General features: G+C 41.2%; 1 protein-coding gene and 1 pseudogene across 1 annotated transcript; one reads left to right on the top strand and one right to left on the bottom strand.

The window, feature by feature from the left end:
- Positions 1 to 16703: 16703 nt before the first annotated feature.
- Positions 16704 to 20635, bottom strand: LOC101706760 (phosphatidylinositol 3-kinase regulatory subunit gamma pseudogene; annotated as a pseudogene).
- A 13709-nt stretch (positions 20636 to 34344) lies between these two features.
- Positions 34345 to 67050, top strand: Slc25a43 (solute carrier family 25 member 43). Its single transcript, XM_004872155.3, has 5 exons — positions 34345 to 35017; positions 41847 to 42088; positions 43814 to 43986; positions 64718 to 64852; positions 65543 to 67050. Exons 1-5 carry the CDS (start codon positions 34539 to 34541, stop codon positions 65741 to 65743), a joined length of 1230 nt encoding a protein of 409 aa, XP_004872212.2. The 5' UTR covers positions 34345 to 34538; the 3' UTR covers positions 65744 to 67050.
- Positions 67051 to 72089: the final 5039 nt, after the last annotated feature.

The raw sequence follows: 72089 nt of genomic DNA, 5'->3' as shown, positions 1-72089 counted from the left end.
CCCCAAAAGCCTCATGCAGTCAGTCACAGGTGGGGCTTTTTTCTGGAATTGATTCATAATGCAATGCTAGGCTCAAGGGCACTAGGATTAAGGATGTGAGTGCTACCCACCCTAAGTAGTCTGCATAAGATAAAAGGGCCTCACAGTTTTTAATAGCTAAAACTTGGAAACAGCCCAATTGCCCATCAACTAGTGACTAGGTAAAAATGTGGGGTTTTTTTATAAAATGGAGTACTACTCAGCCATAAAGAATGAGAAATTAGAGACATTTATAGCTAAATGGATGTACATTGAGGCCATACTCTTAAGTGAAATAAATAGGACACACATGTGCAAATATTGAATAGTTTCTCTGGTGTGAGAAACTGAAAGTGTAAATGAGGATCAAAATGTATAATAGATAATGTGAAATAGGGAGAAAAGGGGCAAAGGGGAAGTGGGAGGGGTAGGGGAAAGGAAAGAAGGGAAAGGAATAAAAAAGAGAAAAAGAAAAAACTGAAACAAAGTCTTTGTAAGTAGGAAGAGGTGGAGGAGTTGAAGGAAGGGCAGGGGAATGGGGAAAAAATAAGAACCAAGATACATCATGTAAAGGTACAAGTTCCCAATGATGAATGTCATCATATTGTATACCTAAAATGTACCAATAAACTTAATGAATGGAAAAAAAAGATAAAAGGGCCAGAAACTCTGTTGAGGGTCCCTGCCCCTTCCTTTGTTGTTTTTGCCGTCTCCTGCTGCCATGAACTGTTGTCCCTCTGCCACCCTCCTTTGGAGCCAGCTAGTTATGGACTGCAATGACTGAAACCTCTATGAACTGTAAGCCAAATAAACCTTTCCCACTTTAACTTTGTGTGTCGGGTATTTTTTCTCAGCAACGAGAAAAGTAACTAAGACACACTATGTTGCCCAAGCATGTCCCAAACTCCTGGGCTCTAGGGATCTTTCTGTTTCAGCTTACCCAGTAGCTACGCTACAGCTATGTATCACCACACTCAGCTAATGACCTATCTTGTTCTTAAATATAAAGACTCAACATTATTATGATATTCTCCACAGATTCATCTAGAAATTCAACACAAACCCATCAAAAAGTTCAAAAAGAAATTCTCTGAAGGGAATGTGAGGAACTTAACATTTATCATGAAAATGCATTAAATTCTGAAAAAGATGGGTAATAAGTGGGGACTGATCCTATTTTCTCAATGAATTAGGAAGAAAAGTTAGCAGAGTGAAGAGGGGGAGGAGTTGCAGAGGCTTGAAGAGAGAACAGAAAATGTAATTCTACCAGGTGTGGAATTAGCCCAGGCTATTTTACTCAAGTTCCTTCATGACACTGGTTCCATATCAAGACATGAAACAAAATGATTATTTCCATGGTCTTATAACCATGAGTCTTGAGGTAATTCAAGGTGGTTCATACCACCTTGTCAGTTTTATGTATTGATAACCATCAGATTGATGATTTGCACCTGGTCTCAGTGTGACATACCACCAGGGGATCTACTGTTGAGGCTAGAATATGCCTGTATAACCAGCAAAATACTTTTAAAAAAACAATTGAGACTCCATTTTGGACTCCTTAGTTCTGAGGTGTTGCAGGTATAATATGTCTCTGGTTCTTTGTCCAAGTGACAAAAGTATCTCCTGTCACAGCCCTTACAGAGGACACTAGGATACTGTGTTCAACAGATTTTTGTCTCACCAAATACCTGAGAAAAACAACTTAAAGGAGAAAAAATTTATTGTGGCTTATAGTTTCAAAGGTTTCAGTCCAGGATCAGCTAGCTCCATTGCTTTAGGTCCGTGGTAAGGCAGAAACATCACAGAAGAAGGGCATAGCAAAAGAAAATTTCTCATCTCTTATCTTTTGGTAGCCAGGGAGCAAAGAGGGAAAAAAAGGAAAAAGCTAGAGAAGAAGCAGCCAGAGATAAGATATAGTCCCCAAGGTCACTCGCCCCATGACTTATTCTCTTCTCTTCAATTAAGCTCCACCTCCTAAGTTTTCCATACCCACCAAAATGTCATCAAACTATGATCTCATCAATAGATTCATCTACTGAAGATGTTAGAGCCCCCATGATCCAATCACCTTCTGAAATCCTCACCTCTAAACACAAGACTTTGGGGAGACACTTTAGATATAAACTGTGTCAGGCACCATGCCTGATCTCTCCAGATCCTTTACTATATCCTTTTCCTGTAATGAATTATATTTGTAAGCAGTACCCTGTGCACCTGCCATTATTAATGCAGTATGAAAAAGCCATCCAGAAGAGTGAAATAGACCATTAGTGGGAATAAGACACATTGCTTAGCTGGGCATGATGACGCACACCTATAATCCCAGCACTCTGGAAGGCTGAGGCAGAAGGATCACAAGTTCAAGCCCAGTCTGAGGTACATAGCAACTTAGGGAGATCCTGTCTCAAAATATAAAATAAAAAAGGCCAGAGGGGTAGTTCAGTGTGAAGGCCCTGGATTCAATCCCCAGTATCACACACACACATACACACACACACGCACACACACACAAAGTTTGAAAATGGTACTAGAACAAATGGTATAGTCGATGTGTCACAATGACTCCTCCTAGAGAATTCTCTACTCTATTTTCTCTATTCCAGTCTATAGGGTTTTGAGAATGAGTCTACAACAGCTATGTTTATATTCAGTGACCTATGTCACTGAATACCTTTGCTCATCAATCACAGGTGAACCACTGACCCAAGCTATACTAGTCAGAGTCATTTCTAGTCTGAAGGATTGGCATTGTTACTACAATATTTGTATTAGAGACCAAACTGTAGATCCTTGAAATACTAACCAATATAGGACTAGTTAAATAAAATTTGATATGCCCATGTGTGGAATACAAGGCAATCCTTAACAATAATGCAGTAGAGCAAGGACCCGAGTTTGATCCCCGGCGCCAACAAAAACAATAACAACAACAACAACAACAATAATGCAGTAGACATGTTGATGTGGAAAGATTCTCATAATATATTGCTAAATCCCAAAAGGCAAGTTATAAAACAATAAGTATAACTTAATCCCACTTATCTGAGAAATCTATATGTACATATGAACACACACAAATTACACGTATGTAAATAAATAGAAAGTAGATGGGAATCATGTCCACTGAACTAATTACCTGTAAGGAAGGGAATGGGATTCAGGATGTAGGTAGTGAGAAGGAGGGTAATGAGGATTGTGTTCTCTGTACTTCTATAATGTTTGAATCTTTCGGGCGGGGGGTCTTTTGAGACAGAGTCTCACTAAGTAGCCCAGGCTAACCTCAAACTAATGATCTTCCTGTCTCAACCTCCCAAGTGCTGGGACTAAGGCCTGTGCCACCACACCCAGTTGTTTGATTCTTTTATAATCAGGATGTATTTGTGTACTGCCCATGTGATTTAAAAAGACAAAAAGGGGCTCATGACTTTTCTGTAAGAGCAGTTATCACAGCCTCCTTTCTTGTGAGTGTTTGGGGAAACTGGACCACAAGCAAAGTTTATATTCAATCATATAACTTAATCATTCAGTTGACAAATATTTCTTAAGTTCTTTCTATGTGCTGGGTACTTGGTGTCCATTGGTGATTAACATCAAGGTAGCTCACCCACCTGGGTGATTGCTGAAGCTAGCTGTCAGGCAAGGTAACTGATCCTCAAAGGCTGTTTATGTAGCCCTTTAGAAGCCATATTGACTGCTCCAGTGTGTGAGTAATGGTTACTAATAAGAAGTTTATGTCTATCACAGTAACATTCAAAAGTGAGAGAGAATATGACAGGCAGAAAATATGAATCTAATGGTGCACGAGAGGAAAAACAAGCAACATTGGAAAAAATCCAACATGTCTCTTATAAAATCTGAGTCTAAAGCCTCTCTAGCTCTTAGAATCAGCTGCATAATAGACTCTGCCCCCACTTGTACTTTTTTGGTCTGCCAAAGTGGAAACCCACCTACAAAACCCTCATTCTCCTCTGTAGTCACAGACTTAAGGAGTAGAGAGTGGCAGGACATTGCCAGGCCAGTGGGTGGGGACCTCAAACTATAGATTTGGGTCTAAATATCTGAATGCTCCTTTCCTTAGAAGGAACATAAGACTTCTACCAGAGGCAGCATAGGCTGCCAAAACTGAAGGTTCAGGTCAAAGTATAGCCCTTAGGAGAACCAGAGGTTTGATTAGTAGGATGACCTAGTGCAGCCCCAAACCCAGAGTCAGAGGCAAGATTCAGAGTGAGCAAAGAGTGCCTCTCAACTCACAAGCCCCATTTCTCCAAGCTGTGAAATTCCCTCCTAACATTCCCCTTTCTGCCCTCTGGAACAGCTCACAGCATTAGCTTTCTTGCCACAACCTTGGCCCTTCTCCAACAGCATCTGGCTCACTGCCTCAGAGTTCCTGAGGAAAAGCCTGAGACAATCCAGCCCCCAGGACTACCACCTCATTTTCCCTGATGGTTTTTGCAGCGGGAGGCCAGGACCCAGATCATGGGTATTAGAATCTCACTCACAGACTCTGGCAAGGCTGTGCCTGAACTGCTCTCCTTTCCAATAATCCTGTCTGGCTGAACCACTTAGCAGGCATATTTCTCAGTACAAATTCCCAAATTAGTATTCTGCATCAGCAATTGTCTGCTTATAAATTTAGACAGGGCAATTCCATCCCTAGACTAGAACACTCCTGAGGAAGCCAGCAAGACAAAGTTTCTGAGTGCTTAAGTTTTGAGAAACAGATCCTAGACCCTTTCAGAAATAGGCCCTGGGAAGCCCTGCTTATTCAGCCAGCTGGTTTCTTTAGCACCTCATTACTGCAACAGGCAGAGTCCAAGAGATGATTCTGATATATGGGATCCTCTCAGGGAAAGCAAGTTTGTATAAGGGCATTCAGGGAGGGTTCTAGGCAAAATAAAAAAGGTGTGCAAGCTTATGGGGAGGAGAGGGATGATGGAAGATGCAGAAGAGTGGAGTAGTTAAGAATGTGGGCTTTGCCTGTTCCGCATCTCAGCTCAGCCTCTTATAAGCCACGCGACTCTGAGAAAGTTTAACCTCTCTGAAGCTTAGTTTCTTCATTTGTAAAATGAGATCATAATAGCATGTATCACTGTGTTATGGGAATTAAATGAGACATCATGGAAGACTTAGTGCAGTGCCTATCACATAGAAAGCACTCAGCAAATGTCACCTAACTCTAGAGGAGAGACTGAGGCTCGAAGGTTCCAGCAGGAAAGAAAGGTTAAGGGAAATGATAAAGACTCAGATAAACTTCACTTAATTCTCACTTTTTCCTAAGCCAATCTTAAGTGTTTTAGGTGTTTAACAAAAAATGCATTTGCATGATATGCTAATTTTCCTGTCATTTCTGGTTTCCAGTCCCAGTTCTGTTCTGGTTTAGCTATATAATTATGGGTAAGACTCCTATTTATGGGTAAGACTCCTATGACTCAGTTGCTTCAAAGGTGAAAGTAGGTGTTACTGTTAAGGTCATTTCTAGTCTAATATTCTGGTTCTATCTTACTTTCTTATCTTTTGGGGGGAAGTGCTATGGGTTGAATAATGTTTCCCAAAAAGATACGTTGAAGTATTAACCTCCAGTACCTTTGTATGACTTTATTTGGAAATAATGTAATCAAGTGAAGATGAGGCCATTAGGCTTGGCCTTACACCAATATAACTAGTGTCTTTATAGGAAGAGTAGAAGATACCCAGAGACACACAAGGAGAAGCTGGCCATGTGATGCTAGAGGCAGAAACTGGCCTGGTATATCTACTGGCCAAGGAATTTCAACAGTGCCAAAAAAAATAGAAGTTAGGAAGGCAGAGGAAGGATTCTATCCTATAGTTTTTAGCAAGAACAGGCCCTGAAGACACCTTGATTTTGGACATCTAGCCCCCAGAACTATGAGACAATAAATTTCAGTTGTTTTAAGCAACCCAGTTTGTGGTTCTTTGTGGTGGCATCCCCAGAAGACTTATCCATAAAGTTTCCCCAAAAGAGATCTATCTTTTGCTATTGAACTGTTGCTTCCAAGGGTCCTACCTGCTTTTATATGTCCATTTCCAATTAAAGAAAGTTTGGGGCCGGGGATTTAGCTCAGTGGTTCTGCTGCCTGCCTCACAAGCCAAGGTCCCAAGGTTTGATCCCCAGTACCAAAAAAAGAGAAAGTTTAAGTACAGCATTCTAAATTCCTGATTTAGCAATTTCATTGAATGACAGAAATCAATGCATTATATACCAGATATTTGGAAAACTGTAAACTGCCAGAAGATTATAGCAATATCCATACTAATTAACATGTCTTAAGAAAGATCATGCATGTTAATCAACTAATTAGAATCATATAACCAAAAGAATAAAGAGTACTTCCTGGGGGGGGGGATATAAAATAAATAAATAAATAATTACATTACAATATCGTCATTAGAGTTCGCCATGTTCCTTTGAATCTATTTGAGTGCTAGAAATGATGTATAAATTAAGTGGTTTGTAATTTAGATTTGATATGCAGAAGAGATTTAAAGACCATTAAATAAAAGTATTGTGTGAGTTTGGGGGTGCAGCTCAGTGGTAGACCTCATACTTAGAATGTATGAGGCCCTGGGATCCATCCCCACCACCAAAAAGAAAGGATTCTATGTTTGAAAATTGTGATGATGCTTATAATGCTATGTGAAGAAAATGAGCTGTAACTCACTTCAAATCTTAAAGAAAAGAATGTTTTAAAGACTCATTTCTGTATTCTTATGAGACATGAAAAATTCTCAAATGCTCAGAGGAAGGATGGAGATATAGCTCAGTGGTAGAGCACTTGCCAAGCATTCATGAGGACCTGGGTTCCATTCCAAGTGGTGCAAAAACAAAAACAAAAAAGTATGACCAACACTGCACTGAGTCCTACACCAAGGGCTGTTAAACTATAACTCACAGACAAAATGCATACCTCCAATGTTTTTATATAACCCATAGATATTTAAATGGCTGAGAAGAAATCAAAAGAATATTCTGTGACACATGAAAATCACATGAAATGTGAATTTCCATGTCTGTTATAAAGTTTTAATGAAACACAGCCTACCTTACTCATGCACCCGTGTACTATCTACGCATGTTTATATCAGTTTCCCATTGTTGTATAACAAATTATCACAACTTTACTGGTTTAATAGAACACAAATTTATTATCTCCCAGTTTCTGTAGGTCAAAAGTCTGGGCAGGATTTAGCCAGGCTCTCAGAGGTCTTAGCAGCCAAAATCAAAAGCTTGGCTCGGATAGCAATCATGTCTAAGGCTCACTCCTCTTTCAAGGTCACATGGTTGTTGCTAAGTTCAGGTCCTTGCAGGGATAGGACTAAGGCTATCACCCTCCTACTGTCCATCAGCCCAGGGCCATGGTTAGATACAAGAGACTGCCTACATTCAGTGCTACATGGCTTTTTCATCATCAAAGTCAGCAACAAAGAATCTCTCACATTACATGTCTTTAACACTTTGAATCTCTCTGACTGAGAAAAGCCCCATTCTTTTTAAAGGTTCACTTGATTAGGTGAAACCTACCAAGGATTATCTCTATATCTTAAAGTCCACTGACTTAGGACCTAATTACATCTCCAAAATCCTCTCACAGCAGCACTTGGATTTGTGTTTGAATAACTGAGATAAATTATGTTTACTTCAGGGGCCAGGAATCTTAGGCCAGAATGCATACCACACTGCTTTTGCTCTGCAATAGCAGGCTTGAGTAGTTGCAGTAGAAGCAAGCTGAGCATGGTGGACACAAACCTATAATCTCAATGAACGGGGAATGTGTTTCTCTGCAGTTAAAGTCAAACTTACTGGTGGAAAAGTTTTCCTGCATTCCCTCAACATGTCCGGGCTTCTGAACACTTCCTCTCAAGCATCTCAGGAATTTTCTTTGTTCTCAGTTTTATTACTTCTATCTCCCCGCCAAATGTAAATGAGATGTGGCTCTGTGCACTGAGCTTGCTGTCTGTAATATCTGATAACCAGTGAATTTGCTAGGCCCAGATGACTTGTGCTTTATGTAACCAATGCAAAGTGCTCAACTCCTGTAAGCCCGCCCCTCTCCCGAGAGTATAACCTGCCCTGCTCCACCCCAAAGAGGGGTCAGTCTCTTTGTGGAAAAGTCCCAAACTGACCCACTGGCATTAAAAATAAAACTATACACTTTGCCTCCAAAATTTCTGGGTGCATCTTCCATTCTCCTGGACTACCTGTGTTAAGCTGTAAACACTAGAGCTATATATCCTAGCTGACACTTTGTCACTACATCAGCATTCTAGGGGGCTGAGGAAGGAGGATTCCAAATTCAAACCCAGCCTGGGCAACTTGACAATTTAGCAAGATCCTGCCTTAAGATAAAGAATAAAAAGTACTGGGGGTGTATCTCAGTATGAAGGCCCTGTGTTCAATCCCCAATACCACCACCACCCCCCCCCAAAAAAAAAAAGAATCCATATGACTACAAAGCTGAAAATACTTGCTATCTTGCTATCTGGCCCTTAACAGAAAAACTTTTCTAACTCCTGTCCCAAATTTAGCTCCATTTCAAGTTCAATAACTGTGTGATCCCAGTTCAGCAAAAAACTCTACATCTGGGAAGGAGGATATAAAGATAAGAACACACACATGCATACACACACATACATACACAAATAGGTGATATTGAACTAATGATATTCTTCAAATAAATCATTTCAACTACACACTAAGGGAATAATAAAATATAACATCCCAAGAGGGTACCACTACCCATCTTTATCAAATCCTAACATATTTGCTTCTTTTTGAAATAATAAGGAATATACAACTGAAGTACACTGATCCCATGCCACTACCTCACACTCCAGAGGTAACCACAAACATATTACCACATACTCGTCTATCCATCGACAACATATCGCTCTTTGCTGTGTTCTGAAACTTAACATAAATGGAATTATACAACATGTATTCTGCAACTTGTTTCATTTACCCAATGTGTTTATGAAATCCTTCCACATCAATGTGTATAGTTATAATTTGTTCATTTTTACTGCTGTATAGTATCCCGTTTTATGAATATGCCATGGTTTATTTTTCTATTCTATTGGTGATATATTTATGGGTTATATCCAGTCATTTGCTATTATGAACAATGCTGCTATAAACATTCTTGTACAGTCTGTTAACTTGAATATGAAAACAAAATTTGTAACATATTTGCCTAGAAGTAGAATACTGGATGCAGAGTATGTGCCTCTTTTGTTGAAGGTCCCAAATTCTTCCCCAAAGTGGTTGTGCCAATTTGTACACCAACTAACAGTGAACAAATCTCTCTTCCCCAAGTCCTTATAATAACTAGCAGGCTTTTAATTTTTGCCAATCACTTGGGTACAAAGTAGTGGTTTCATCATTGTTTAATTTTGCATTTTTCTGATTAGAAATAATATTAAATATCTTTCCATATTTTTATTGTCCCTTCAGGTTTCCTCTTCTGTGAACAGCCTGTTAATAACCTTGATGGTTTTCTTTTTGGGCCATTTGTTGGTTTATAATTGACCTAAACTTCTTTACATGTTGTAAATACTTACCTTTTACTATTTATAATTATTCATTAATTCAATGAGTATTTCTTTAGTATATACTATGTGCCAGACACTGAGAACCAAAAGATATGCCAACCAGCAAAACAAAGTGAGCATGAATTCTAGTGGGGACACAGACAATAAATAAGAGAGCAAATAAGATGCACCTCAAATTCCCAGAAAAATAAGAACAATTCAAACCCAAACCTAGTATAAGGAAGGAAATTATAATGATCAGAGCAGAAATTAATGAAATTGAGACTAAAAAATAAATAATAATCAATGAATTGAAGTTGATTCTTTGAAAGAATAAACAAAATAGAAAACCCTTAGTCAATCTTACAAAAATAAGGGGAGGAAGGCCCAAATCCATGCAATTAGAAAATGAAAAGGGTGAAATCAATGGATTCTACTAAAATACAGAAGATTATCGGTAACGACTTTGAGAAACTGTACTCTAATAAAGTGGAACATTCAGGAGAAATGGATAAATTCCTAGGTACATATGAACAACCAAAGTTGAACCAAGAAGATATAAAAATCTTGACTAAGCCATTATCAGTCAATGAAATTGAAGAAGTAATTTAAAAAATTACCAACTAAGAAAAGCCCAGGTTCCAACATATTCACCTTAGAGAAGATCTCACATCAATACTCCGCAAACTCTTTAATGAAATTAAAAGGGAAGCAGTACTCCCAAAGTCTTACCTGGAAGTAAGCATTACTCTGATTCCAAAAACAAAAGGACCCAACCAAAAAAGAGAACTACAGGCCTACATCTTCCATGCACATAGATGCAAAAATCCTTAATACTGGCAGACTGCAGCAAAACATCAAAAAGATCATATATCATGACCAAATAGGACTCATTCCATTGGTGCAGGGATGGTTCAACATACAAAAATCAACAAATGTAATATATCACATAGACAGAAGCAAAAACAAAAATCACATGATCATCTCAATAGATGCAGAACAGTATTAGACAAAATCCAACATACATTCATGACAAAACACTGAAGAGAACAGGTATTGAAGGTCTTTATTTCAACATGATAAAAGTTATCTATGAGAAATCAACACCCAACATCCTACTAAATGCAGAGAAGCTGAAAGCTTTACCTCTGAAATGAGGAATTAGCCAAGGATATTCACTATCAGCACTCCTGTTAATATAGTTCTTGAAACATTAGCCAGAGGAATTAGACAAAAGAAAGAAATGAAATGAATATGGATACCCAGATGTGGTGATGTATGCCTGTAATCTGAGTACTCAGAAGGCTGAGGCATGAGGATTGTCATGAGTTCAAGGCCAGCCTGGATACATAGTGAGTTCAAGGCCAGCCTGAACTACATAGTGAGACCCTGTCTCAAAAAAACAACAAAAAGGATATGGATAGAAAAAGAAGTTAAATTATCATTATTTGCAGATGACATGATCATCTACATAGAAGACCTCAAACAATCTGCCAAAAGACTCCTAAAACTAATATCCAAATTCATCAGTGTAGCAGGATACAAAGTCAACACTCAAAAATAATAGAGTTCCCATACACCAATAGCAAACTCACTGAGAGAGAAATGAGCGAAACAATATTTTTCACAATAGGGCCAGGGATTTAGCTCAGTGGTTTCGCTGCCTGCTGTGCAAGCACAAGGACCCGAGTTCGATCCCCAGTACCTATATATATATATATATATATATATATATATATTCACAATAGCATCAAGAAAAATGAAATGCAGTACTTAGGAATTAACCTAATCAAGGAAGTGAAAGACCTCTATGAAGAAAACTACAGTACTCTGAAAAAGGATATTGAAGAGGACATCAAAAAATGGAAAGATATCCCCTGTTCCTGGGTAGGCAGAATGGCCATACTTCCAAAATTGTTATACAGTTTTAATGCAATTCCAATCAAAATACCAGTAGCACTGGAGAAAGCAATCCTGAAATTCATATGGAAAGACATAACAAAGACTACAAATCCATGAACCTCAACAGAATGGGACAAGTAATTAAACATAGGGGAAAGAAAGGGAACCAACAACAGAAAAATAACATGACAAGGATAAGTCACTACATATCAGTTATAATCATCAATGTTAATGGTCTCAATTCACCAATCAAAAGAAACAGACTGGCAGAATGGATCAAGAAACAAGATACAACAATATGCTGCATACAAAAAACACATTTAACTCAAAAAGAAATTCAAGACTGAAAGTCAAAGGATGGAAAACAATACTCCATGCCACAGGAACCAAAGAAAAGAACAGGGGTAGCTATTCTATTTGCAGACAAAATGGATTTCAAGCCAAGACTGATCAAGAGAGACAAAGAAGGGCACTACATCCTGGTTAAGGGAACAACCCAAGAGGAAGAGATAACAATAATATATATGCAGGAAATATCAGCACACCCAACTATATAAAACGAATATTAACAGGCATGAAAAATCAAATAAGCACTAATACATTTGTAATGAAGAACCTCAATAAAAAGACAGATCAACTAGACAAACAATCAACCAAGAAAGATCACAACTGAACCAAATTTTTTAACAAATGGACTTCATAGATGTCTACAGAGTATTCCACCCCACAACATCAGAATACACGTTCTTCTCAGCTGCACACGGGGCATTCTCCAAAATAGACCACATACAAGCTCATACAACATGCTTAAGTAAATGCAAAGGAACTGAAATTATCCCATCCATATTATCAGACCATAGTACAGTGAAATTGGAAATCAATGGCAAAAAACCCCACAAAACCTTCATAAACATATGGAAATTAAATAACACCTTCCTGAACAACCAATGAGTCACAGGAGAAATCAAAGAACAAAAACAGTTTCTACAATTAAATGATAATGTCAATACAATATACCAGAACTTATGGGACACAATGAAAGCAGTCCTATGAGAGAAATTTATAGTGGCAAATTTCCACATCGGAAAAACAGAATGAGCTCAAATAAATAACCTAATATTGAACCTCAAGCTTCTAGAAAAAGAAGAAGAGCAAGTCAAGGCAAAAGCTTATTATGAGGGAAGAAATTATAAAGATTAGACCAGAAGTTAATGCAATTGGAACTCAAAAACAATACAAAGAATCAGTGAATTGATTGGTTCTTTGAAATTGATTGGTTCAATGAAGAGTTGGTTCTTTGAAAGACTACATAAAATTAACAAGCACTTAGGCAACCTTATTCAAATAAGGAAAGGAAAGACTCAAATCCATGCCATTAGGAATGAAAAGGGTGAAATCACAATGAATCCTGGAGAAATCCAGAAAATTATTAATGCCTACTTGGAGAAACTGTATTCTAGTAAGATGGAAAGCACAGAAGAAATATAAATATTCCTAGATACGTATGAATTACCGCAGCTGAATCAAGACGATATAAAGATTCTAAATAACCTAGTATCAGTCAATGAAATTGATGATGTAATTAAAAACCTACCAACAAAGAAGAGCCCAGGTCCTGATGGATTCACTGTGGAATTCTACAAGAAATTTAGAGAAGATCTAATGCCACTACTCCACAAACTAATGAAATTGAAAGGGAAGCAATACTCCCAAACTCATTCCTGGAAGCAAGCATTACCCTGATATCAAAATCACAGAAGGATACAACCAAAAAAGAGAACAACAGGCCAATCTCCCTAATGAATGTAAATGCAAAAATCCTCAATAAGATACTGGCAAACAGAATGAAGCAATCATCAAGAAGATCATACACCTTGACCAAGTAGGATTCATCCCAGGGATGCAGGGATGTAATACACCATATTAACAGAGCCAAGGACAAAAACCATATGATCAGCTCAATAGATGCAGAAAAGGTATTTGACAAAGTCCAATACTCATTCATGATTGAAAAAACCCTACAGAAAATTGGAATAGTCTTTATCTCAACCTGATAAAAGCCATCTATGACAAACCAACAGCCAACATTATATTAAATGGTCAAAAACTAAAAGCTTTCACTCTAAAAACAGGAACAAGATAAGGATGTCTATAAAACATATAATAGATAATGTGAAATAGGAAGAAAAGGGCCAAAGGGGAAGGAAGTGGGAGGGCTAGGGGAAAGGATAGAAGGGAATGGAATTAATATGAGAAAATGGAAAAACAGGAACAAAATCTTTGTAAATAGGGAGAGATGGAGGGGTTGAAGGGAGGGCTGGGCAAGGGTGAAAAATAAGAACCAAGAGAGATTATGTAAAGGTGCAAATTTCCAATGATGAATGCCATTATAGTGTATACCTAAAATGTACCAACGATTAGAATGAATAATCGATAATGCAAAATAGGAAGAAAAGGTCCAAAGGGGTAGGGGTAGTGGGAGGGGCAGGGGAAAGGAAAGAAGGGAAAGGAAAAATGATGAAAAATGGAAAAAATGGCAACAAAGTCTTTGTAAATAGGGAAGGGTGGAGAGGATGAAGGGAGGGCTAGGAACGGGGAAAAAATAAGAACCAAGACTCATCATGTAAATGTATAAGTTCCCAAAGAGAAATGTAAATGTGTTGTATACCTAAAATGTACCAATAAAATAATTTAAGAGAAAAAAAAAAGATAAGGATGTCTACCATCACCACTCTTATTTAATATAATTCTGGAAACATTAGCCAGAGCAATTATGCAAGAGAAAGAAATAAAAGAAATAAGGGTAGGAAAGGAAGACATTAAAATATAATTATTTGCAGATGAAATGATACTCTACATAGAAGACCCAAAAAATTCCACCAAAAGACTCCTAGATTTGATAACCAAATTCAGTGGCATAGCTGGATACAAAGTGAACACTCAAAAATCAATAGCATTACTGCACACAAATAACTAACCCACCAAGAGAGAAATTAGGGAAGCCACTCCTTTCACAATAGTATCTCCAAAAAATGAAATATTTAGGAATCAACCTAACAAAGGAAGTAAAAGACCTACATTGAAAACTACAGTACTCTGAAAAAGGAGATCGAAGAGAATATTAGAAAATAGAAAGATATCCCTAGTTCTTGGGTAGAAAGGACCAATATAATGAAAATGGCCATACTCCCAAAATTGTTATACAGATTTAATACAATCTCGATCAAAATACCAAAAGCATACCTCACAGAATTAGAGAAAACAATCCAAAAATTCATTTGGAACCAGAAGAGACCTAGAATAACAAAAGCAATCCTGAGCAACAAAGGCAAAGCAGAAGGCATCAATCCCTGACTTGAAAGTATACTACAAAACTACAGTGATAAAAAAAAAAAGCATGGCACTGGCAAAAAAAAAAATACAGATACGAGGATTGATGAAACAGATTAGACGATGCAGAAACCACTCCAAACACACCTTATCTTTGACAAAGGGCCCAAAATCCTTCACTGGAAGAAAGACAGTCTCTTCAATAAATGGTGCTGGGAAAACTGGGTTTCCATATGCCAAAGACTAAAACTAGATGCATATCTCTCACCATGCACTAAACTTAAATCAAAATAGATCAAAGTTCTAAATATTAATACAGAAACACTAAATCTGCTGGAAGAGAGAATAGGTAGAACTCTTGAAGACATAGGTGTAGGTAAAGCCTTTATGAACAAACCCCAATCGCATAGGAAATATCACAAAGAATAAACAACTGAGATCTCATCTTATTAAAAACTTCCACAAAGCAAAAGAAATCAACAGAGTGAAGGGACAACCCACAGAGTGGGAAAAAATGTTGCCAGCTGTTCTTCAGACAAATATCTAGAATATATAAAGAACTCAAAAAATCAGACCCCCTCCCTCAAATTTAAAGACCCAATCCAAACAAGCATCTGAAATGAGTAACATTTCTCAGATGAAAAAGTAGAAACAGCAAATAAATATATGAAAAAATGTTCAACATCATTGGTCATTCAAGAGATCCAAATTAAAACAACACTGAGATTCCACTTCACTTCAGAAAGAATGGCTATCATCAAGAAATCAACCAATAACAAACACTGGTGGGGCTGTGGGCAAAAAAGGAACCCTTCTCCACTGTTGGTGGGAGTGTAGATTGGTGCAACCACTGTGGAAATCAATGTGGAGATTTCTCAAAAAACTAAAACTAGAGGTTCCATTTGACCCAGCTATCCTGCTTCTTGGTATCTTCCCACAAGAATTAAAAGGATCATACCACAGTGATATATGCACACCTATGTTTATAGCGGCACAGTTTGTAATAGCTAAATCTTGAAAACAGCCCAAAGGCCCATCAGCTAATGAATGGATAAAGATGTGGTTTTCTTTATACAATGGACTACTACTCTGCCATAAAGATGCCCCTTGAAACCATACTCTCAAGTAAAATAAATCAGACACACACATGTTCAAATAGCTCATGGTTTCTCTGGTGTGAGAAACCAAAAGTGTAAATAAGGACCAAAATGTATAATAGATATTTTGAAATAGGAAGAAGATGTTCAAATGGAAAGGGGAACTAGGGAGCAGAGAGGGGGAAACAAAGGAAGAGAAAAGGAAAAAGAGAATAGAAGGAAAAACTAGAAACAAAGCTTTTGTAAATAAGGAGGGGAAGAGGGATTGAAAGGAAGGGAAGGAAAAGGGGGAAAAAAGAAGAATCAAGATATGTCATAAATAGGTACAATTCCATATGGTGAATGTTATCATTATGTATATCTAAAATGCACCAATAAAATTATTTAATTAAAAAATAAAAAAATCTTTATGGATGATAAAGATTTTAAGAACTTAAACCTTTTAAGAACATATAAAATAAATAAATAAATCTCATGCTGGCAAAAATTTTAAAGGGGGGAAGGAGGAGAAAGGAAAAATAATTGAGATATGCTATATACATGTACCAATTCTCCACAATGAATGTAATTATGTACTGAAAACGTGGTAATAAAAATTTAAAATTTTTTTAAATTCTCTTTTCTTTATAAATCACCCAGTCTCAGAAATTTTGTTACAGCAACACAAAACAGACTAAAACAGCAGCAAACAGAAAACAGTTACAAAGATGGTAAATATTAACTTAACTATATCAATAATCATTTAAAATCTGAATGGACTAAGTGTACAAAATAAAATATAGAGGTTGTCAGAGTGGATTAAAAAACTTACAACCTGACCATATATTGTCTACAAGAAACCCAGTTTCAATATAAAGACATAGGTAGATTTTTTTTTTTAAACATGGAAGGTTGGGCCGGGGATTTAGGACAGCGGTTCAGCCACCTGCCCTGCAAGTGTAAGGACCCGAGTTTGATCCCCAGTACAAATAAATAAATAAATAAATAAATAAATAAAACATGGAAGGTTTATTTCAGCTCATAGTTTATAAGGTTTCGGTCCATAGTTGGGTGGTTCCAAGGCAGGGTAGCATGACAGACGGGCATCACAGAAGAGAAACAGTCCGTGGCATAGCAGGCAGGAAGCAGTAAAACAGCAAGCCTGCCTTCTCTCTCTCCCTTTATATTCCACTCAGGCTATAAGCCTATTGATTGGTGCCACCCACACCCAGGTTAAGGCTTCCATTATCCACATCCAGCTCTATGCTAATTCCAACCTGTGGACTAATTTAGTACTACACACTGTAGATCCAGCAAGCTCTGAAAAGTCCAACCTGTGAGCACATGAGGCTTTAGTGGAGGAGCATCTAGATACAAGCCATAACACTTTGTAAATATGTCAAGAGAATTACTTTACTATCAGATTAGGGATGTAGAGCCCAAATATGAGAATGTCAGATTCTCACACTTCCTATTGAAGAGAAAGTATGTCAAAGAGGGATGTTAAATGAATTATCGAGAGCCTGAAAGCCGTAGCTTTGGCAAGATTACCCATATTATGGATCTAATTAAAAACAGGATTCTCCATATAGGTGCCCATTTAAGCTGTGGTGAATCAGGGTCATTAGTGACTGTACTTATCAGTACTCACAGTAGTACTGAGCCTTGATTTTTGAGAGGAGCCTCAGATCTTCCAGAGGTTCACAGGAATAGCTTTCTTCTTTTGGATGATCTCTTTCTTCAGATGGTTGAAGTGGGGCTGGCTTTATCGCATGACGTCCAAGGTCACCCACTGTTTCTCATAGGAGATGATGTCTGTGTACAGAAGCTTTGAAGGTTGCCCCAGGGCCCCTCAGTCTTCATCAGAATGGGAGCTGAGGGTTTTGGCTGGCTTATCCCCTCTCTGGGAGTAGGAACAGTCAATCCTCTAGTGCTGACACTCAGAGCCACCTGACATTCAGAGCAGGGCCCAGGCAGTGGCTTGGTCTACTCACATGGCTAATGCCTAGTCTTCTTGCACTTAAAACAGAAACTCTTTCCTCAGTTGTACTTGGGTTTTCCCTAGATGACTTGAATGTGTTTGAAGCCTTGCCAACTGTGACAGCCATAATTCTGGTCCTTCTCTCTCTTTTTTTTTTTTTTTTGGTACCAGGGATTGAACTCAGGACCTTGTGCTTGTGAGACAGGCGGTGGCACTACTGAGCTAAAACCCCAGCCCTGGGCCTTCTCTTTCTATCCTCACCTGGATCTCAATTGTTGAACACAGAAAAGGCCATGTACAGAAACTGGGTCATGGGGGGATGGGGTCCCATCTGAAGTTTCTGTGATTTACACTGAATATCTGGGGCTAATTGATAAATGAAATGATGTCCTATTAGTGCCTTTCCCTCCCTGGAAGATGGATCTAGGTTTGTATATTTATGAAAGGTTTCTACTAATCGGCTATGAAAAACATCCAGATTTTCCTCTTGACCTGCATGATCTTCTCATCTTCCTGGATCAGTGGTTTCTTGTCTGACATTGATCTTTTATGTGTTCATTACCAGCAAATTATCTCATATCCTGATCTGTTCTCTGAATATTTCCTCCTTCCTTTCTAGTAGAATACCACAGAACAGGCATAGCATCCTTTCTTGCTACTCTCACAAATTACGAATGCACCATCAGGTTTCCCATAAAGCAAGTCCTCTACTTGTACTCGATTGATATCCTCAACAAACCAGGTTTTCTCATCAGAATGTGGCAGGTTTTCATCTTCTTCACTGATAAAATAGGTCTCATCAGCATCTTCATTCTTGATTCCAAGCCATGCATTCAGGCACTTCTGTCTCACTCCTTTGTGATTGAGCCATGCAAGATGCTGATCTCGAATCTTGCACAGCTGGATCAGGTCAGGTTTGATACTATTCATTTTTTATCTATTTCTCGGTTGTCCAAAGCTTGTTTCTTCAAATCCTGCTCTAGACGTATTTTGCTATCATGATTCTCACCTAGACGTGATTTTAATTTATCATAATTCATCATAATTCAATCTTCTTTTCATTCCCCTCTCTGCGAAATCGCTCTATATATTCTTTGCTATGTTGATCTTGTGTGTGACATTGTTCCTCCAATATTTTAATTGTTTCATTAAAAGCTTCAATTGCAGTTCTATACATCTGTATTTCCTGAGACATTCTGGCATAGTCTTCATATAGCCTGTCATATTTTTTGCTCTTTTTCTGATTCTGAGAGTGGTACTCTTGCAGTTTTTTTACCTACTGCATCAATGTTATCTTCTTCTACCAACTGATACCTGGTACCTAGACACTGGGTACATCAGCTTCATATCAAGCTTGGGATTGTACTGAGCAAGAGATTCATGATGATAGTGGTTAATGAGCTCCACCACAGAATTAAATGTCAGAGAAGGAGAAAAGCCATATTTATGATCCCAATGATAGATCTTTATTAACTTATTGTTGCCTTCCTCCTCAAAGTCAAAGTATAATTTCCCTGCATTTTTGTTGAGGCATCACAGACCAAGAAGGTACCATCTGGCATATCCCATAATTTGTCATTTACTTCCTCCCTGGAAATATCCCCCCAGTACCATTCTGCATCTTGAAGAGGAATGGAATTCCATTTGTAGTTGCTGAAATCATTGGCTTAGGTGGCTTTGGTGGAAGAGCTGGAGGAATCATTTCAACATAAAATATCAGTTCTGTCAAATAAGGCATCATCACCTCCTTCCAGTCTGTGTCATCGCGGTCCATACTCCACACCGTCCTGTACATCGTGCTGTCAGGGGCAGGTTGTCAGGAATATATAGAAAGCATATATATTTTTTCTCTAACATTTTTTCCCATTAAGTTTATTGGTACATTTTCAGTATAAAATACAGTTACATTCATCATTGGGATCTTGTACCTTTACATGATGTATCTTGGTTCTTATTTTTTTTTCCCTTCCCTTGCCCTCCCTTCACCCCCTCGACCCTTTCCTATTTGCAAAGACTTTGTTTCCATTTTTTTCCTCTCCTCATATTTTTTCTTTTCCCTTCTTTCACTTCCCCTACCCCTCCCATTTCCCCTGCAACTTTAGAACTTTTCTTCCTGTTACACAATATCAATTATACATTTCTAAATTACAATATCAAGATCTAGGAGATATTACCACAGATTTTGCAGAATTTAAAAGGATATAGAAAGCATATTTCAAAAATCTGTTTTGAGGGCCAGGGATTTAGCTCAGTGGTTTCACCGCCTGCTGTGCAAGTGCAAGGACCCGAGTTTGATTCCCCAGTACCAAAAAAATAATAATAATAAATAAATAAATAAATCTGTTTTGAAATAAATTTGACAACTTCTAAGAAGTACCTTGGAAGACAAATTAATGAAACTAACTCTGGAGGAAATACAAAATTTGAATAGCACCTGTTAAAGAAAGTATATTCCTAGCTTGAAAACCTACCTATATGACAACGGCAGGCTCATAAACATTTTAACTGATAAATTATATCAAACAATTAAGGCAGAAAAAAGAAGGAACACTTCTCCCCTCATTTTAGGAACTCAACATTGTGCTAATCCTAAAACTGGATAAAGATAATAGAAGAAAAAAGTATGAACATAGATAGAAATTTGTTTAACAAAACAAACTATTAGAAGTCAGATCTGGCAGTATGTAGAAAATGGTTTTGTTATAGGGATGGCAGCATTGGTTCAGCATTGGAAGATCCACCCCCAAAAGTCATCATTTAAACAGAGGAAAGGAAAAAGCCAAATGATTCTGTCACTAGTTGGAGAAAAAGTATTGGACTAAATTCCACAGTTGTTCATGGTAAAAGCTATCAGGAGACTAGAAGTAGAACAGAACCTTCTCAACAGATTAAAGACATGTACTCCATACTTCCAGCAAGAAGGCCTTAGATGAATGAAGAAGATACAATGCTTTCTCCTTAAGGTGGGGAACAAGGGCAGATATGCTTACTCTTTATCTGTCCATTAAACTTTGAAACCTAGGCCCCACCATAATAGTCTGGCAATAAAATGACACAATTAGGATAGGATTGGCAAGGTAGAAGCAAAATCTTTATATGTAGATGAAATGATCATCTACAGAAAAAAATACTAAGGAATCTCTAGGAGCCCCTAGAACTTGTATTTGAATTTAACAGGATTAGAAAACACAAGGTATATATAAAACTTCAGGTCTGTGTATACTTGCTATAAATGAAGAATTGGATATTGAAATTTAAAAGTTATGTAGGAGTACAAAGTGCCTAGAAAAGTAAACAAAAAAAAAAAAAACAAAAAAAAAACCAGTGTTGGAAGACGTTTAGTACCTAATTTTAAGACTTCTTCTAAAGCTACAGTAATCAAGGCAGTGTTGGTGTAAGGAAAGACATTTAGATCATTGGAATGAAACAGAGAATCTAGAAATAGAATCACACATATATGGTCCACTGAGTTTTGAAAGATTATTTAAAATTAACATTTTATAGACTATAAACTCAATTCAAGAGCCAAGGAAAAGATAGTGTTTTCAGCAAATGACTCTAGAACACCTGGCTTCCATATATAAAAAATTAAACTCAACCCTTTATTTCCATACATGAAAATAACTTGAAGGGATCTATGAACCTAAATATGAAAGCCTAAAAGTATAAAACTTTAAGAAGAAATTATAAGGGAAAATGTTTATGAATTTAGGGTAGGCAAGAACTTCCTAGGATACAAAAAACATGATGTAAAAAAGAAAAAAAATTTATAAATGAGATTCCATCAAAATGTACAACTTTAAATGACATCGTTAAAATGAATAGTCCTTAAACAGACCATATTTACAGTGCATATAACCTATGACCAGAATATATAAAGAACACTTACAGCTCATTAATAGACAACCCAATTAAAAAGTAGACATGATAAATAGCCAGTATAGGACAAGGAAAGGTGTGCAACTCTAGAATCAGAAAAATACTAATCAGTACAATAACAAAATTGAATTATACACTCATTAGGGAGATGAAGTTAAAGTTTTAAAAGCCTTGTCATGACCTTTTCTTTTTGTTAGATTCTCCCCCTTTGCATTTAATTTGTCACGCCCAATGGATTCATTCTGCTGGGCTTCCTGGGGTTGTGATCCTCATTGTCTTTTCTTAGGGTATTGTCTAAAATTTTCTGGAGTGCTGCTTTGATATTTATGAAGTTCCTGAGGTGCTCTTTACCATGAAAGTATCTTATTTCTCCATCAATTTTAAAAGATAGTTTTGCAGGGTACATCAATCTGAGTTGGAGGCTGTTTTCCTGTAGGGCTTGAAATACATCACTCCAAGCTCTTCTTGCCTTGAGGGTTTGCATTGAGAAGTCTGCTGTGATTCTGATGGGCTTTCCTTTGTATGTGATTTGTTTCTTTTCTCTCACTGCTTGTAATATTTTGTTCTTCTGTTGGATTTCTGGAATCCTAACTATTATATGCCTATGTGTAGATTTTTCTTGACTAAGGCTACCTGGAGTCCTATATGCCTCACTTATCTGTATGTCAAGTTCTTTTCCCCTGCTTGGGAAGTTTTCTGCCATCACTTCTGTGAACAGTTCTTTTATGTCATCTGCACTCTCTCCTGTTTCTTCATTGACTCTAATCAGTCTTATGTTATTCTTCTTTGCATCATCTAGCAGCTGCTGGATTGATTTCTCGTGTTCCCTTACAATTTTAAAGCAATTTTTCTTTTCCTGGTCACTAATTGCAATCTTTTCTTCTATATCTGAAATTCTATCCTCACATTGGTTCATTCAGCTGCACAGACTTCGATGGAGTTTTTAATCTCCTGGAAATCTGTTTGCACCTGTTTTATGGATTCCATTTGTTTCCTATGTTGGGATTCCATCATGTTCCCCAGATCCTCTATTTTTTTAATCTGTGTCCTCTCTAGATTTATTAATCATGTCTTGTACCATGAGCAAAATCTTTGCTGTGATCTGAGTAATTATTTCTGATTTCATTTTTCCCAGATCCTCTTTTGTTGCCAGTTCAGAGAGTCCAGGTGGCTGAGTATCAGATTGTTCCATCTCCTTTCCCTTTGGGGTTGCTGTAGGTGATCCAGAAGTCTGTTTTTGAGGCTTGTTTATGTGTCTTCTCATTTCCATGGGGCGGGGGGCGCTTGTGGCACCCGCGCAGCTCACCTTCTCTGCCCTAGGAGCTTGGGATGGCAGTGGGGGAGCTTCCTTCCGGGTGCTCTTGTCTAATATTTTTAAATCTGAAAAATATATATGTAAAAGTTCCACGCAGAAATGTACTTCAGTGTTTCTAACAGCTGATCCAAATCCAGCTATCAGGACCAGAACAGGAATAGGGTCCTCTCTTCTCTCCTGCTACAGCACCCAGCAAAATACCACCCGAACTTTCAAGCTGTGGGTTTTTCTCTTCAGAAGGTTAGACTTGCTTGGGGGCCAGAGGACAGTAATTTTAAAAAGAGACTTCCCAAAATCCTTCCTAAACAATCACTCTCTGACAAGAAAAGAGAAAAGCTCTGCCACCTCCAAATCTTTCTGCAGAAGCCACTTTTGTGTCCTTCAGTTGGAGAATGAAGAGGGAAAAAATGCATTGGGAAAAAGCTAGGGACGTAACAAAGGAAGGCATAAAAAAGGGGCTGGGGATTGCATTCAAGCTTTGGGTCCCACTGGTCTGCAGAGCGATTCCCAAAGTGGCCGAGACTCAGACTCCATTCCTGTCAGCTCAGAACCCTAGCTGCTGCAGCTTCAGCATTGGTGCCAGTCAGAAAGTCCAGTCAGTTTGGCTCGGTTGGGCACTCCTGCCCAGGGGGTGAGCACCACCGCTAGCACTAGATCTTCTCATGCTCTGCCCTCAAGACATAAGTAGATTAAAAGCATAGCCACAAATATACCAAGAAAACACTAACAAAAAGAATGATGGCATATTTGTATTTCTGCTAGACAAAGTAGATTACAAAACAAGGAATAATATCAAAAATAAAGAGGAGCATTACATAATGATGAAGGGGTCAGTTCTCAAGAAGACAGTTGTCTTAGTCATTTTCTTCTTTGCTGAGACACAATACCCAACACCCACAACTTAAAGGAGAAAAGGTTTATTTTGGCTCACATTCAGTAGTCTCAGCCCTGCATAATTGGCTGGCTCCAAGGCAGGACTGCATGACAGAAGAGCGTGGCACAGGAGAACTGCTCATAGTATGACAGATAGGAAACTTAAGAGATCAAGGGAGGAGCTCTTGAGGGAGATAACCCTTCCAGGCCATGCCTCCAATGACCCACACCTTCCAACAAGACCCCGTCTCCAAATAGCAAGTCAGCTATAAACCCCTACAATCCAAGCACCTTCCAAAAGCCTTGCCTATGAGAGCACAAGGCTCTTGGGGGACATCTAGATATAAACCATGACAACAGTACTATCTTAAACGTGTATGCATCCAACAACAGAGTATCAAAATAAAGCAAACCTGATAGGGTCTGCAAAGAGAAATGAATATGTCCACTATTACCATTGGAGACTTTTCCACCCCTCTGTCAGTATAGTAATTAATAGATCAGACAGACAGGAAATCAGTATGAAGAGAAGGGATAGCAAAGAAGGGAGAGAGGAGACTCAGTGGAAGCCCTGAGACCCATTCCAGCAAGGTAGGCTGGAGTTCTTGCCACTAACTTCCTCTTCTTAGAAAGAGACATTTAGAGAAATTAATCTATGCAGCACCAAGGTTGGAGTGCAGCAGGCATGGAGCTGTACAGCTTAGCTCTTTTCAAGATGGAATCTGCCATGCATCCAGGAGGCATGCAGTTAGCTGACAGCCTCAAGCTACAGCACCTTCCAAGCTCAGCTACAGCATTCTTTTTGTTTGTTTTGGGGCTTGGGGGTTGTTGGGAGTTGGTTGGTTAGTTGGTTTTCTTTTCAAGACAGGGTCTCATTACATAGTTCAGGCTGGCTTTGAGCTTACTATGTAACACAGGTTGGCCTCAAACTCGCAGCAATCTGCCTGCCTCAGCCTCCCAAGTGCTGGGATTACAGAAGTGTGCCATCACACTCGGCTAGCTACAGCATTCTTAACAAGGCCATGTTTACCTTGGGCAAACCCCAGTCAATGACTAAGCATGGTGGCAGCACTAGGGCCTGGCCATCTCTGTCTAGCAGGGAACTGCTCTAGCAGGCGGTCTTTCCCCTAGAACTCCTCATTGAGTTGTATGCCTTGCAGTCTAAGACAATTCTGCCCAATTCTGCTTCATCCCCCTGTCCTTTTACAGGTATCAGATCTGCATATGGTCTGAAGACTTTCCCTGCCCACTTTTGCTCCTTGCCTTTTTCTCTTTCATGAGCATTATCCCCAGTAAACACTTCACCAGGGAGGGGAGGGAGGGGAGAAGAAAGGGATAAAAAAGAATTAAGAAATGTCATAGACCCACTCCCCACGATGACTGTAATCATTGTGTACTACAAATATGTACCAATAAATAAATCAATCAGCACATTGCATTCCTAACTCCATGTTAGCATCTGCTTCCTAGAGAACCCAAATTGACACAATTAGCCACTTACCATTGCCCTCCACTTTGGGAAAATTATTTACAAGACACTTAATCAAGCATTTCAAGAGTCTCTTCATTATGATCAAAAACATTTTCTGCTGCCTGCTGTGCAAGTGCAAGGTCCAAAGTTCAATCCCCAGTGCCAAAAAAAAAAAAGTCAGTTGGAAGACATATTCCTAAAGTGAAGACAGGTTGAAAGAATCACCTATATGAGAATATCATATTTTCCTTTAATCAGATGCTAGCAACATGATAGCCCATGAAGACCTCCCGAAATATTTCTCACTGTCATTTAATAAACACATTCTGCTTCATATATTCTCTTATAAGTTGTATCATTCATTCACACACTCATATACTCAATAAATATTTACCAAGTGCCTACAAGCCTACTGTTTTAAGTGCCCAAAATATAAAACTATACAAAAAAATAAAACCTCCACCCTAAAGGAGCTTACATTCTAGAGGGGCAAAAAAAAAAAAGCATTTTTTTTCATTTTGTTTTCTCTATCTCTCTGTTTCTCTCTCTTTTTGGAGGGGCAGGTGTACTGGGGATTGAACCCAGAAACCCAGGGCCTTCCCACTGAGCTACATCCCCAGCTCTTATTTGTTAGTTAGTTAGTTTGTTTAGAGGCAGAGTCTTGCTATGGTACTAAATCATCCAGACTGGACTCAGACTTGTGATCTTCTGCCTCAGCCTCCCAGAGTTCTGGGATTACAGGTGTGTGCCACCACACCCAGCTATGAGGGAGCTATTTTTTAAAGTAAAATATACAGTACAGTATTGGATAGTAATAAATTTCATAGGCAAAAGAAAAGCAGGGAAGGGGGACAGGATGTTGCAAGGTGGGGACTATGATTTTAAATCTCTGTACTTAGGCCTCACAGAGAAGAGGACATTTGAGCAAATATTTACCTAAAGAAGGTGAAGGAAGTAGCCAAGGAGAAATCTAGAGCCAGGTACACCAGGCAGAAGCAACACCAAATGCAAAGGCCTGAGGTGGGGAGGGCCGAGCCTGTCATGGATCAGCAGAAAGACCAGTGTGACTGGAATGAAACGAGCAGGGGCAGAGTAGTAGGAGAGGACTCAGATAGGTAATGGTTGGGGAGAAGGGAACAACTGTGTAGGGCAGAGTTAGGATTTGAGGTTTTACTCCAAGTGAGATGCAGAGTCACTGGGTGGTTCTAAACGAGAAGTGACATGATCTTACTTTCATTTTAAAAGGATTGCTCTGCTGAATGAGAACAGAGTCCAATGGTGGATGCAGGAAGACTTGTTAGGAGGCAATTTCAATAATGTATATAAGAGAAAATAAATTTTTAAAGGGAAAAGAGTGCTGAGCGTAAATACAAGATGTTTGGCCTAAGTTATCAAAAAAAATATATATGAAGCATCCATTGGCAGACATGGAGAAGACTAAGGGAGCATCCAATTTGGCAGGGAAGATCAGGGGTTTGGTTTGAGACACTTAAGACTTAAAATGCCCATGAGATGTTCATGTGAAGCTACTAAAGAGGCTCCTGGGTATGGGAATCCAGGGTTCAGGAGAGAATTCAAGGCTGGAGTGTTTGGGGGAGGGAGGTTGTTTGTTTTATGGCACTACGGATTGGACCCAGGGGCAATTTACCAAGGAGCATCTCCATACCTTTTCTAAATTTTGAAACAGGTTCTCACTAAGCTGCCTAAGCTGACCTCAAAGTTGTGACCTCCTGCCTCAGCCTTCTGAGTAGCTGGGAGGTGTGCATCACCATGCCCAGCTATAGATCTGAGAATCAACTGGACATAGATAACACTTAATGCCATGAGACTAGATTACCATGGGAATCAGTTTTGACATGGAAAAGTTTTAGATAACTTAATAGATTGAATATTAAGGTAGTTGGAAAAACAAAATAAGCAATGTGTTCTTTGAAGATTTGCTTTTCCCATAACTCCTTGTTTAAGGTGAGGTTTATCTGACTCTAACCAGTAACTTCATTAACCTAACAAAGTTACCATGCCAGGATGAATTTACAATGTATATGTGCCTATCTGGTGTCTGTGACTTGTAAATAGGAACTGGAATTGTATTTACACATCAAAGACCACTAGGGATGAGATAATGTCTAAAAAGGATATAAAAAGGGAAATGCTGAAAAAAGGGTGTGTGGATACTAACCAGACTGGTTTCTGGTGTTCCCGCCCACTTGTGAGCGCAAGTGCAAGGTCCCGAGTTCCATCCCTGGTACCAAAAATAAATAAATAAATAGAGAAAAGGCTGAAGGACCTAGCCTGGAGCACTCCAATATTTTAGAGGCCATGGAGACTGAAAAGAAGTGATCAGTAACTATCAAGAGTCAGCTCCTGAGCCAATTAACTGCAGAAAGCTAAATTTCTGAAGCCACAAATGTAAGGAACAGACAGAAGGGATCCCCTCCAAGGTATTGCCGCCTTGTGGTCTGGCCAAGTAGTTAGATATCTCTTTGATATATTTTCAATGCAACAAATCACATGCAAATTATATGTAAAATAGCAATATGACAACATTGAGGTAGATATGGCTAGCCTCTGGTTTGGGGACATTAAAGACCAGAGCCATGCATGCCACATTTGTAGGACAGTCTCAGCCCTGCAAACCATCCAACCAGGCCTTCAGGCAAACCTTGAAGAATACTCATTAGATATATGGAAAAGTACCCCCAGTGCCCCAGTGGCAAAGGGCTACATGGATCCATGCAACCAGCAACTGCTACTTTCATTGCTGCTGCCAACAGCAGTCAACCTAGAAGTAAAAGAGCATTTTACAAAGCAACAGTGGGACTTTATCAGCAGGTGAGGGTGAGGCAGAGGGTTAACTCAGGCTTAACACTCCAAACCTGTGATGGGTTAAATCCCATCAAAGCCTCAATTATCTCCTCAGGATCTTTGTATCCACATCCTGCTATAACTGACACCTTGGCTGTATGCTATAGCCTTTCAACTGCAGGCTGCTTATCCACACAACTCCCCACTGCTACATGCCAAGAAGTGGAATTGGAGCTCACCTTGCTCTCCAAGAACATTTTCTGATCTTCACTCCTCCCCACACCTGAGAAGTCTCTGGTTCTTCCTTGGCTCATACCATCCAGTTTTATCACCTCTTTCCCATCCTGGTGGCAGTCTTCTGTCACTTCCTGGTCACTGCCCTCATTCATGAAGACTTTAGTTCTCAACTCATGGTCTGTCTGACCTCTTTGTGCCAACTTCTCCTGTCATTCGCAGTGACTCCAACATTCATCCAGCAACCTTTCTTATTTCCTTGATTTTCCCACTACCAATGCCCACTACCATCTTGAGAAGCACTTCAACACAGGATTTTCAGACACTGAAAACCCTTTGGTACTGGAAATATGTAAAAGTGTGCATAAATTTTATTGGGAATTAGGTCTGTGCATCATTCTTTTCTATTCTGTCTTCTGTTGAACTCACTATGAGTCAGTGATTACAAATGGGATTTTAAAGTGTAACAGTGGATAAAGAATACAAGTCAAGAATATATAGAATCTAATTCATTCATAGCAACATTATATATAATTGAAAAATATTGGAAAGAGCATAAATGTTCACTCATGGTAGTATGTTGAATAAACTATGGTACATCCATACAAAAGAATACTATGTAGATGTAAAAAAGTGTGAAAATATTCTCTCTGAACCAGAGTGACTTCCAAGATAAAGTACACAGCAAAACAGGAAAATACCAACAATGTATCTATAAAATGTTACCTTTTCTGTAATAAAGAAAAAAACATTTTCATACAAACATTGTGCATGAATGTTTGTAGCCATTTCATTCATAATATCCAAAAACCAAAATCAGCCCAAATGTCCATCAACAGATAAGTGGATGGTTTGAATGTGTCCTCTACAGAATATAGATGTTGCCAACATGATGACATTATGAAGTGAGGTAGGGCATTTAAGAGGTGATTAAACCATCAGCACTCCTCCCAGGTTAATGGAATCGGAGATTTTATTAAAAATAATTGTACACATAATACTCTACACAGAAGACCCCAAGAGCCCCACCAAAAGTCTTCTAGACATAATAACCAAATTCAGTAAAGTAACTGGATAAAAGGTCAACACAAAAAAATCAATAGCTTTCCTCTACACGAACAACAGACTCACTGAGAGAGAAATAGGGCAAACAATTCCTTTTACAATAGCATCCAAAAAACTGACATACCTAGGAATCACCCTAACAAAAGAAATCAAAGACCTCTTCTCCGAAAACTACAGCACTCTGAAAAGAGAGATTGAAGAGGATATCAGAATATGGAAAGACATCCCCTGCTCCTGGGTAGGAAGAATCAACATAGTGAAAATGGCCATACTTCCAAAACTGCTATATAGATTCAATGCAATTCCAATTGAAATCCCAGCAGCATACTTCATGAACCTTGAGAAAGCAATCCAAAAATTCATTTGGAACAAGAAGAGACCCAGAATAGCAAAAGCAATTCTAAGCAACAGAGACATGGCAGGGGACATCACAACCCCCAACTTGAAACTATACTACAAAGCTACTCTGATAAAAACAGCATGGTAATGGCAAAGAAACAGACCTGAGGACCAGTGGAACAGATTAGAAGATGCAGAAACAACTCCAGACACTCAGCCACCTCATCTTCGACAAAGGAGCCAAACACCCTCACTGGAGGAAAGATAGCCTCTTTAATAAATGGTGCTGGAAAAATTGGGTTTCAACTTGCAAAGACGAAAACTAGACCTATATCTCTCACCATGTACTAAACTAAAATCTAAATGGATTAAAGATCTAAATATTAAAATAGAAATGCTGAACAGGCTGGGACAGAGGTTAGGTAGAACTCTTGAAGACACTGGTGTAGGAAAAGATTTTATGAACAAAACCTCAGTTGCCTGTGAACTAGCACAAATAATCAAAAAGTGGGATCTCTTCCTATTAAAAAGCTTCTGCACAGGAAGAGAAACCACCAACAGTGTGAAGAGACAACCCACAATGTGGGAAAAAATTTTCACCAGCTGTTCCCCAGACAAAGATCTACTATCCAGAATATATAAAAAACTTTAAAAACTCAGACTTCCCACATCTAAAGACCCTATCCAAAAATGGGCATCTGAAATGAAGAGACATTTCTCAAAGAAGTAGAAATAGCAAATAAACACATGAAAAACTGTTCAACATCACTGGTCATTCAAGAGATGCAAATGAAAACAACGCTGAGATTCCACCTCACCCCACAAAGAATGGCTGCTATCATGAAATCAACCAATAACAAATGCTGGTGGGGCTGTGGGGAAAGAGGAACCCTGCTCCACTGCTGGTGGGAGTGCAGACTGGAGCAACCACTGTGGAAATCAGCATGGTGATACCTCAAAGAACTAAGACTGAAAGTCCCATTTGACCCCGCTAGTCCCCTGCTGGGTATCTTCCCCAAAGAATTAAAAGAAGCATACCAGAATGATATATGTGCACCCATGTTCATAGCAGCACAATTTGTAATAGCTAAAACTTGAAAGCAACCCAATTACCCATCACCTGGAGACTGGATAAAGAAAATGTGGTTATTTTATTAAATGGAGTACTACTAAGCCATAAAAAATGAGAAATTAGAGACATTTATAGCTAAATAGATCCACATTGAGGCGATACTGTTAAGTGAAATAAATAGGACACACATGTGTAAATACTGAATAGTTTCTCTAGTGTGAGAAACTCAAAGTGTAAATAAGGACTAAAAGATATAATAGATAATGTGAAATAGGAAGAAAAGGGGCAAAGGGGAAGGGGAATTGGGAGGGGTAGGGGAAAGGAAAGAAGGGAATGGAATTAATATGAGAAAATGAAAAAATGGAAACAAAGTCTTCGTAAATAGGGAGGAATGGAGGAGTTGAAGGGAGGGCAGGGGAAGGGGGAAAAAATAAGAACCAAGAGAGATTATGTAAAGGTGCAAATTTCCAATGATGAATGTCATTATATTGTATACCTAAAATATACCAATAAAATTAATTTTTAAAAAAATAATTGTACAGGGCCAGGGATTAACTCATTGGTTCTGCCACCTGCCTCACAAGTGCAATGTCCCGAGTTCGATCCCTGGTACCAAAAAAAAAATTGTACCATGCAAAAATTACAAAAAATGTACAGCTGAAGTTTGAGTTAAGAATGTGATGTATTTGTTACAGAAATAAAATAAAACATTACATTCCTAATATTTGTATTAACAGTGCATTAGTCAGCTTTTCCATTGCTGGGACAAAATACCTGATACCCACAACTTAAAGGAGGAGAGGTTTATTTTAACTCACAGTTTCAAAGGTTTCAGTCCATGGCCAGTTGACTTCAAGGCAGAAACAGGATGGTGAAGGAGCGTGGTAGAGGAAAGCTGTTCACCTCAGCCAGGAAGGCGAGAGCAGAGGTCCACAGAAGGAGCCAGTGATCAGACAGTCCATATATTCACACTCCCATGACCCACTCTCTCCAACTAAGCCCCACCTTCTAAAAGCCTATTCAGCTATGAACTCACCAATGTTTAACCCATCAATGAGTGCCCTCACAAGCCAATTACTGCGTTAGGAGTCTCTAAATCCAGTCAATTGGTTAACCAAGATTAACTGGCACAAACAACAACAAGACCCTGAATAACCAAAGCAATCTGGAGCCAAAAATAAATAAGAAGGCATTAAACTATCTAAATTCAAAACACACTACAAAGCTATAGTAACTCAAACAGCATAGTACTGGCATAGAGACAGATACAGACCAATGAACAGAATAGAGAATCTATAAATAAGTCCACGTATTTACTGCCAACTGACTTTCAACAAAGGCAGAAAGAACCTACACTAGGGAAAAGAAAGTCTCATTAATAAATGGTGTTGAGAAAGAAAACTGGGTATTCAGATGCAGAAGAAAGAAATTAGACCCTCACTCTTGCCACATAAAAAAATCAAGTCAAAATGGGTCAAAGACAAATAAATGTAAGACTCAAAACTATGAAACTATCGGAAGACAATACATAGGAAATGCTTCAGGATAGTGAAATGGCCAAGGATTTTTTTCTTTGTTATGACCACAAAAGCAGAGGCAGCAGCAACAACAAATTGACAAATGGGATTGTGTGAAATTAAAATGCTTCTGCACAGCAAAGGCAACCACCAGGAGAATGAAGAGACAACCCACAGAAAGGGAGAAAATATTTGCAAACTATTCATCCAACAAGGGATTAATAATAATAATAATAATAGTAATAAACATTCCAATTAGAAATGGGCAAATGAAGCCAGATACCTTGGCATATGCCTGTAATCCAAGCATCCAGGAAGATCACAAGTTTAAGCCCAGCCCAGGCTATCTAATGAGTACAAGGCTGGTCTGGATTACATAGCAATAGGGACACTATGAACAAGAGATACAGCTGTGAGAGACAAGAACCCTTCCCTTGTGCATCTTACATTCTGATGGGAGGAAAGAGACAATAAACCAATAAAAAAGGAAAATAGAGGGCCGGGGATTTAGCTCAGTGGTTCCGCCGCCTGCCTCACAAGTGCAAGATCCCAAGTTCGATCCCCGGTACCAAAAAAAAGGAAAATAGTAAATAGGGATAAAAACTATACAATGATGTGAAATGGAGCAAAGTAGGAATACATGGACCATTCAGAACTTCATTGAGTATTGTTTGCCATAAAAAAAAAAACAACTACACCTCACCAATGCCAAGGCAGTGTCACAGAAAACACTGCATATGATGGGAATGCTTCCAAGAAAATTGATGGAGGTGACAGTGTTTTTAAATCAGTAAGGCATGGCCATAATAAAAAGAAAAATGCAAACAGTACAAAATGTACCATCCTGTGTGTTCTGGTTTCCTTCCCCAAAGACAACCTCATAATCAGGTTTCTTGGTATCCTTCTGGAGGTAGGATTTTATTTTAAAGAAAGGAAATAAGGAAAGGGAAGGAGGAAGGAAGGGAGGTAAAGATGAAAAGGAAGGAGGGAAGGAAAAGGAAAGGATATATATATATATATAATCTCAATGCTTAGCAAATGAATGATCCTCGATAAAATACAAACACATCTTGTTCGCACATATATATACATATATATTTTAAAATATACAATACTGTAAATGTTTGAGGCAATAGATACGCTAATTACCCCAATTTGATCACTGTACTCTGTATACATGTGTCAAAGTCACACTGTACCCCATGAATATATACAATTATGTATCCATTAAATATGTTTCATTTAAAAATGAAATTTCCTTTATCATCATGTGTTAGTAAAGGTAGAAAATATACAAGTGTGAAAGCAACTTGTATACCTGGGAAGTCTTGCTCATACTGACAGACTGCTGATTCTCCCTTTCCTTACAATGATTAGTATTGAAAAAGAGACAGAAATAAAAGTTGAATTCTTTTTAAAAACTTATTAAAATTTTTCTTGGATTCTGACTATGTCTCTGTTAGCCCTTTTTTTGCCGCTATTGTCCTCTCAGCTAACAGAAACACTGAAAAAAATATCCCTCCTGGAGTCCCAGCTCAAAGTCCTAGTGGCCATGTAGTGGTCGTTGGCTGAAAATCGACCTTGATTTAAACTCTGACTCTGCCTTGTAGAAGTCGTGTGACCTTCTGCAAGTCAATGTCTCCTTACAAAAACCCTTAGGACGAAGAAAGTACAATCTCCATTTTATACATGGAGCAACTGGAGCACAGAGAGGTTGAGGGACTTCCCCAAAGTCACCCAGCTGGAAAGCTACAGAGCCAAGGTTCTAAAGCAGATTCCAGAGTGCAGGTTCCAACCACACCCCCAGCCTCTCTCAATGAGGTCATATCCACTAAAGGCTCTTTGGGGATTCACTGATATTAATGTATATAAAGCCCAGAACTTGTCAAGTGTTTGATAGGTAGCAGCTGTGGTTGTTAAGGTTCGCAAGACCTTCCAGGCTTTTTCTTTCGGCAGAAAATGAGGTGAGGTGAAGAGGAAGAGAAAAGACAGAGCCGAAAGAGGGCGAGGTGGAATGTGAAAGGAGCGGACCTAGGCAAACAAGAAGAGAGGCAGAGTAGTCGCTGAATATTTAGGAAGCAAGATGAGACACCCGGATGACCAAGCCTGAAAATGGGTGCTGGAGCTTTGCCAACCGAAGCACAAACGCACACTCGGGCGGGGGCCGGCGATCCCACCCCCAGGCCCTGGGCCCCCTCTCGGGCGTGGTCTCTCCCGGTCCTCCCGCGGATCCGCCCCATGCCGGGCGGGGCCTGGCCCGCCCGCAAGCCCCAGGCCCGAGCCACGCGGTCTCCGGGCCAGGCCGGTTGGGCCTCGATGGCTACGTGGAGGCGGGACAGCCGGCTGACCGGCAGCCAGCGGCTGCTGTGCTCGGGGCTGGCGGGCGTGCTCAGCCTCAGCCTCACCGCGCCCCTGGAGCTCGCCACCGTGCTGGCCCAGGTCGGCGTTGCGCGAGGCCATCCCCGGGGGCCGGGGGCCGCAGCATGCCGGGTGTGGCGGGCCGAGGGGCCGCGGGCCCTGTGGAAGGGGAACGCGGTGGCGTGCGTGCGCCTCTTCCCGTGCAGCGCCGTGCAGCTCGCCGCCTACCGCAAGTAAGAGCCGGGCGGCCCGCAGGCCAGGCCGGGGCGGGGCGGGGCGGGGCTGGGGTCTTCACCTCGCAGCCGGCCTCCGGCTGCGGTGGGGCCAGCCCCCTTCCGCATCACGTGGGGGGCTCTTGGCGCACAATGCACAGTCCGTACTCTTCCTCAGCTCTTGAGGTTCCTGCCTTGAGCGATGCGGTTTTGTGGCACGCGGCCAGACCCCTGAGAAAGGTTTTCCGGGCTGGACAGGCTGAGAAGGTGGGAATGGAGCCAAAGGAGATTTGGGGGAAAGGAATGAAGAGATCTCCAGAGAGATAACCCCTAATCACACCCATTGTCCGTCAACTTGGAGGGTTTTGCTTTGGCTGACTTAGGGAGAGAGGGAGGGAGGGAGGGAGGGAGAGAGGGAGGGAGGGAGGGAGGGAGAGAGAGAGAGAGAGAGAGAGAGAGACCCACCCTCTTGAAGATGTATGTTTGTATCTGTGTGACAGTGCCCCAAGAAGAAAGTGCTTGGTGGCCAGGGAGGAGCCAGTCTACTGCTTCAAAATGGCCACAGATTTTTGCCCACCCAGTCTATCTGAAACTTAAATTTCGGATTCTATAGAGGCTGCAGCTCCCCCTTCCCGAGCTGGGAACAGTCCTCTCATTCTCCTTCACCTCGCCCCTAAGCTGCCCACTGGCCTCATTCTTTGGGTTTTTCCCACCTTCTCTGGCATCAACATCTGCTCCTCAGAAAAAGATCTAGGGCCGAGGATTTAGCTCAGTGGTTCCGCCGCCTGCCTCACAAGCGCAATGTCCAGAGTTCGATCTGGGTACCAAAAAACAAGATCTAAAGATGCAAATACTGGACAAGGCTGAAAGCTTCCTCAGGGCTCAGAGATATTTGCATTGGTACCCGAAAGGAAGCCTAAAAGGAGAAATGGCAAAGATGACATTTCAGGCTGTTTATTTAGGAGGATAGTTATTGCGTCCTTCATTTAGTGGGCACAGTGCCAACTCTGAAGAGTGGCCGTGGCCCTGAATCAGCCCACAGAGTCAGGAGAACAAGGCAGGCTTTTTTTTTTTTCATACTGGGGATGGAATCCAAGGCCTTGCTCAGGCTAGGCAAGGCTTTACAACTGGGGGAACTACACCCCCAGCCAGAAGAGCTGGTCAGTTTTGACCAGATAGTTCAACCTTGGTGGATAACAGTCACAGGATTTTGTCTTGATGTTATGACGTAGGAGGGGAAAACTAGAAGTCTCTCACACCTGGGAGGTTGACAAGCTGAATAAAATTACCCTAATCAGACTCCTCTAGGCCAGCACTCATTTCACTTCTGCCTGGGAGAATTCTTTATTTGGGGAGGGAATCATATGGTAGGATCATGTGACATTTCTGTCAAGGCTGTCTTCCCTTCCCAGTCCCCCTTGCCCTCAGCAACACCTAGCCAGCAGTCTGAGTATATTAATGACTCAATTTCTCCACTTTACCCTCTTCTCCACAAAGTGGTAGGAAGTCTTCCTTTGACAGGATGGATTGTGAGCCAAGGGGTGGGCAGAGCTTCAAAGGCAGATTAGAGTGTCTTGGTTTTCTACTAACTGTCTAGTACACAGGCATCATTAGATTTTTACAACTCTTCCCTTCTTTCCTATAAGGTCGGTAGGGCAGGAAGTATTGTGCCCATTTTACAAAGGCAGAATTGGGCTCAGGCTGGTATACCACTTGTCAGTGACAGAGCTGGATACTACCACCTGGCCTTCTGACTCCAAATGTCACACTCTTTCATTACATCATGCCACCTTTCTCTCTGCAAGTAGTTGATATTAATTTAGTTAGGGCACATGAAGTAGCCACTGTGCATGATGCTGGAGACAGTGCAAAGATAAAAGAGGCAATGGCCCCTCTGCCCCCAGGAGCTTACAGAGTAATAGAAGAATAAGGCTAATGTGTCCATAACCATAGTACAAATAGCATGTGGTTGCTGTGACTGAAGTGCTGTGGAAATGTAACCTCCGATAAGGGATGAGGAGAAGACTTCACAGTGGAGAAAAAACATTGGAGTTTGGCCTTGAGAGAGTGAGTGCGAGTCTGCTGGGCAAAGATGGAGAGAAAGATACTGCAGGTAAGTCAGCAAATGCACAGAGGTGGGAAGGCATGCAGCATAACTGGAAATATGGCAGGAAGAACAGGTGAAATGAGATCTTCAAGGGTCAGGTTAAGGAATGTAGACTTGGTATGCAAAGGTAGCTATGGGAGACGTTTTTTTTTTTCAAGGTGGGAGGCAGTGCTGTGATTAAAGCAGTTCAAGTGGAATGATTGCCACAAGGTGGTGGGAGAGGAGGAAGACTGGGAGTGGCAGGAGCAGTTGGAACTTGTTGGCACTAGTCCACACAGAGGCTGGGGGCACCTGAAATAGGCTAGTGACCATAGGTGAAGCATGAGAGAAGAACAGAGTAAAATGGGCTAGGTGTGCTGATATTTTTCCTGCAGGGTTGTTTTTTTTCTAAAAAGTAAAAAGTATTTCAGTGAATGGCAATGCAGTTAGAAAGCATAGTGGTTGATTCATCATGATGCTATCCTTCCTACATAGAGATGATAATCTTGGTTCATCATTATACTCTTTCTGATTCATTTCTACTCTTTCCTGACCATGAATTTGCAAAACAGGTGGCTGGGACAGATGGTACATCTTCTAACATTGGGTTTGAACAAAACACAAACATCCAAAATGTTCAGGGAATAGAGTGATTAAACAACTTGTCTACACAATAGCAGAGCTGGAACTTGAAACCAAGCCTTCTGGTTCCTCAGTCCAAGGCTCTGACCCCATTACACAGCTGAAGTGTCTGCTTACTTGGATTCAAGATCAAAGAGTCCACTCAGTAAAGTCTGTGGGGAGCAAGGTTCTTGTAAATAAATAATAGCTAACACAGTTGATGGCTTTAAAAAAGATCAGATAGAAGAACCTACCCCAAATGTATTTTACAACAGTTTGTCTATCTGTGTAAACACTGGTTTGTGTCCCTGCAGCTCTGAAATTGTTCAGAACCAACACCATTTCCTTATTACATAACCGTTTCATGAGCTAGTGTTTGGCTGCATTGGCAGCTAGCCTGTTTTGAGTTGAAGTGTTAGCAATTCTAATCACATGTATGCAGAGTGTGTGTGATATTTGTGCTGGCTGAAAGGAAGAGGTTACTCAATTCATCAGCTTATCCAGTCTGGCTGGAAGAAGCTTTTGTGCGTGTATGTGTGTGCAGGGGTGGGAGGAAGAGCAGAAATCGAAAGGCCACTGTCTCAGCCAATCAGGTAGCAGTTTAAGATGTAGGAACTAGGATGATTTAATTGGTAGCCTATCAGCGCTGCCTACTTTGACTGTGATTCTAAGGGAAGATGGATGCTCCTTGTCCCTGTGTCAGATGGTAGGAGTCTGAGAAGAAAGGACTTCCTTTGGTTCTTTTTAATTTTGTAACTGATAGTAAGACCCCACTTCATAAAACAAACTGTTAGAAGATAAGGATTCCTCTTCCTAGTTCAAGTCATTCAGCAAACCCAGGGCCTGCTTCCCTGTAGTTGCCTCTCTGGGTCATTTCCTTGTCAGGACTGTTAATCTCTTACATGATCTGTGCTGAGAACTAGCACGGTGTCTGGCACATTATAGATGTTCTACAAATAGGGTGAATAAAATCAGTGTCCTAAAAGTGGGAAAGTTGGATGGGGAGTAAAAGTAGGATGATAAGAATGAATGTGATGTTTATTATGGCATTTCAAACTCCACCCTCTAGCTTGTTCCAGCTTGCCTCAGACTACCATCAGGCATTTCCACTTCCTCTGTCTCCCCTGCCCCTCCAACTTCACTGGCCAGGGGAGAGAGGAGGAGAGACATGAGGAAATAAGCAGGCAGTGAGACTGAGGCACATGATCCATTGGCAAACAACAGCTTTATGGCATGAATTTTTTTTTTGTACTAGGGGTAGAGCCCAGGACATTGAGTACACTAGGTGAATACTCTACCACTGAGTTGCACTCAAAGCCCAAAAGGGATGGTTTTATTAATGATTGCTTATTTGGAAGCAGAAGCACTGGCCTAGACCCCCTTAAATGGTTTCACCTAAACTTACCTCCGCATACCATTCAGAGTGCCCGGGAAGTAGCGCTCCACTGAATGTTTGAAAGCCAAAAAAACTGGAAATGCTTTAATTTTGTTAAAGATGAAACACTTTTATTTTAATCTAGTTCTAGTCACTTTTATTTCAAATCCTCATTGTCCCTCTCCATATCCCTACTGTCTTGCAGAAAGTATTATTTTTCCTGCTTTCCAAGCCCTTTTGGATTTTGTCATTGGCAAGGAGTAAAATTCCTTTGTGTTTTGGCCAGGGAATGTGTGCTGTGTAAAAATTCACTTATAATGATTTCAGCCATGTTGGGCCCTCATGACTAGGGAAGGACTGTAACAGAGCAGCTTTATGTTTTTTGCATTTGGTAAGGTCCACCTGAAACCATTTTTAAATTGTAGCACCACAGAGAAATACACTCATATACCCACCATCCATGCTTTACATTATTTTGAGTTGGTCTCACTATGTTGCCCATGCTGGTCTTGAACTCCTGGTTTTAAGCAATCCTTCCACCTCAGCCTCCCACGTAGCAGGCACACCACTGTGCCTGCCAGCTATGCACCTTTTTTTAAACGTAAGAAATAAACTGGACCCTCAAGTTAGGACCGGCCTGACATACGCACAGCTTGGGATAATTAGGTTAATGGAAGATTCATCTGCTTCTTGTTATCTATAGTATGTACCCAGGTAAACATCCAGATCTCAGCTGTACTGGCTTACAACCAACTTGAGTTACAACCAGCCCTCAGGAACCAATCGAGCTCATAAGTCAAGGGTCCACTGTAAAACATTACAGATAAAGCTGAAGTCCTCCTTATTCTTATTCCTAGCCCCATTCTCTCTCCTCTTTCCCACGGGCCTATTTTCACACACACACATACACACACACACTTCTTGAATAATATAGTTTTTGGGTGTTTCTAAATAACTAGATGGTTATCATATAATGCAGATCAATCTATAGCTTCCTTTATTCAACATTATGCTTTTGTGTTTTATCCTTGTTGGCACATAGTTCTAAACTCATTCATTTTAACCATGTAGTATCCATTGTATGACAGTGCCAGATTTTATTCATTCCCATTCCCATGGACATTTAGGTTGAGCTTTTCATATATACAATGTTACACTATGTGTTTTTGTATGTTTACCTGAAAGAATTTCTCTAGGGATTGCACTCAGAAGTGGAATTACAGATGTCGAACTCAATTCATTCCAAATTCATATTTGAACACTGAAAAGTTTGAGAAGTGAACATATTTTTCCCATAAGAAATAATAGAAAGCCAAATAATTCTGAGGCCCAAAGTTTACACTTACAAATTCATTTTTCCAGGACTTTAACAAATTTCACAATGATTCCTTTCTTTAACTCTTATCGTGGTTCTCAGGTTTCCTCTTAGCTTTACTGCTGGTACAGTATCACTAACTTTCTTTAGAGCCATGGTTACAATATTTTACACAAAGCACAAAAAAAAGCACAGTGACAAATGTTTTAACGCATTGTCACAAGCACTATATGTTGTATGGCCCATAGCGGTGCTTAGACTGAAGCGTTGGCCCTTTATGTCTGCAGCGAGACCCAGTGCGTGACTCACTCTCATACAGGTTTTTTCAAGTCAGATTTTCAGTTCCACTATCGGGCAGAGTTACAAACACCGAGCAGATATTTTTTGAACTTTGCTGTTTGTTTGTTTGAACTTTGCTAGGAGCCATTTGACAACTGAGGTATCGCTGTACTGGGATAAAGAATAGGAGTTTCTCAAGTTTTACTAGATACTACAGAGTGACCCTACAAGTTCATGTTTCTCCCAGGCATAGGTGAGAGTTCCTATCTCCACATATGCTCACCATCACTTGATATTACCAGACTTTTTGATCTTTGCTAGTCTGTTGGATGAGAAGTAATAACTTGTCATTTTTACTTGTCCTTTTACTAAAAAACTAGTAAGACAGCATCATTTCTTAAAATTATTACAAGGAAAATTCCTTAGACCAGCTAAATTTAAAACTTATTTAAGCAGAACAAACAAGATTCACATATCAGACAGCTCCAAGAACCAAGCAGGTTTAGAGAACTTCAACCAACATCGTGATTAGACAGCATTTATAGGAAAACAGAAGCAAGGCATAGAAAATAACTTAATTGGCTACAGTCTAGTCAGTCAGCCAGTAAACTGGCTGCAGGGTCTTCTGCAACTAGAAAAAGTCATTTCCTGAGATTAAACTATATTGGCTTGGTCTCTTGGGCCCAGTGTAGGCGCTCCGTCCAAACCTGGGGCCTCCTACAAAGTGTTATTTAACATTAAACTGTTACATTTTTAAAACAATTTCTGGGCTTCTCAAAAACATCCTTTCAAGAGGTTCCATTCCTTTTTAAATTTGGACAGGACTGAAAGAGTGCACTCCAATTTGGTACTTATCAAATGCTTCTGTGCATTTATACCCTACAGGCAAGCTAGGTTTGACAGGTATTCAGATAAAAAGGGAAAATGTCTAAAATGGGAAGAATTTAGGGTGGATATAAATAAGGTTGGGTAGTTTTTCCTTATACTTATCATTATATAAATATAGTAAGATTTAAATAGATTGTTCATTAATTCTAATAGAGCACTGTAGTGATTTTCACTTTGTAAAGCACTACCAAATGCTGGAAATAGTTTGCAAGGTCATGTAGAACACCATAGCACAATCCATAGCTAATTGCTTTGGGCTTCCCCCCCACACCTCGTTTTCTCCCAGGTTTGTTGTGCTGCTCACAGATGACCTGGGCCATATTTCCCAGTGGCGCTCCATTGTGGCTGGGAGTCTCGCAGGCATGGTTTCCGCCATTGTGACATATCCTACGGACCTCATCAAAACCCGGCTGATTGTGCAGAACATGCTCGAGCCGTCTTACAGGGGGCTCCTCCATGCTTTTTCTACTATTTATCAACAGGAAGGGTTCCTGGCCCTTTATCGAGGGGTTTCCCTCACTGTTTTAGGTAAAGTGGAACTTTTCATCTTGTCTAAGTAAAGGCTATGTTCTTGGACATATATGAGTATGTTGTATACCTTTGTGGTCAGTTAATCGGTTTTACCAAGTTCAAGGTTCCATGGATTCAATCCACATAGAGTCAGTTACTCCATAGCCACACACCCCCTCCTAAATTTGGGCCAGTCGCATCCCCAAGAAGGGAGGAAGACAGAGTAGAGGTAACTCAGTGCAAACTGGCAGGAAAGCAGTCCTCTGCACTGCTGCCAGGCTGGGCCGATCTTTCCTAACACAATCTGATTGTTTCACCACCCTCATTTCTCTGCCTTCTGTGATGCCTTCTGAGTTAAGGGGGGAACCCAAATTCTTTATGGCGTTCCAGATCCTTCAGCCGTGGCCCCTGCCAGTCCATCCTGCCTCCTCCTGTCCTGTGCTATGCCTCTAGCTGCACTCCTGTCCCAGCCATACAGAAAACTTGTGTTTCCTGGAAATACTATTCCCTTTATACAAGCCATTCCCTCTGCCTGGACTGCCTTTCTACTCTCTTGATATCTGATGAACTCATTCCTCAAGACCCAGTCCAAAAGGTCTCTCTCCTGTCCAGTCCTTCCATATTCTCCTAGGAAAAGCTCATCCCTCTGATCCTTGTGGAACTAAAGTATCTTGACTAGCTCCTGATTGTGGCACATATTAGGAATAATATGCTCACTACTTTTCTCTGGCTGTCTCCTGCCCTAAGCATCTCTAGGCCTTAGCCTGCTCTTTTTATATTCCCAGGATCTGACATAGGGCCCAGCACAGAGCCTGAGTTCCCCAAATGTTTTTTGAGTGAAGGTAAATGGGAGATTAGTGAGTTGTTTTTAATAGGACCTTATTTAAAAATAAGCAGCCCCACTTGTGTTATCACTTCTTTTAAATCTCACTTTGAGAAATTTAGACCTTCTATAGACTGAAGATGGCTCCCTAAGTTTCTAGAAGTTAGTGAGAGTGCCACTTACTGCATTTCTCGCTCACGCCCTTGATTGTATTAGAAAGGTAAGGATGAACCCAGGGTGCCCTGTGGGCTGTGACATGACCATGTCAAAGGTAGGGTCAGGCAGCCTCCCTGACTAGTTTTCACAAAATGCTTCCTTCTTAGCCAGAGAGCAGTCCTTCCCAGTCCACAAAATTTGATCAGGTACTACCCACTAACTTCTCTTCTATGGAAGTGATTTGGGGGCTAGCAAAAACATGCAGAAAATTTTAAAAAACTGGAAACACAGAAAAGTTAAAGAATTGGAAACACCCATGTGCCCATCATTCAGATGCTACAATCTGAATTTTTGCTTTATCACCTATCTATCCACCCCTCAGAGCCATTCTTCAGTCCATTATTTTTATGGATGATTTCAGTGTAAGTTGCAACCACCAGTGCATTTCACTCCCAGACCCTTCAACGTGTGTTTCATTTACTCAAGTTCATTATTTGTGTTTGGTTCTCTTTAATGTACAGTTTATATACAGTAAAGAGCACAAACCTTTGATGAACCATTTGAGGCATTTTGGCAAATGACCCAACCCCTATCAAAATACAACCCTGTCACACCCTAAGAAAGCACCCTGTGCTTCTTGGGTTGGAGCAGTTTTATCAAGCCAGGCCCCTCCTGTTTGTTGTGCCCCAGCTCCCCGCAGGCGTTCGTGTTCTCGCGCCAGTAATTTCCTGAGACAGCAGCTTCTTCCTGCCCTTGATTTGCAGGTGCTCTCCCCTTCTCTGCGGGCTCCCTACTAGTTTACATGAACCTGGAGAAAATCTGGAATGGCCCCCGAGACCGGTTCTCTCTCCTGCAGAACTTTGCTAATGTGTGTCTGGCTGCCACAGTGACCCAGACCCTCTCCTTTCCCTTTGACACCGTGAAGAGAAAAATGCAGGTGAGGAGTGACAGCAGCTGGTGGGGGATGCCTGGAAGTGTCTGTGGGTGGGTAACGGCAAAGAACACCGGCCCTGGGTGATGCCAGGTTTCCCAGGGCCCCGTGACTGTTGGTGCAAATGCCATGCAAACCCCTTCTCTGTGTGGCATTTCCACTGACTGCTAACCTCAAGACTGTTGGCTGGAGCCCAAGCTGCCACCTCATCCCATACTCCATTCTTGGTCCTTTATGAAGCTCCAGATGAGGCCCCCTTTTCTGTCCTCTCTTCTTGGGTACATTGCTTATGGTTCTCCTTTCTCCAAGACTAGCAGGAAGGAGACTGTAGAATGCAGCCTGCTAACTCAGCCTCTCCTTGCTGCCTCCACAGTGAAGCCAACTGGCTTAGATGAAAATAATCCAGAAGTGTAAGCAACAGGGATCTAATAGTCCCTGACTTCAGTGTTGCTGAGGTAGTGACTACATTTCAGGTGTGTCAGATGGGTGGTGTCTCAGTGGGATTGGCCATGCATTGTCCTACTAGCTACCTGGAGAAACCCCCATTTTTGCTACAATCCACAGAGGCAAAAGCCTAGTAGCAATGGTTCCAAGTAAATAATTGGCTTAGCCTAGAATAAGCTGCTTTATTTTTCAGTACTAGGAATTGAAAGCCCCCCCCCCCCGACCCCAGGCCTTTGCACTGAGCTACAGTACATCCTCAGTTCTTTTTTTTGAGACAGGGTCTCATTAAGCTGATCAGTTGCCCAGCTTGAACTTTCAATCCTCTGCCTCAGGCTCCCAGAGTGCTGAGGTTATAGGTGTGTGCCACCACACTCAGCTTAGAATAAGCCAATTTTGATCAAAGAAAAATCAGACCGGTTCAAATAAAGTGGGAGGGGGGGTTGCAGCCACGTATGTACAGTAGTGGCAGATTTAAAATCCAAGCAAAACTGAAGCTCTGTATCTTTCCTTAACCCCCCTCACTGCCTTAGAATCCACTCCACTTGGCTGGCCTGGCTCCATCACCTCTTCCAGGCAAATCCTGATTTATACAGTCACATAGTCCTGAAGTGCTGTTTGGAAATTAATTTGGGCTCAGTTGAACGCAATTCACAATTGTTTGTTTTTCTACAAGACTCTGACTTGTCCCTTGGCTTTCTCAGTGTCCCCCTACTTCATGCTTCCCCTTCATAGTATTCTTGGCTACTCTGGGCCATTGCTTACCTCAGCACTGAAAAGCCTGGAGGTACTTAACTTATCACACACACTGTCATAACACTGCCACTCTAACTAATTGTCATATTGTTGTAATGTAGTGTAGGTGCAAATTTAGAACAGCTTTCATGTATGCTCATTTATAAAGAACATTATTTCTGATTTTAAAAAGTAATGCATGGATTTTTTACAAGGTGAATTGTGCTGGGTGAACTCCAGCTAGTGAGGAGGCTGAGGAAGGAGGATTGCAAGTCCCAAGCCATCCTGGGCAACTTAGCAAGCTCCATCATTGAATAAAATTTAAAATAGGCCAGGAATGTAGCTCAGTGGACCAGCACTTACTTAGCATGCCCACGGCCCTGGGCTTAATCCCCAGTACTGCAAAAAATAAAATAGAATGGTTAATTCTATGTTTGACCACAATAAAAAGTAATATACATAAGTTGTAGAAAATTTTGGAAACACATAAAAGTACAAAAAAGAACACTATAATAGGGCTGGGAATTTAGCTCAGTGGTGCCGCCGCCTACCTCACAAATGCAAGGCCCCAAGTTCGATCCCCGGTACCAAAAAAAAAAGAAAACAATTACCCATGAGCCCAACACCCATAGATTTATTATTATTTTTCTTTTATGTGTGTTCATATGTGTATGTATATATAAGAATATATAAGGTTATTTATTTTTATAACATGTTCAGAGTTCTTTTATTACTTATTATATAGAGGATATTGCTCCAGGTCATTAAATTTTAATTATCAAATAATATTGTACCATATGGATGTGCCAGAAATAGTTAACAATTTCTCGTATTTTGAATATTGAAGCTATTTCTAATTCTTGAGTATAATTGCATTGTAATGAAAATCCTTGAATTTTGTCACATCTATGATGATACCCATAGGCTTTATTTCTAGAAATTGACTTATAGGTCACAAGGCATGAATAATTCTAAGGCTCTTAAGAAAATTTGCACTCCAAAAATGTATAGGTTTACATTTGCACCAGCAGTCAGACTGGTTCATCATCTAAACTCTTGTCAACATTAATCAACATTACTGACATATTTTAAGTCATCCTAACCCTGACACTACCTAAAAAATGGTATCACACTGTTTTAATTTGAACTTTATTGTTTATAAGAGAGGTTGTATGTTTTTCATATATACCAGTTGGCCTTTTGTCTTTCTTCTTTTCTTTCTTTTTTTTCTTTTTTTTTTTTTTTTGTTGGTGCTGGGTATGGAACCTAGAGCCTCATATGCTAGGCAGGCACTCTACCCACAATCTAGTGACTATTCACTTAATGTCCTTTAAATATTTTAGTTACAATTTTTACACTTAACACTTTAATACATTTAGAATTTACCTGGTGCATGATATGAAGCAATCATCTAGCTTTTAAAAAATATAGTTTACCAATTATTTAAGCACCATTTCTAGTAATATTCCCTTTTCTCACTACTTTGTGATGGTACTTTCAACACATACTAAATATTTGCATAATTTTTTCTAGGGTCTCTACCTCAGGGCTGTGTCTATCAGTTTGTTTTTGTGCCAACACCACACTATTTCAACCTCTATAGCTTTATAATGACCTTAATCCTCATTGCTTTTCTGTGCAATATTTCCTTGGTTATTCTCAGTCATTTGTTCTTCCTGATGCACTTTAGAATGACTTGTGTTTAGAATTGTAATTATATTAAACTAGAAACTTAGAATAATTTAAGATTTTTTTTGAGACAGGGTCCCCCTATATAGTCTAGGCCAGGCTTGAACCTACTATGTAAGCCCTTCAAACTCAGAGATAGTCGTCTATCTTTTCTTCAGAATCTCTCCTTTTGTTTTAGTCTTCTAACTTTGGTTTTAACCATATGAGATTGCCAATATCTAATTTCTAATATAGTCAAGTGGCGATTTAATATGTTTCAACCCTTAAGAAAAAATGTTTTCAAAAAAAAGAAAAAAATGTTTTCTTTATATGGTATTAATGTTCTTTTAAAAATAGATGACTTTTTTTGTAATGCTGGGGATGGAACCCAGGGCTTCGCACATGCTAGGCAGACTCTACCGCTGAGCTACATCCCCCACCCCCTAAAGATATCATTTTTAAAAACAAGTTAAGGAGAGGTAGAGTATGAAAGAGGTATGTTACACTATCAAATTTTACTCATTTTAAAAAAATATCCTGGCCGTAAGAATCTCACTGCCAGGAGCGTCTCCCTGGCACTTTGTGCCATCTTATAACTTAGCATTCTCTGCACAGTTCCACTTGTGTGGGGTAGTTCTAGTCAAGAAGAGGGGTTTCCGATGAAGTCCAGGGACATCTAAATGTGAGGTTGAGTGGCTTCAGTTTTCTCCATAAACTTTTGCATTCCTTTCTCCTCCTGGTAGCTAGAACAGTGTCCTCCTCTGGGAGAATCTAGCCAACGCTATACGTTAGCGTATGTCAGTACCACAACAGTCTGCTATAAACTGGGATAGGACATACTAGAAGTGGATATCAGAGGGCAGTTGTGGTCAACTTTTCTTTTGTATAGGAACCTTCTCACTAATGTGTACATAGAGGAGCTGGGGATTTAGCTCAGTGGCACTGCGCCTGCCTGACAAGCACAAGGTCCTGAGTTCAATCCCTGGTACCAAGAAAAAAAAGAGACTAGATAATGTTTACATAGAGCTTGTAGAAGCTTTCAAGTAGATGCAAAGTCATGAAGATTGAAAAGGAAAAATCCAAAGATGTAATTGTGCTGTTTTTACAAAATAGGGTCAAAATCTAATTATAAATAACATCATAAATGTCACCCAAAGATAGAGGAAATGAATTCTTACGGTCTTAGTAAAAGTACTCTTTTTTGTGGGTTAATAAATATAGCCCATAGTTATGTAATAAATATAACCCATGGTTATATAATATAAACTTATCCATTCATACTCTAAAAAATTAAACCCCAAGACAAAACCACAGGCTTTAAATACAAACGTGGCATTTCCTTCCTTGGCCATTAGATGTCGCTGCAGTAAACAGAGTGAGCGCAGTCAGGGCACCACAGCCAGCAGCTCTGTGATCTCAGTCCAATTACAAACCTCATATCCCTGCTTGAAATCTACCTTCAGTTTGCAAGATAAGGAGCCTAGAGACATCAGGCAAACCCTAAAGCTGTTGTTTTTCCTGCAAAGCACACAACCCAAATTCACCAAAGAGAGAGAACTTAAAGAACCGTCTGCCCCCACTGAAGCAGGCAGGTTTTGCCAGTGGAATTGGTAACAAGGGACCTTTGCCAGGGGACCAGGCTACTGTGACTTGAACACACTTAATGGTAACATTTGCATTCCACTGACTTTCCCCATTGCACTGCCCAACATGAAGCTAATCAATGGCAGGTGTCTGGTGGAAAACCAACTGGATGGGGAATTTTTCTCAGCCCCCCCACCACCGCCACAGACTAGCCCCTTTGTCTAAATGACTCATTCTCTTAATATGCTTTTATCCAGAAACACATGCATGCAGGCAATCTGCCCATTTAGTGCTACATCAGGTTGGAACCTTTTGGAACATTAATGATAATAATCAGAAGTCTTGTTTAACCACCTGAGCCCTTCCTTCACCAGGCTTATACTCATTTTATTGCTTTTTTTCTTTCTTTCTTTCTCTCTCTTGCCTTGGCTCCTGGCTGGCATGCTAGAGAATGGTGAGGTAAATACATTATGCATGTGCATGTTTTAATAGAACGTTTCTGGTGGGAAGGGAGGTCTGCCCTGTGCACAAAGGGAGTGAGGTGCCCCCACCTGGTGTGCTCGCATGGGCTCCAACACTACCCCGCCTGAAATGCCCTTCTCCCCACTTCCCTATAGCCTGGCCCTTTCATCTAGATCTCCCACACCTGGCCCAGATCCTGGGCCAGAAGAGACTGGTAGCACTTAGTGTATTGAGAAAACAAGTAGGAAAGGGAAAATATTGACAAAGATTAGTTTATGTGATAAATCTGTGGGCCCCTAATAAGGACCAGGGAGTCCTGAGAAAATGATTCTCTGGACAGGTGCATGTAGAGGAAAGAGGAAGACAGACTGGGGAACACTCCCCTGAAAATCCAGGGAGCAGCTTAGAACGTGGGAGCCTGGGAGCCTGTAGGTCTTCTGAGAGAGTCAAGGAGGAGGCATGGGGCTCAAGCATGGTCCTCCCCGAGTTTGCCTGACTCCCTCCCCTCCTGCCCATACTGTCACCATTTCATCAAATATAAAACCAAGTGTCAGCCTGTTGCTTTATACCCTGGTGGACTTTGACCCCACCACAGCTCATAAGGCAAGCAGGATTGGGCCAGGTCAGCATTTGAAGTGAAAGCACATAAGGTGAAGGACAAAGGTGGTATCGAAGTGGCACAGCTGACTGAGCAGAACACACATGGCCAGTGAGCAAACAGAGGTCCAGCCTGCTCAGATAGAGTCCAGACTTGATTGAGACAGCTACTACCTTGAGCTGTCTTTGCTGAATTTCACACAGCAGCTTGCTTCATTCCCTCTCTGGATACTCATCCCCTCTCACAGCTTTTCATGATCAAATCTCTGTCTTCATCCCCAACCTCCCACATTTCTCACAGCCACTGGGCATTGCCATTTGGCCATCACAACGCCACTGTCACCTCTAATGATATTTATCAGACCCACCTCTCCTGGCCCTAAAACTCTTCCTCAAGTTCTCCATTTCAGTGCTATCATTGGTCCCTTTACCCAGGCTGGAAATCCTGAAGTTTGGTTTGACTCTTGGCCTTCCCACTCACCAGTCAACCTCAAGCCCAGATTTTTCTCCATTCTTAACTCTCCCACACTAGTCTTTCTTTTTGTTACTGCCCTGTACCCCAATCCAGGAGCTTATTGACTCCTATCTACACTATTATACAGTAATCCTTTAGTTGGTCTCCAGGATTCTAAAAATGATCATAATCACTGAATACATAACCAGCACTGTGCTAAGCTCTTTATTGTCACTATTTGGTTTAATCCTTGCAAGGTGGGCAGTGTTACTCCTCAGCCCATTGTACAGATGGGAAAACCGAGGCACTGAAAGGTTCTGTAGCCTGTCAGACCACCACCCAGTAACTGAGCTGGGAGATAAGCCCAAGTAGCTTGTCTCCAGAACAAAGATTCATTTCAGTGCTCTCCAGGCCAGCCATGGGCTTCTGCTGAACTCATTTTCTTAAGATCTGTGTAGCATCCTCCTTTAATGCCCTTAGAGAAAACTAAAGGCAAAACCCCTAGGCCCAGCATGTTTTCCTTTACCACCTTTGCCATCCTCATTGCACAGGGGCCCTTTATACCAGAAGTTGCAACATCAAATGCCTGTTGGAACTCGCAAGTAACATGGAAAGGAGAATGGAGAAACCCAGAGAACATATCTTCATTCCCTAAAGAATAAGACCTGAAATGCATTCTGAGCCATCAGGGCTTTTGAAAGCCTTCTGGAGAGTTGAACTTCACAATAATGTGATTAGCATTTAAATGTGGATAGCAGAAAGAAATGAGTGGAGGCTGTGGCAGGCTGCAAACTCCTCTTCTCCAAAGGATGGATGCCATTTAGAAATGCAGGCCCAGTTTTCAAGGGAGCCTAAAACCCAGATTTTTATGTAAAATTTCCCCAGTTTTCAGTGTTGCAAATAAAAAGTTAAGTACTGATTGAACTAAATAAAACATGCCTTTTTATGACCTCTGCTGTATTCAAGCCTCCCATGCCAGCGAAACAACTTTCCTCGTTCCCCTCCCCCATCCCTGAAGACTGGATGTGTTTTACAATCCAGTCACCATGCCTTTGTTCTTGTGGCCACCTCTGCCTCAGAATCTCTCTGGGCTACTTAAAGGTTTGGCTGAGTTTGCCTCATGCAGGCTGTCCCTCCAGACCTACTGTAGCATGATTTGTTGCTTTCATTTGACAAGTGTGTTGGCTTTTCCCACCCCTAAAACAGCCATCTTATTGTGATGGCTGAAAGCAGAAGTTTGGCCTTTGAATCACAGTGAGGGTACCCCAGACTACTGGGAAGGGGATCTGGGGCAAGAAAAACTGAGTTAACAGCCTACTCTTTCCATAACTGCAGGTGCCAGGTTTTCACTGACCCCCTCTGAGCCCAAGGGCATGGTTCTTTTGTTCCAAGACTCTTGTGGATGAATACCTCCTTTTACTGGAGGCTTTTAGCCTATTAGCCCACACTCCTTTATTCAGCCAATTTCTTTCTGCAGTATTTCTACCCATACCCTATCTTTTCCACACTTAGAACATTACACTTTCTTCCGTATCAAAGCACCTCCTCATGTCTTCTGTCAACTCCCCAAGCAGTAGTCACCCCCTTCTCAATGTCCTTAGCTTGCTCCTACTACAGGTTGAGCATCCCTCATCCAAATATCTGAAATCTGAAATGCTCCAAAATCTGAAACTTTGAGCACCATTGTGACACCAAAAGTGGGAAATTCCACACCTGACCTTATGTGGTGGGTGGCAGTCACAATGCAGGCACACTAAAAATACTGCATAAAAGTACCTCCATGCTATGTATACAAGGTGTATAGGAAACACAAATTTCACGTTTAGACTTGGGTCCCATCCCCAAGATATCTCATTATATACATGCAAATATTCCAAATTTGTGAAAAACCTCAAATCCCAAACACTTCAAATCCCAAGCATTTCAACTAAGGGATATTCAACCTGTACAGCTCTCTTATGGCCTATTCAAACACTTCCTTGTAGTATATCTTTTTGTGTCCCTTATTTTCTCTACCAATGAGAAGTATGTGTTACATATTTGTATATCCCTACAACATTTAGTCTCACATAGCAGGCACTAAATACTCATTTAAAAATGAATGAAGTACAGGGCAGGCTTGGGAAGTCTCACTGTGAGCACAACATTGAACCTTGCTGCTGCTGAGTGGGCCCCAGTCTGTGCAGTTAGAACTACTGAAGCAGAAGGTAAGCACACCCACGCCTGCCTCCTCCCAGCCAAAGAAGACCTCTGCTTGTCCCCTGCCTAAAACTGCCTACGTGCTGCAGTCCCCTAATGCACCTTCTTCCATGTCTTACTTTAGCAGTCAGGGTGTGTGCAGCTCAGGGCACCGGCTATGACCACTTCAAGACTGGCAAATATGCTAGAAAGACAGAGGGAACAATCTTCACAACATTTTCATATACATTTCCTTCTTAATCTCAGCCTGCTGCCAACTTTCTGCGGTACCTGGAAGTGTTTGGCAGATCAAAGAACTGTCAAATTTATATTTTTTGCTTGATTGCCTTTAGTACATGTGACCAGGTCTAAATGAATGTATGTAAATCTGTGTTCTTTGGTAAACATGAGGAAAAACTACGCTGGGAGAGGTGATGAGAGGAATACCTGCTGTGGAATAAGAAATCGTAACCACATAACCAGGCGTGGTAGTGCACACCTGTATTCCTAGGCAAAGGCAGGAGGATTACAAGCTTTAGCTCAGCCTTAGCCATTTAGCTATTCAGAGAGACCTTGTATCCAAAAAAAAAATTTTTTAAGGCTGGGATGTAGCTCAGTGCAAAGGCCCTGGGTTCATCCCCTAGTACAGAAAAGGAAATTGTAACTATAGAATAACTACCATTTATGGGTCAGGTAATGTGTACAAGGCAGTTTCTTAACCCATTTAATCTTATCACCCCTACAAAATAAGTACTATTGTTATTTCTCTCTCATAGATGAGGAAACGAGGCACAGAGAGGGTTAGTCACTTGCCCATGAGTGGTGGAGCTGGGACTCGAACTTAGATCTCTCCTTCCTTATGCTGTTCTTTTATCCATCCAGAGTACAGGGGCTTGTTCCTGTATAGGTAACTGGTTCATTCTAATTTTAGTACCCTTGCCCGAGGTGGGAGTAAAGGATGAAGGGGGTGGAAGCTAAACCTTGAAAAGTGGGAGCCAAAGCCTCAGTGCAAGAGGAGCTGAGAAAAATAATAGTGTGCACACTCAAAAACTGACAGGCACAACCCTTATATTAATCCATTCAGGCTGCTATCTTCAAAAAATACTGTAGCTTATAAACAACAGAAATCTATTACCAACAGTCTGGAGGCTAGGAATTCCAGAATCAAGGCAGATTTGGTCTCTAGTAAGGGCCTCTCAGTTCATAGAGGGCGTTGTCTTGCTGTGTCCTCACAAAATCAAGGGCCCAGCAGCTCCCTGGGGCCTTGTAAGGCCACTAATCCCATTCGTGTAAGGTCCTGGTCTTGTGACTCATCTCCCAGTGGCCCCACCTCCTGAGACCATCACATGGGGTCACAGCTTCAACATAGAAGTTCAGGGAGACACAAAGGTTCAGACCATAGCAATCCTGGCTTTGGCCAGGGAATGGTAAACGCAAGTTAGAGGAGAAGAAAACACAGTAGGAAAACTGGGCTGTCCTGGGGCTTGAATGGTAACAGAAGGCAGCTTTATTGGCAGCTTTGACTTGAAGATTATGATAGGAACAGCAACCCATAGGCATACATTGCTCAGCAGCCACACCCCCTTTGACCAGCCACAAACTGACCATGGCTGCACCAAAGGGTTGAGAAAAAAGCCCCACTGGCTCTCTGAGCCTTGGTAGGAGTGGAGCAAGGGTAAAGCCCCAGAAGGGAAGGAGAAATTGCTTTCATGGTCCTGCTAGGAAATGCTAGCAGAGTTGAGGGTTTCTGCCTACTTCAGCCTCTCCTGGGTGGCAGAGCCTCTACTCTCAGCTATTTTCCTAACAGAGCCCACTTACCTGCCCAGAAGTGCAAACACTGCCGGGCAGAGTGAGAGGGGATGGCAAACTCACCTTTGTTGCAATTTCAGTTCCTCGCTGTCATCTTGCTTTGAGGTCTTGCCACTTGGAGGACTAAATTCTGCCTAAGTGAGCAGCATTACCCTGGCAGTTAGGAAAAAAGGATTCCAAATCCAGGTAGATGTCTGGACGTCCCTTAGGCAAGGTCACTTTTTAGGGCATCATGATTAAAATGAAGGGAAAGGAAAACTCCCCTTTTGTTTTTTCAGAGGTGTGCTGTGCCCTAAATACTTTAGGGATGGCAGTTGTTGATCATGGAAACAAGACTGTCTCTAGAGGGCAGGCAGGAAGGAGTAGGGAGGAGCCTTCCTAATTCCACTGAAGGTAAAGTCATTCTGACCTTTTCTCCTGACCTGAGCTCGCTTCTTCCTTTAAAGATGTAAAGGTCTGGGAGTCTAAATGGCAACCCTGTGCCAAGCAGGCCTCTTTGAACTCTAGCTAACCAGTAACAGCTGCCAAGATAGGAGCTTCTACCCACCTCCCTCCCCCAGAGTGGGGGTGAAGAGAGACATAGGGAAAAGGTCCCAGAAAATAGCTGCTGTCCACCAGGGAAGCTTGCAGCTAGCTATGAACATGCATGTGACACCCTGCTGCTGTGGGGAGAATATGGAGGCTCCAGGTTGCTGACCCTTCCACTGGCTTCAGCCAACTTTAAAGTTTCCACCTTTTCCCCACATAGTTGTCAAAGACATGTTTTAGATGGCTGTGTTCACCTCGAGGCTCTAGTGAGCTCACTAGCTCAGTAGGTCCTAGTATGAGCTTTGGATCCCAGCTGCCCCTTACTCCTGCATGAACCTGGGTCTGAGCCTCATCTTCCTCATCTGTAAAACATGAAAATGAGAGTTGTGCCTATCTCAGATACCTGTAGAAGAGACTGAATTAAATTAATGCAAATCCAGAGCCGGGCACGTAACCAGTGCTATTTTTATTGTGCTGGGAGCAGCTCTTCAGAATCTATACATAGCATACAGGGCCTAGGAGCTATACATATAGGGTTAAATCTATAAAACCAGTCCGAGTGTGTTTCTGGATTTCCATGAATACTGTACCCACAAATGAGCCAGGATCACAAAAGAGTAGACTCTCACTCTCTACAACTAATGATGAGCAGGGATGGTAGGACAGTTAATTGTTCTTTGGTTAGTTTAATAGACATTTACTGCGAGGCCACTATGCACAAATCCTACATAAATCTGTATGTTCCCAGCCTTCTGAAAACTCATCTTTCAAATCTGTTACTTTATCTACCCTGTAGTCACCTTCTACACAAAGCCAGGCAACTATCCAAGCTATAAAGCATAGCTGTCTGGTTCAGATCCACAGCTCACCAGGTGTTATGGCTTGTGTCTAAATGTCCTCCAAAGCCTCATGCAGTCATAGGTGGGGGTTTTTTTGGAGATGGCTGAATCTAGTGTGTGTGATGCTGGGATTAAGGGTGTGTGATTACTAAATCAGTACACAGATTGGTTTGGCACCATCCTCATCCTGGTAGCCTGGATGGAATATAAAAGGGGCAGAAAAAAGCTACTAAGGTCCCTTGCTTGGTTTGCTGCTTTCGACCCACCATGAGCTGTTTCTCCTCTATGATGCCTGTCTGCCATGCCACCTTGCCTTGGAGCCAGCCAACTATGGACTGAAACCTCTATAAACTGTGAGCTAATTAAACCTTTCACCCTTTAACTTTGGGTGTTGGGTATTTTATTTCAGCAATGAAAAAAGTAACTAAGACACCAGGGGAGCATACTGGATTCTGCAGGATGACGTCATCTGAGAAAACCAGGGAGCCAGGTCTGGCTCTGCCACAACGTACAGGTGCTGGTGACTAACAGCCTGACACATTCTGTTTCTCTTCACTAGTATGATAGAGTTTGAGCAAATACAGTCTGTCATCACTTCTCCGCCTTTTGGCTAAGATCAAATGCAAATACAGTCTGTCATTCCAGTCTAGCAGGTTGGTTTGGTCTTCAGCATAATTGTCTCTTCTCCAAGTTTAGAATAATCATAATGATGTTAATAGTAGTGATTACTTATTTAGTGCTTGCTGTTCATCAAATACAGTTTTAAGCACTTTGCATTAAATCGTTTAATATGGACCACAACTCTATAAGGCAGGTGTTAATATTACCCCCTTTTATAGATGAAGAAATTGGGACCCAGAAAGGTCAAGGCACCTGGTGAAGGCCACAGAGATAGTGCACAATTCCAGGTAGTCTGTGCCTTCCCCAGGCACTCACAGTATGGTCATCAGGCTGAGGGACTCTGAGCTGTAAAAGGCACACACGGGGCAGTGGGGTGGGGGGGCACTCTGGCTGCACATCAGAATCACCTGGGTGCTTTTACAAATGCTGATGTCTAGGCCTCACCCTGGGTCAGTTAAATTGCAACCTCTAGGGCCAGAGCTCAGTCATTGATGGTTTGTAAAAGCTTCACTGGTTAAATATACAGCTTAGGGTTGAAAAGCACTATTATTTAGCCTAACCATTCCTTCATCCCTTGGGGGTGACCAGCAATACATGCTTGCCTTTGTGTTCTAGATACCCATTTAATACAGCATTTGTAGAGGCATTTGTTCATACCATGCCACAAGTTCTGGTCTTTGCATAAAGAATCTAGGCAAGCTGTTGTGGTACTGCACACCTGTAATCCCAGCACTGAGAGAGGCTGAAGCAGGAGGATCACAAGTTCAAGTCCTACCTGGGCAACTTAGTTAAGACTCTGTCTCAAAATAAAAATTTTAAAAATTTAAAGGGTTGAGATATACCTCAGTGGTAGAGCATCTCTGGGTTCTAATCCCAGCTATTCAGGAAGGTGAGGCAAGTAGGTTGTAAGTTCTAGGCCAGCCTAAGCAACTGAACAAGACTGTGCCTCAAAACATAAAAAAAAAAGGCTGGAGATGTAGTGGTAGAGTGCTGGGTTAAATCCCTAGTTCTGAAAAAAAAAAGTTGAGGGGGAATGGCACATTTCTGTAGAGCCTTGTAGCCTACACGTGGTATGTTAGAGCCAGTTTCTGTTGGCTCAGAGAATCTGATTATTAAATTTCAGGAAACCGGGGAGCTGCTGGACCTCACATTTGGTAGCCTGAAACCAGCCATGGTGGCAGTATTTACATCATTGAAATTGGAAAATGCTACAAGTCAGAGTTTTATTTTCCCTAAAGAACCAGCTGCTAAATATTTACCACCACATTGCCACTATAGCTTTTAGGCTCCAGGAAGAAATTTAGATTACACTCAAAGTTGGATGTGAGCCATTAAAATATTATAAGCAGATGAATCAAAGGATCTGCTTTTAAAAAATTACTGCAGATGCCACCTGCCTCGCAAGCACAAGGTCCCGAGTTCGATCCCCAGTACCAAAAAAAAAAAAAAATTACTGCAGAGAAGTGTCTCGAGAGGCAGAAGGCAAGAAAGTCACTGAGAAAGCTGCCACTGTGGTCCACGTGAACAAGAATGGTGGCTTAGAGAATGCATAAAGAACATCTAGGCGATCACTAAGGTCCTAGATTGAATATAGATGACCCTGGATTTATCACAAATTGATTCCAACTGACCTGATAAAAAACACATGTAGCTTAACATGTTTTTGCTTTACAGTAGTAGCACCAGGTTGCAGAATGGTTACCTGGCCTCATTGGACTTTTGCAGTTCTTAACAGAAACTAGTTAAAGATAAATAATATTCCCTAACAGAATAAGGTTACTTTTCTACTCAAACATAATTTTCTCTTTTCAATATTTCAGTCACAGCAGCAGGAAGAGCTTGAAAGTTTGTGATTAGGCAGATTCTTTCTAAGGGAAGAGGAGACTTAATATCTGTTTGGCAGCTTTCTTTACTGATGGAGTAAGAAGGAAAGGGGCTGGGTGTGAACATTATTAAGGAAAACAAGGTAAAGTAAGACATCAAGCAAAGTTCCCCCTGACCATTTTGGTGACTGTAACCACAAGCCAGGAGACTTGGCTTGTCCATTTCATGTTCTGGTTTGCATCCTCTGGCCTGTGCGTGGTTGTTACTGTACCTCAAAGGAAAGGCCTAACTCAAGTTCACCTTCACCTTGATGAAGAACTCTCAATTTTTAAAGTATAGAACATTGGTCCTTCAAGCTAGATTAATAAGGAAAGATATGAGTCATTAATAGAATATAAAGAACTATGAAACCTCATTAATTTCCACATTACTAAACTTTAAATTCTCATAACCCAGGGCTAGCAAGTTAATCATACACAATGTGATTATGGGACTATTTGAATTTTTTACCAAAAGAAGCTGTTTTTAAAGCCTAGTAAAATATCTATTTACAACTAATAATGTGTATCATTGCACTTTTGTTTTCATTTTTGTTTTGTTTGCAGTGCTGGGGATGGAACCCAGGGCCTCACACATGCTAGGCAAATGCTGCACCACTGAGCCACACCCCAGCCCTTCATTGAACACTTGTTCCTGGTAGTCTTCATTGTCTCATTTAATTTACACAGCACCTCTAAGAGATAGATGTTATTATCCTCATTTCTGAAATGAAATTAAAGCTCAGAGAAGTTAAGGAACTCACTGATGATCAAATAGCTGGTGGGTGGACGAGACGAGTTCAAATGCAGATTTGTGTGACACTAAAGCCCATGTGCAGAGAGAATGTTGGTGCTCTGTGTAGGCTTCTGTAAACCACTCAACTGTGCATGGAAGTAGGGCCTGAAAGTTTCTCCACTGGATTGTCCATCAGTCTAGTTCCAGTCATATGTAATAAAAGGGAATCAGACTTTACTAATTCAGACTGACTCCCCCCTACACACACCCACTAGTTGGAATTAGTGATATTTTACCGTCTGGTGATATTTTTTTTTGGTCTGGTGATATTTAAATGTCCTATTTATGGGGAGTAGTTTACAAGAGAAGCCAAAGTCTAACATAGGCAAGATGACCACTGTCACTGCCAAAGCTGTGCAGCACCAGGAAGTAAGGTCGTGTGTCCTACAAGGACACAGGTTAGGTAGCTGTCAGGTGCAGCACACGTTGTAGTCTCAAGCCTTGAAGTCTAGAAGCCAAGGCCACGGAGTCACTGGAGGACCAGATCCTGAGTGCAGGTTGCAGCAGTGTAGGAGGTGAAGTATCTGGCTTCTAGTCTTGCCTCTGCTACACACTAGCTCGGGGCTTTGGTTAAGTCACTCCTCTAAAGTTCATGGGTTTTCATCTATAAAATTTAAGTAATTAGACTGGGAGATCTTAAGGTCCCTTTCAAATTTGAATTTGTGCTTTGGGGATTCTTAGTTCTCAGGGTCTAGAGTAATCAAGGCCTTGAAGATCTAGGGCTCAGAGGGAACAAGAAAAATCCAGAAGGTGGGCATGCATGTTGCATGCCTGTAATCTCAGCACTATTTGAGGCTGAGGCAGGAGGATGGCAAGTTTGACCCCAGCCTGGGCAACTTAGATACTTAGTGTCTTAGTCACTTTCTTATCACTGAGATGGAGTACCCAACATCCACAATTTAAGGAAAGAAAGGTTTATTTTGGCTCATGTTTCAGTCTGTAGTCGGCTGGCTACAAGGCAGGATGACATAGCAGAGGAGCAGGGCAGAGGTGAGCCGCTCAGGACATGACATCCACAGGGCAGATGAAGTCAAGGGGGGAGCCAAGAAGGAAGATACGCCTTTCCAGGCTACACCCCCAGTAACCCACCACCTTTGACCAGACTCGGCTCCCTAACACCACATTTAGCTATTAACCCATCAGAGGACGAATCTACTGATGACTGTCACTCCCCCATGACCCAATCACCTTCCAAAAGCCTCATCTATGAATACACCAGACTTGGGGGGACATCTGTGTATAAAGCAATTAGCAAGACCCTGTCTCGAAATTTAAAAATCAAAAGGAGTGGGGATATGGCTCAGTGAGAAGGCACTGGGTTCAATTCCTAGTACCACAAAAGAAAAAATGATAGAGACATGTCAGAGGGACACAGAAGCCAGTTTGAAGGGATTCCTCTCTTCAACACAGATGAGTGGATAGAACACGCAGATACTAGCACAGGAGGGCAGTGTCCAGTTTCCACAGGAGGGAGGGAAGGAGCAACCCTGGAGTTGTCTGTTGTTTCATAGTATTCTCTGTCCTCTCTCCTTCTTAGTATCAAAGGCCCCTTATACCTGGAGATGGTGAGATGGTGATTTGTCACAATACCAGGCTCCCCAAATCCTTGGAGCTAGCAGACCATGGTGCTGCAGGACTCTATGAGGCTGAAGCAGGAGGATCGAAAGTTCCAGCCCAATCTGAGCAACTTAATGACTTACCCTGTCTCAAAATTTTAAAAGGGCCTGGGATGTGGCTCAGTGCAAAGACCCTGGGTTCAACCACCATGACCATAAAAGAAAAAAGGGCCTCACATTTTGTGTAGAGTGGCAGGCATATGGACCTGAGCAGCCAATAACAGAAAGTCAGTGAAGGAGTCAGTAGTCCAAACTGAAACCGTAAAATAGTATTCTGGCTGCAGTGTGAAGGGTGAATCGGAAAGGACGAGAGTAGGCCTAGGAGGGCAGTAAGAGGCGGCTGCAGTAATACATGCATGAGATGATAGTAGCTGCACTAAGGAGGCAGCAGTGAGGATGCAGAGAGGCAGATGGATCTGAGAAATACTATGTTTAGAATATCAAATTGGTAGGACTTGCTAATTGATTGGATAGGGCAGTAAAGATGATGAATTAAAGCAATCTCAGGCTTCTAGTTTTGGGCATCTGGTTGAATGATGGAGCTATTTACTGAGAATAGAAATACAAGAGAGACTGGGTGTGTAGCTCAATGGTAGATCATTTTCCTAGCATGCCTGAGGTCCTGGATTCCATTCCCTATACCGTAAAGAAAAAGAAATAGGAAAGAGAATAACTTAGACCCTTGAAAGGAGAAAGTCAATAATAGGCTCTAGGTGTGTCAAGTACTTGTATGTGTGATCCAAGTGGAGGTACTAGTCCAGTAGGCAGATTAGTGCTTGGTTTTGGAGCTCTGAGGAGAGATCAAGGCTAAAGATAGAGATTTGGAAGTTGTTTGCCTATAGATGGTGCTTAAGGCCATAGCTAAGGTAGAATTTCCAAAAATGGGGGTATAAATTCAGGAAGATAGAGTTGCTGGTTATCAGTGCCTAATATTGCCCAAAAATACAATAAGAAAATGGCCCCAAAATATCCATTTGATTTGGCAATTAGGAGGTCACTATTTTCAATACATTCTATTTATTAAAAACTTTATTGGATATTGACTATGTTAAGAATGCTAAGCATACAGTGGTGACCAAGCAGACAAAAATTCCTGTTCCCATAGAGCTGAAATTCTAGTTGGGTGAAAAAAAAGACAAAATTTTTAAAACAAGTATATACCAAATATTAAAAAGTGGTGAATGCCTGGAGAAAATAAAAGTAGAGAAAAGATACAGGCCTAGCCAAATTCAGTTAAGTTGAGAAATGGAGGCAGTTGCTAGATTGCAAAGAGTAAAGGAATGAATGAGAAGTAAGGAAGTAGAGTCAGCCTGAGGCAACTATTCCAAGAAGCACAAATAAAAGGGGAATGAGATGTCCTCCAAGAGGTAAATGGATAACGACAGTATAGCCATGAAATGGATTACTACTCAGCAATAAGAAAGACCAAACTTGATGAACACAACATGGATAAATCTCAAAGACACTAAGCTGATGAAAGAAGCCAGTCTAAAAAGGTTATGCTTCTATTTATATGATATTCTCAAAAGAAAAAACTGGGCCGGGGATTTAGCTCAGTGGTTTCGCCACCTGCTGCACAACCGCAAGGACCCGAGTTTGATCCCTGGTACCAAAAAAAAGAGAAAAACTATGGGGAAAGAGAACAAATCAGGAGTTTTCCGGGGTGGAGTGGGGAAGGCCTTGACTACAAAGGAGCAGCCTGTGAGAATTTGGGGCGGTGCCTTGTGGTGAGCTCATAAATCTATACACGTATTCAAACTCTTAGAACTCTAGGCCTAAACAAGGTGTTGTGTGTTAAATGAGAAAAGTTGAAAGCAATGTAAGGAATTGCTTTTGAGATGGGAATGACTTGAGTTTATTCATTTGCTCAGGGTGGAAGGCAGGTCTCGGGAAAGGTGCCCATGGTAAATTCAAAGGTGTAACCCCAAAATACCTCTGGGAAGGAAAGACTTTTGTGAAAAGAAGCAAGATTGAGCCCCTGGCTGGACGTGATGGTGCATGCCTATAATCCCAGCTACTCAAGAGGCTGAGGCAGGAGAATGACAAGTTGGAGTCCCACCTGGGCAACTTAGCCTGCCTCAAAATAAAATAAAATAAAATAAAATAAAAAGACTGGGGATGTAGCTCAGTGCTCCATGGATTTAATCTCCAGTAGTGCCAAAAGAAAAAACAAAGGTTGAGATATAATGTCTGGTTTCTCTATGGACTAGGAGGCCAGGTCACCCACCTAGAGTGGAGGAGATGGGTGTAGGGGAGGAGTGTGGCAAGGTTTGGCAAAGCTGTTGTGAGGGATGGGAAGGGGTCCTTTGCAGGCCTGCTCTAGGCAGCCAAGAGGCCATGAAGCTTCCATTGTCCCCATCTGCCTATATGTATTCGTCTTCAGCAGTGTGGAACAGAGAGAAAGCTTGAGGGGATGAGGATCAGCGAAGGATAAGCTCCACTTCTGAAAGCCAGTTGTGAAGGGTTGTCCCCCTCATAGTGGACAGGTAGTGTCAATTTTATAGAGAGATAATATATTGATTTTGAAAGTAGAAGCAAAAAAACAAAAAAGCTGCAAGAATGAAAAAGGAACGTGAGGCCAATGGAGCACTTGCAGCCTAGAGATAAAGGACCAGGCAAGTGAGCAAAAGGATTAATGGTCTCTGAAGGATTTGACAGGTACAAATTCAGAGTGAAATATCTGCATAGATGGGGACACTGGTCAGAAGTGTCTGACATGTAAGATTGAAGAAGTGAGCATGAGGAGAACTAGTAAGTAGAGTAAGGGATTCGAATGATAAAATACTTTGTTACCAATTTTCTCCTCCTTCTTGGCTCTTGTCCTGAAGATGAAGAATGAAGTCCACAGATATAGCATTGGGGAACGAACCAGGTGTATTTATTGGGAAGAGCAAAGAAAAGCTCCCACTAGTCAGCAGGGGCCCTTAGGGAGGATGCCACCCGAGGCACCTAAATTTGAGGTTTTCATACGTACAGACTTTGGCAGGCAATGTTGGTGGCCACTTGAAAATGAAACTGTGGTTGTCGCTTTTGCTAGGCCTCTGACATCAGGAGGGCAGACCTCCTCTGCACCCCAACTTCCCAGGTCTTGTCTCAGTTTACTCAGGCCCTTGTCCTTAACTGCTTACTGTCCCTCTATCTCTTAGTCTCAAACATACTAGTAATTAATAGCAATCCTAGCTCCTGGGCATTGATCCTACTGCATGCCCGACATGCTAAATACTTTACATTTTATTTTCACAACAGTCCAAGTAGATATTATCCCCGTTTTCTTACTAAGGAAACTGAGGCTCAAGAAGATTATGTAAGTTCCCTAGAGTCACATGGCCAGTAAACAAGGAAGCCAGGACTACAACTTGACCTGTCCACCTCCAAGGTTATGCTCTTATTACTGTTATACTTTCTGCCTCTCCCACATGGCAGATCCTTGTTCCGGTGCCACAGAATGCTACAGACATTTCCGAATCAGCCAAAGTACTGTATGTGCATAGCCTAATGTAGATCGAACACCACTCCTGAAAGCCAGCAGTAAGGGGATATTGATTTTGTAGTATTGATTTTACAGAGAGATGGTATATTGAAAAGTCATTTCATCTGATCATAGAATTCCTTTTCTAATGTAAAAAGTCACTTTCAGATATAGAGCCTTTTTTTTTTTTTTTTGGTACCGGGGATCAAACTCGGGTCTTTGCACTTGTGCAGCAGGTGGCGAAACCACTGAGCTAAATCCCCAGCCCTCAGATATAGAGCCTTTTGATGATAATGGGGTTCCATCGGGATAGTTCTGGGGTGGCAGTGAAGTTCATGGACTGGCTAAAGGAGGGGGTGGACAAAGTGGTGAAATAGTGAGGATCGGTGAAGTTGAAGACCAACCACTAGGGATGGTATGGGTTGTCTTAAATGTCCCCTAAGAGGATAATGAGACTGGGCATGATTGAGCCACCAGGTGTCACAGCCTTCAGTCAATGTGGAAGAGTGGCCAGGAGATCAGTAGATGAAGCAGGACAAAGAACATGGGTAAGTGACGTGAGCCCCAGTTTTGGCATGACAGTGAAGGATTTGGGGTCTGAGAACAGCAACAGGGAGCTAGAAGAATACCACCATCACTCTGCTTCCCACCCGGTGACATCTGTGATGTAGGGATAAGCAGCCCTCACTTACTGTATGTAGTAGCTTTCCAGGGGAGGAGTAGTTAAGACAAAGAGGCAGGAGGGCACTAAAATTGGTTAAGGGCATAGGAGTATTATCATGCCCAGAGGGTGTAGGCTGGAATGGAATGTAAGTATAGAATCAAATCTTCCAAATGCCTGTTTCCTTCTTGGAAAACTAAATCACACATTTGTGAACAGGGCATCATGGTTTTAAAGCATGTTGATATTCATTCTAAGCCCATGGGCTAAGAAGAAAGCACTATGGCAGCCATTCTTTGCAGGTATCTTGGCCGGGGGCATAGCATCCAGAGTGTGAACCTGAGACTGCCTACATTGACTAGGACCTTTATTTCCTGGTATTTAAATCATTCCATCCCACCTTCTATTTCCTCCCAGGCTCAGAGCCCCTGTCTTCCCCACTGTGGAGGTGTAGATGTCCATTTCTCAGGAGCAATGGACTGTTTCCGGCAGATCGTGAAGGCCCAAGGGGTCCTGGGGCTCTGGAATGGATTGACAGCCAACTTACTGAAGGTGAGGGGGTGGCCAGTCTATTGCTTCTCTGTGTCTCCCAATTCTACCCTTTCCTTGTCTCTGCCCCTATGGAAACACCCATCTAGCACTGAAGATAGCACAAGGCCCATAGATGCAGACTGGCTATCAGCCCCAAAGAATGGGGGGACCCATGCAGTCATGGGGCTTCTTGTACCCCCTCCTACAGGAACTAAGCATTTAACTTAGAGATTCCTAACGTGGGATTTCTGAAACCCTAAGGAGATCTGACCCTATCAAAAGCTCTGCAAAAGTGTGTGTGTGTGTGTGTGTGTATGTGTGTATGTGTGTGTATGCATGTGTATGCATGCATATGTGTGTGCATCCTATTCTCAGAGAATTTCATGACCAAAGGGTGAAAGTGAAGAACTCCAGGCAAGCCTTGCACCAGCTGCCATGTAAATGATTCCAGTCAAGGCCAACATATATTGACAGGCAGTGTCAGAGCGCCCATGTGCACGTCAGCCCAGGCCCTTCAGGCATTCAGCCATCCCTCTCACTCTACCCACATTGTGCTGGCCTTCCTCTGCCACCTTCCCTGATTCCAGACAGTATTTCCACGTGATATGTCCCACAGCTGTTAGTTGAGTATATCCTAACCCACCTTGATTGCAGACATGTTGACATTTTCTTCCTAAGAGTTTAAGATAACGTTTATTTTCTGTTTAACAGATAGTTCCTTATTTTGGACTTATGTTCAGCACCTTTGAGTTCTGCAAGAGAATATGTCTTTACCAAAATGGTTACATTGTGTCTCCTCTGAGCTATAAATTGACCCCAGGGGTGGACCAGAGCCTGAAGCCCCAGGAATTACGGGAATTAAAGAAGTTCTTCAGAACTGGAAAACTGAAGTCTAAAAAACCAACTCTGTAAAACTGAACAGAGCTAGAAGTACACTGGCTTAAGGCATGTTGCAATCACAGATGAATGTGACCTGACAGCTGTGCACCGAGTAGTGAGAGAGTACTCCCATCTGCTCTTTTCGGAAATGCAACACTTTGGCCCTACACCATCTCAGAGCCCCACACTGATGTCCCCATGAATACCTGCACCATGAGGCTTTCCAAACACTACTACGTCACAATGGCAATCCCACCAGATTCTGTGTGCGTGTATTACTATAGATGGAGGCCCAGGCCTTGGCACTGAGCTACATCCCCAGCCCTTTTTGGTTTTTATTTTTTTATTTTGAGAAAGGGTCCCACTAAGTCACTACGTTGCCCAGGATGGACTTGAACTTGTGATCCTCTTGCTGCAGCCTCCCAGAGTGCTGAGATTACAGGCGTGCACCACCACACCCAGTTTCCTCCAGATTTTATAAGCAAAGCCTAGCAGTGATAAAACGTGCAATTTACCCTTGGAAGAGAAACATGACACTGAAGCAAGCGCATTGCTGTGACACCACAAAGCAACATGTAGTTGAAGTGGCAGAGCAGAGACCATGTCACCAGCCCAGCCACAGGCACAGGGTCAGTCAGTGCAAGGCTTACACAGACTAGTTTCGCTCAGTTTGACCTGTGGCCTCCCTGTAAGTCACTCTTGAACTCATAGCCTCTGCTAACTTCTGAGAGCACATGCCACTGTTAGATTAGGCCTTATCAGAAACCAGATCAAAACATTAGCTTTAAAAGTTGATTACTGTCAGTCGAATCATCCTTCTTATTGAAATATGAAGCATCCCAAGCTTAGACACTTGTTTCAGGAAGGCACTTTTTACCATGACTTTTAACTCTTCCCCTGCAGACCATCTTCCAGTTGAAGTCAGTACAGTTCAAGTGGCCTGAATTCTCTACCTTTTTAACTTGCTTTGCAAGCCTATCCTGAAAATAAATTATTTAGTCATCTTGGGTTTTTCTCACCAGATGCCCCAGTTGCCTAGAAAGAATCAAATGGAATGTTTGACACACATATCTCCCCAAAATGTAAAGAATGAAAACACTTTAACCTCCTGTAGTAGATGTTTTAAAAATCAGATTTCAAGATTGTTCAGCTTTAGAGATTTCGTGGAAAATTTATAACTGTACATTTCAAATAGCTTCTATACACTTAAAATGCATTAATACCTACCATTATGTTAATTCATACACATCCTCTCCCTCTCCCCCACCGATACATATACACTCAAGTTTTCAGTATGTTGAAAGTATTTTTCCTATTAAATTTATTTTCCGAAGAAAAAATATTGTGTTGCTCACTTATTGCTAATCAGAATTACAAAACTATGGTTAGATATCTGACTAAAATCTTTAAACTCTCAGAACTTTGTCTTACTGAAATGCACCATAAAATAACTCATTTTTTCAACTTCTGTACCAAACAGCTTCACTAGGAATGGCGTTTAACACACACATGAAAATCTCTAGCCAAATCTGAGTTTGGAGGGTGGCAAATTCTTAACCCTGAGGGAATGAATAGTTCATGTTTTGTTACTTTTTTTAAAAATTTCCCTTGAAGCAAACAACTTTGCAAAAGGTTCCAAAAGCTGCAAAAACTTTTTATATAAAATCTAAAATCCCAAGCCCAGGTTACATACATCATAGTATATCTTCTGTGTACAGTATTCTTCTGTAAGTATGAAATAGCTATAAACTCTTGCTACCTGTCACAGGAATGTTTTCTGAGCTGCAGTTTTGATTTTTTCAATAAATTAAAATGAGGGAAAGAATAGGCCTCATTTTTCTAATCTCAGAACAACTCTTTAAAACTCTAGTTCTGTTCCTAACATGAACTTCCAGCTACTTTTATTTTCTTGGAGGGTATGAGGGAGTGTTCTGCCTTCCCGCTTGGTCACCAGTGTGTGCCATACAGGACTAAATACTTCAGCAGAAATATAAAGTATGATGTAGTATTGACCCAGCAGTAATTTAGAGTCTTAAGGTGAAATGACCATAATTGCAAAGCAAACACAAGCAGAGGCGTGACATGTAATGTCAACTGTTGACAAGACTGGCAAGGAGTTCAATGCTGTATATACTTACTGAATAAAAGACTAAAGGAGCCCACACGGGGAAGAAGGGCTGATAATAAGTAGGGGCTCTTGGAGGCACTGAATCTTGAAGTTTTGAAGGAAGTGAGGGATATTACTCGGTCAGGAATAGGCAAGACAGCATTGCAGGATGAAGACAGCAAAAGCAGCATTGCAGAGATGGAATAAGTGAAGTATGCTTGGACTTGAGTGAGAAAGCTAGCTTTTTGCATTTATTCAACACCTGCTAGGCACTCTGGCCATGGGTATGAAAGGTAGATGAGGTCCTGGCCCTCAGGAAGCTTGCCCTCCAGTGAGTCTGGGTGGGAGTCAGTAAGCTAACAGGTACATTGTGATGTTATGAGGGAAATAGGGTGCTTTACCGCAGGATTAGATGGGAGAGAGGGAAGGCCACTCAGAGGTGACGTCTGAGATGAGACCTGAAGAACGAGAATAAGTCAGCCTTGGAAAAATGAGGAAGAAGAGCATTCTGTAATGGGAAGAACAGGCACACAAGTCTGTGGGGGAAAGGCTCGGTGAACAGGAAGGAGGGACGTAGAGCCACAGTGTGTTGAGTGAGAGAGAGCAATATTCCATTGGGGTGAATAGAGAGGCAGATCTGATTTTTTTTTTTTTGCATTACTGGGGTTTGAACCCAATCCCTTGCACATGCCAGGCAAGCAATCTACCACTGAACTACACTCTGATGTAACCACATAGGCCAGAACAATTTCCAATTTTATTTTACACACAATGGGAAGCATTGAAGAGTTTTTAGCAGAAAACCAATAAAATATGATTTTCATTTTTAAAAGGCCACTCTGGTGGCTGCATAAAGAATGATTTGGAGAGAAGCAAATCTGGGAGAAGGAAAACCAGTTAAGAGATGATTCCACACTGGGTGTGGTGATACACACCTGTAAAACCAGCACTTAGGAGGCTGAGGCAGGAGGATCACTGCAAATTCAAGGCAAGCCTGGGCTAGATAGTTCAGTTCCAGCCTGAACTCAAAACAAATGAGATGATTCCAGAAGTTCAAGCAAGAAATGATGGCTTGGACTAGAAAGGTGTCAGTAAAGATGAACAGGAGTGAAGGAGGTCAAGTTGTAGACTCAGTACAATTTGCTGAAGAATTGAATGTAGGGGGTAAATGGAAGGAATTAAGGATGGCACCTATGTTTTTGGCTTTTGATTTAACAAGGTAGAAAGTGTTGCCATTTGTTGATGTGGGAAAGACAGGAGAGCCAGAATTTTGGTAGGTAAGGAATTAAGTTCTAGTTTTGACATATTAAATTCAAAATGGCTGGGAGACACCCAAGTAGAGAAGCCAGATAGACATTTGGCTAACGCATAGGCCATCCATGTAATTGTCCAAGCCAATTTTGGTCAGCAGAATAATGGCCCTCCCTCCCAAAGGTGCCCACACCACAGTCCCCAGAACCTGCAACTATGTTCCCTTAGAGACAAAAGAGATCTTGCAGAAGTGATGACAGACAGTTGCAGATAGTGAGATTCCAATCTCTCCAGGAATCCTTAAAAGTGGGGGCAGAAGGCAGAAGAGTGTCAGAGATGCAAGGACAGAAGAGGAGGCAGGAGAAATGAAGCATGGAAAGGACTCAGCTTACCATGGCTGGCTTTGAAGCCAAAGGTGCCCAGGAACCGGGGAATGACAATGGCCTCTAAAAGCTGAGAATGACCCTCAGCTAACAACCAGTAGGGAAATGAGCACCTCAGCCCTACAACCACATGAACTGAATTCAGTGAAAAACCTGAGTAAGGTAGGAAATGGGTGTTCCCCTAGAGACTCCAGAAAGGAACCCCACCCTGCCAACACCTTGATTTTGGCCCCCGAAACTTGTAACCTGCGAAACTGTATCATAGTACACACATGTTGTTTAAGCCAGAGTTTGTAGTAATGTGTTACCACAGCAACAGGAAATAAATGTTCCAGAACACCATTGATAATTATGTCAGGATAATAAGGATAAGCCTGTTATTCAGGGCAGAGTTATAGTGAGAGATACAAATCTGGGTATCATCAACAGATGGATGACATTTAAAGTGGAGGGAGTGAATGAGACCACCAAAGGAGTGAATGGGAAGAAACTCTTGGGGGAAGCAAAAAGAAATGACACTGAGGAGATGGAGGCTAAAGAAAGGCCTTCATAAGTGGAAGAAATGAAACCCTCAGACCCTGCTCTTGGGAATGTAAAATGGAATAATCACTCAAGGAAAATATTTAGCAGTTCCTCAAGTAGTCCAACATATACCATATGACCCAGAAATTCCATTCCTGGGTATACACTCCAGAAATGAAAACCTATGTCCATGCAAGAAGTTTTATAGGAATGTTTATAGCAGTATCACTCATAATAGGCAAAAGGTAGAAATGACCCAAATATCCATCAAGTGATGGATAAACAAAGTGTGGGATATCCATATAATGAAACACTACTTAGCAATGAGACAGAATTAACTACTGATACACACAGCAACATGGATGAATCTCAAAAAATAATATGCTGAGAGAAGTCTATCTTTGTTACTTTTCTATCATTGCTGAGACAAAATACCCAACACCCAAAGTTAAAGGGGGGAAGTTTTATTTGGCTTACAGTTCGTAGAGGTTTCAGTCCATAATCAGCTGGCTCCAAGGCAGGGTGGCAGAGGGGCAACAATTCGTGGTGGTAGAACACAGCAAAAGCAACAAGGGACCTTAACAGCATCTTTCTGCCCCTTTTATCTTATTTCGACTACTTAGGGTGGGTAGCACTCACACCCTTAATCCTAGTGCCCTTGGGCCTACCCCCACCATGAACCAATCACAAACTCTATTTTTTTTTTTTGTACCGGGGACTGAACTCAGGACCTTTCGCTTGCGCAGCAGGCAGCAGAACCATTGAGCTAAATCCCCAACCCAATCACAAACTCTAGATTCAGCCACCTCTGAAAAAGCACGAGGCTCCGGGGTGACATCTAAACACAAGCCATAACAAAGTCAGACCCCTAAAAAGAAAATATATTGTATTATTCCATTTATTTGAAATTCTAGGAAATGCAAACTAATCTACAGTGGCAGAAAGCTGAACAGTGGGCTGGAGGGATTACCAAGGGCATGTGAAAATTCTGGATATGTAATGGGTCACTATGTGAATTGCTATGAGGATTTCACATGTGTACACATATGTAAAATCCTTACCAAACTGTACACTTCAAATATGTATGCTCATCATATGACTGTCATACCTCAGTAAGACTGTTGTTTTATTTTAAGCAGTTAACTGAAGACTGAAATCTGTCACATGCTTTCTAAGCCTGCCAGAAATAAAATCCTTCCAAGACCTCAGAGGAGGAGAGGGTTCAGATGTTGTGGTGAGGAGGTTAGGTTTGATCCAGTAAGCAAAGGGGAGACACTAGGCTCTTGGGAAACGTAGGAGATGCGATATAACTGGACAGGAGCAAGAATGTTCCAGAAGCTGGAACAGTAAGAAACTAGACACAAGGAGACAGGTCTAGATTGGAAACATGTTCTAATAAAAATGTAAAACTAAATTTTAAAAAAGAAGACAGGTTCACAAATGATGGGCACTGATTTCTTTGCAAACACAACATTAGTGTTTCACACCGGAAATGTAAGCCAGCTCTGAAAACTAAGAGTGCTTTTTCTGGGTGCCTCTTAGGAATTCAAATCGTGCTCATGTGGTCTCTGATATGGTTACCAAATTATCGGCAGGACCTAGGACAGAGAACTGGTTTACACCCTGCTTAAGCAGAGTTGGAGTGAACTGTTCACTAAAATTCAAAGTCGGTCAACTAAGTTAGTATTTTTCTTAATGGTAATAAAACCAAACATGCATTGAAAGCTTACTGTGTATCAGGCTCTATTTTACACATACTATGTCAGTTACTTGCCCCTATAGTCTTTGGAGGTATACATACTATCATCCCGATTTTATATCTGAAGAAATGGAAGGGGTTTTTGTTTTGTTTTTTGTTTTGTTTTGGTTTGGTTTTTGGTTTTTTTGTGTTTTTTTGGTACCGGGGATCGAACTCGGAGCCTTGTGCTTGCGAGGCAGGCGGCAGAACCACTGAGCTAAATCCCCCGCCCAGAAATGGAAGTTTTGAGAGGTTAGCAGCTTATGCATAGCCTTACAGCTAGCAAGTGATAGATCTAGTATTTTAATTCAAGCAATTTGGGTCCAGAGTCCATCCTCTTAACCACTGGGCTAAATTACCTCTGTCTTCCTATTTTGC

This window comes from Heterocephalus glaber, unplaced genomic scaffold (assembly GCF_053883595.1).
Source record: "Heterocephalus glaber isolate CG9 unplaced genomic scaffold, H.glaber_assembly_v1.0 deba00001730, whole genome shotgun sequence".
Classification (NCBI taxonomy): domain Eukaryota; kingdom Metazoa; phylum Chordata; class Mammalia; order Rodentia; family Bathyergidae; genus Heterocephalus; species Heterocephalus glaber.
This window is presented reverse-complemented; position numbering and strand designations above follow the sequence as displayed.

Bases quoted from the DNA above. Each gene is read 5' to 3' on its own strand.
- Slc25a43 (XM_004872155.3), top strand. From the start codon at position 34,539: ATGGGTGCTGGAGCTTTGCCAACCGAAGCACAAACGCACACTCGGGCG. The intron at 35,018-41,846 runs GTAAGAGCCGGG...GTTTTCTCCCAG, and splicing joins CAGCTCGCCGCCTACCGCAA to GTTTGTTGTGCTGCTCACAG. The intron at 64,853-65,542 runs GTGAGGGGGTGG...TCTGTTTAACAG, and splicing joins TGACAGCCAACTTACTGAAG to ATAGTTCCTTATTTTGGACT.